Consider the following 72089-nt stretch of genomic DNA (forward strand, 5'->3'; position numbering starts at 1 on the left):
ATACTTCTTGCTCTTCATTCATTCATTCATTCATTGTAAGATTTCGACTGATACAGTAAACTGGCTGAAGTACTGTTAAACGCAGCCTAAGTTGCGATGGAGACGAATCAGGTCACCGTGTGCATTGGAGCATGAGGAGGCGCATACTAATTAGTAAAAATAGTAAAGAAAACAAGCAAGTGACCTACCCCTGTTGTAGATTATTTCTAGTCTGACAAATAGGAGAATACCCCATAAAACCTCGGACGAAGAAAAGCCGGGACTGGCAAACGGGAATTACTAAAAATGGAGACCACACTATTAAAACGAAACATGCTAAACTGGGTAGGTACACTTAAAACTACTAGGTAGGTACATTTGGCGAATGTCAGTGGAATTGACAAGACATATTTCAATACAGTTTAAAGATCTCACAACACCGTTTATTAATGTGTCCCAGCATAGTCACTGGAGTTTGGTCACTCTTGATTAGGGCTTTCACAAATAACTTCAACTTCATAGATATAGGTTGAATTTTGTTATATTTATAGAATACCTAAATTCAAAAGAATCTCAAGGCTTAGTATTCTAAGTGTACTGTATATGTTGCTGGAAGTAAAGCTCTGTGTTCGGGACCCGTGAAGATCTGGAGTAGAAGAGGGCTTCAACAACCCATGCTTGCCATAAAAGGCGACTATGCTTGTCGTAAGAGGTGACTAACGGGATGGGGTGGTCAGGCTCGCTGACTTTTGCTGACACATGTCATCAGTTCCCAATTGTGCAGGTAGATGCTCATGCTGTTGATCACTGGATTGTCTGATCCAAACTCGACTATCTAGAAACCGCCGCCATATTGCTGGGATATTGCATAAAACTAAACTCACGAAATTAAACTGAATTGTCATTAGAATTTCATCTATTTTTAAATCACATGTTTGCAAAATAAAGAAAACGAGCAAACGAAAATATTTTCGTCCACGAGCGAGATTAGTCGAATTAAGACCGGAACGATTTCATTTTTTTTTGTCATGATATTTATAAACACACTTTCATTCATATATTTTCAACCCCCAAGACAATAAAAAAAAACTATGAAAATTTAAGTGGAAGTCCAGATTCTTGTACTTGTTACAAATTAGCAGAATTAAGTCAAAATGAGTTGAATTTTGTGTCATGATACTTACAAATATATCCTCATTCATTTACAACCTCCAAAACACAGGAAACGATGTATTTTGAGTAAAAGTAATTATTCTGGCATATTTTTAAAAAATCTTCCTGAACTCGCAAAAGTAAGTCAAAATCAGTTGAATTTTGTGTCATGATACTCATAATGGCACTTTAATTCATTTACATCCTCCAAAACATTAGAAAAGATGTATATGGAGTGAAAAGGAAATATTCTCGCTCATGGGCCCAATGTTTTTCGCCCATGGGCGATATGTTTTTGAAAATCGGTCTCAATTAGCAGAATTAAGTCATAATGAGTTGGATTTTGTGCCATGATACTCATAAATATATCCTAATTCATTTACACCTCCAAGCCACAGGAAAAGATGTATTTTGAGTGAAGGCAAATATTCTCGCCCATGGGCCAAACTGTCTTTCTCCCATGGGCGAGAGTTTTCAAAATTGCTCTCATTTAGAGGAATTAAGTCAAAATGAGTTGAAATTTCTGTCATGATACTCATAAATGTACTTTCATTCATTTACATCCTCCAAATATTGGAAAAGACGTGTTTGGGGTAAAAGGAAATATTCTCGCCCATGGGCCAAAATGTTTTTCGCCCATGGGTGAGATTTTGTTAAATAGCTCTAAATTAACGGAATTAATTCAAAATGAGTTGAATTTTGTGACATGATACTTATGAACATACTTTCAGCCATTCACAACCTCCAAAACATGGGAAAAGGTGTATTTTGAGTAAAAGTAAATATTCTCACCCATGGGCCAAATGGTTTTCGCCCATGGGGGAGACTTTTTTGAAAAATCACTCTTAATTAGCCGAATTAAGTCAAACTAAGCTTAATTTCGTGTCAAGACAATAATAAATACACGTTCATTTATTGAAAAACTGCAAAGCCTGGAAAAAAACATGTAGTTTCAATGAAATTAAGTATTCTCGTCCATGGGCCAATATGTTTTTCACCCATGGGCGAGATTTTTTAAAATCGCTGTCAGTTAGCAGAGTCAAGTCACAACAAGCTGAAATTTGTGTCATGATACTTATTAACATTTTTACATTCATTTACAACCTCCAAAACATTTATTCTGGATGAAATTAAACACTTTCGCCCATGGGCAGGCCTACTCATTGACCACTGTTCGCCCATGGGCGAGCGAGTTTAAATTTTGAGTTTTCGAAAAAAACTTTTTTCATTTTTTCATCCTTAGCACATATACGTAACAGCTGCCTGTTTAATTTTGCGAAATCCCTTGTGAGAGAGTGGCCACAGTGCTGAGAGTTTCTGGACTTTTGTGAGTCCAGAATTAAATTGTGACGTGTTGTCCAGTATAACGACCTGCGTAGACAGATCGTTGGAGAAGTTTTGATTTAGACTGCTAATTATCCCGTGATACGAAGGACCAGCTTCACACCTTATCATTTGCCTTAAAGCGAGTACTGGTCCCCCACACAAGACATATTTATAAACACCCCCATCAACGGGTGTTAACTAGGTACTTGCGGTCTTACATGTTCCTTGATGTCTATCTATATAAAACGTGATTCCACTAATGGCCCTTTGATGGGAAATTCCCTCGCCTGCAGTTCTTACCCTTTCTACTTTAAGATGCATCTGTGATTCAGTTTGCATCTTGTGTCAATCACTTTAACCAAACAGGAAGCATTGCTACGTAATCCAATCTCTTCTGGCACATATATGTCAGCATAAAATTGTAGGTTGTCACGTTTGAAGTAGCTCTTCGAAGCTGTGCGTTACTCTCCCAACGAGATAATGGCGTTTCGTTTAGGCAGCAATGTTTGCTCCTGTAAAGAGAAATAGAAGATATGATTTGTTCTTATCAAAATGTCCTTAAAGAGTTGTGAATGATATTTGTATGCTTTTTAAGTGAATGGTGTTTTTTAAACCGTCGATTGTTCGCCAGTTTGTCTCCTATTGCCGTGTCAGGATCAGCAGATTTTGGGTTCGAATCCAAAGTTCATCATCCTTGGTCTCTAGTCGTAGCACGAACCAATGGAAATGTTTTAAAAGAAAGCTTCTCTAAACCTATCCACCCACCAAGAAAATTTGAGTACGTGAGTAAATAATGATGTCTTTCATTGAGAATAGGGTGTAGTTAGTCGCCAGTATATAGTATTTGTTGGTGACAAGCGCCTGTCTATTGTATACAACGCTCATTATTTCAGACATCAGGGCCCGAATAACACCACTAATCGCAAAACAGGTTAAAACTTTCAAGGGAATCGAACCCTTCTTTGGCGTGACGAGCTAACACTTTAAGCAGTAGGTGACCCATCATCACTTTGACAGTTCGATCATTTAGATGTAGATTCAAAACGTTACTTTAATAAAGACTCCATATCATTTACAAGCAATGTGCAACATGCGCGTTTCAATCATGCAGAAGGTATAGTGACTGCTCTTTTCGATCTGTTATTTCAAATCAATGTAATCTGATTTGCAGATATGCATTTCCCTTGCTGATTAAGCGTTGATCTAATGTAAAGAACGACTGCCACAAACTAATCTATATTAAAGGCTATGGTGTCCTCTTTATCACGAGAAATGTAATCAGTATGTTTGCTGTTAAGTTCAGACGTGAGCGTGTAGACGTGGATTAACGGAGAAATAGCACCGCAGAGTTTCAAAGTGTCTGCTATATCTATGTATCTATACGTGATAACATTAATCTAGTTTGATATATACAAGTGTAGGTTTTGTATATGGACAGTTTACGTTCCACAGTATATTGGTAGTATAGATGGTATGAGTGGTATGGATCTTATGGAGTCTCTTGCAAATGTAACTGTGCAAATTTTTTTCGTTTTTGGTTGCTGCTTTCAAAATTCTGTTTGGGTATTCATGAAAAACCTCAGATTGAATCAAATCGACGTGCCCACAGTCAGGCATGACACCATGTTGGGCTGTATGTATTCTCTGAATGTGTGGGTATAGTCACAACACTACAAGGCAAGTTCTACATAAACTTTGTTTCTGCAGATGGTCACTAGACACCTTTGCACTTTCAATTCTCTTTGTAATGATGTTAATGCTTTTGTTTATGTTTCTCCAAACAGCTGACACTCTGGCCACCTTTCCAACTCCGGTATTATATGGATCAGCTGAGGAGACTGACCCCCCCTCCCCTCAGTTCTCGACAATGGACTCCTAAATGTTAGAAACCTATGTTGTTTCTCTGAAAGACTTGAGTTACCGACATCCTTTCGCGATTTTAAAAATGCTCATTCTTCCAACACATAGACATTAAAAAGCAAATTCGGTGTATTCGATGTATTTGCACCTCAAGGTTTATCAGTGTGATACATAATGTTGATTGTATACACGTGGAAGAATGCTAATTCAAGTGAAATCATCTCTAAACTAGCTACCCGCCACCATGTTGGGATGCTGGTAACATGAATTATCAGCACCACCTTAGGTACAGTGATTTTGATAAGCAGCAAAATCAATTCATTTTCTCGCAGCTGACTGGATGTGTATTTCATGCCAGAAACTTAATCCCTTATCACCTGTCAGTTTAACGCTTGGAATACATGTCGATTACACGTGTCAGGCAACAGTCTGTGTACACTGCATGTGTATTTGTCTAATGTATCATCGATAACGCCAGTGTGTGTTTGGTTACTGCTGCAATCAGTAGTTGTGCATGTTTATTAACCAGGAGTGGTTGCTTAGATACGCTTTCCCTTTTACATGTCGTGAATTATGGAGTGTCCGTCTCTAACACATTAATCAAAAGGGACATGATGCCATTCACTGTGTAAAACGCAGAGTCCATACCTCTTTGAAATAACACAGTGGTGGAATGTGTAGCTATGGGTTGACATAATGCTGTGTTTACAATACAGAAGTCGACAGGCATGTAATTGCCACTTTATGTGTACCACTACCAACTATTCGACGATTTCAGACCGGGGTTTCTTGAACATCCGGGTTACAATTGTTACCTATACCAGAAGAGACGATTCAGAGGATTCGGTGGTCAGTCATGTATGTCATTGGTTTTTTTATTTTCCCTTGCCGATACTTATGGTACCAGTCACTGGATGTCTGGTCCAAACTCGACTCTTTACAGACTGTCGTCTTATAACTTGACAATTGCTGAGCGCGACGGCAAACATACAAAACTAACCAGAGTATTAATGGGTGTCCTTCCATATCAACCTTTTACGGACGTGATATAACTGCAGACCTGATGAAAACGGCTTTAAACTACGAGCTGGAGCTGTTTTCTCGCTCAGCATGATGCAACAACGAGATCGGAGTGAGCTAGTCAGTAAGAATGGTTTTATGTTGTTTTTAGAGACATTAAGCAATATCACAGATTGGAGTGAGTGAGTGAGTGGAAATGCTTTGATGAATATTCAAGAATATCACACCTCGGACACCAGAAATGGACGTAAGACATCAGGAGAAGAGTGGACTCTTTATCCACTAACTTGTAAAGCCACCACACTACCCGCGAGATCTGCAGGAAATTATGACGGTATTTGTTCGTTCGAGGCATAAGTCAAAAGTTAGGGCAATCACTAATTGCATAACAAGCCACCTGAACTGTGATTAATTGACGGTGGTGAAAAATACTAGAGAAAATAGGAGATTATTTTTTAAAAAATAAAGCCTATGATATTACGTTCTCCCATGATGACCAGTGAATGGACTTTGAATTCTGTCGTAAAATGTCAGTCTCGCTGCGACAAATCCTCACTAATTCCTTTCAAGAGAACTTTCTTAAAACGCTCAGCTAACGTTACCGCATGTAACGTTGAACCGATCCTGAATCGAAACATAATCCTCAAAAGACGTGGATTTGTTATCCTCCAGAAACACCAATACAGGAGAAACCAAATCAAATATTTGAATAAATGTCATTGCGTCTAACGTGTGATGAGTGCTGTGTTGTGGTAATCCTTTTAATCCTTCATGTGGACATCAATGTGTTTTTATACCAAATATCTACCTGCGGTGACAAGCCTCCTTTCTAGGTTGTTTGAGACAAAAACAAAACAAAAAAACCAAAATCCATAATAACGAATCGAAGATGGGAATATGTATACCCAAGATAATTCAATGTATAGGGTATAGAGAAAGTAAGAAAGCATTGGTGGTGGTTTATTGTTTATGAGTTTCGTCTCGATCTCATGATCGAAACCAGTTGGTTTCTGTTTCTATACCATCACAACCCTCATGCTTAACATAAATAGCTCTGATCATTTCTTCACCAACAAGTACCTTTCGAATATAACATGCACAGCATCAATGTGACGCTATATTGCACGTCTTAATTATAAAGTTTCAATTGCCAGTTTTACTTCAGTCCATATGGACTCTTATGAGCTGACCGGTGAGATGAGAAACACTCAAAATGATATTGATGCCATATTCATATAGCAAGTGCAGATTGAACTGAAGGAGTGAAGTATGGTCGCATGGTATAGCTATTGATCCGAAACGTCCATCCATGTTGCTACTGTTCCTCGCTGCTTTAGCACTTCGGATACTTCCATGTTATTCCATGCTTGAATATTGCTGAGTGCGCCGTTTAACAACAAAGCAACCAACGAACTAAAGCCCCGAGCAACTTAGAAGGTAGAGCAAAACTCGTTATCATCTATAGTCGCTCGGCTTCACCATCCCGACATCCCCCAGGAAGTGTTTATACACAGAAATGTAACTCCACATCCAACATACATAGACTGGGAGTATTTCGTGATAATGAGTGAATATTGCAGCTATTCGCCGCAAGATGATGTTTAGGGGGTCATCATTTGACAAACGTCCAGATGAATGACAGTTCGTTACAGTTATTGCCACTGATGTTCGGTGCGTCGTCGGTTTGACATCATTTACAAGTGAGACAGGTTAACATGCCATGGACATCACTACAAAACGTGTACCAACCGCTAACACTGAGCGGATAAACGGGGCCATGCTGCCAATGTCACTTTGAAGCCTAGTTGGCTCTTTGAGTAATACTTTGAAAGTTGAAATAACGTTACAAAAAGAAATCATAACGATATTACGTGACATTGTCTTCTTAATCAATACTGAGATAACAAACAAGCTTATCGGAAACATGTCATTATATTTCACAAATACATTATACAAATATACACATATAGAAAATAGTATTTACCAGCATACTGCACGACATGTATTTTTAATATTTCTCCTATTCATTTATTGTCTCTGGCAGACAAGTTCGAAATAAATCAATAGTAATCCATGTGTAGTCAGCACCTTAGCCGTTTTCAGAGGTTTCGCCAAAGATCTTTCGCCACAGTTGCTGAAGAACATCCCATGGTTTAAATACGACGTTAGTTTGTGCATACTGACAGACCTTTCAATATGGTATTGGGTCAAAAATCATGCAAACAGCAAGTTCGTTGTGCACAAAGTGCAAGTGAGTGCGTGAGTGAGTGAGCGAGTTTAGTTTTACGCCACACCCAGCAATACTCCAGCTACATGGCGGATGTCTGTAAATAATCGTGTCTGGATCAGTGATCAAGAACATGAGCATCGAAATGCGCAATTGGGAACCGATGACATGTGTCAACCAAGTCAGCGAGCCTGACCACCCGATCCCGTTAGCCGCCTCTTACGACAAGCATAGTCGCCTTTTATGACAAACATGGGTCGCTGAAGGCCTATGCTACCCCGGACCTTCACGGGTCACTGGCAGATTAAGATTAAAGATAATCTCTATTTGTGACTGCAACGACACCACTGTGGCCCATGTCATGTGCAGCTCCGACAGTGTTGCATTCAGTCATCGAATGAATGTCGACAGCTTAAGTATCTTTTATATTACCGCTTGCTGAAACTACCCTTGTCCCATTTCTTCATCAACACCCTCTCTGTCACTAGGACTTGGTTTTGATGCTGGTGTGTTAACGTGATCAACAGGGCAATGACCTTTCTTTGTAATGGAATACTAGATAATTCTTATGTTAATATAAATATATATTTTGTTCAGAGAATGTTTTGAGTTATCAAAATGACAGCATATAAATCCACTCAACTGTGCCAGTTTATCATCCACTCTAGAACATCTGTTATAGCATCCATATTTAAAGAATTCAGAATCAGACATGCTTGTCTTCCACTTCATCAGACATCTACTTACTCCTTATCCTTACAATGTAGTCCCTGACAAAGCAGCCCCTTCAAATGTAGTCTCACAGAAAAAAGGAATCTTAAAATAAAAAACAAGCACCTTGCAAAGTAGCTTCTTACAAAGTTGCTTCTTAAAATTGAAAGTAGTCCATTACAAAGCAATCCCGTACAAAGAAACACCTAGGAAAATAGATTTTTACAATTCTGAAAGTATTTTCGCACAAAGTATCCAAACGAAAGTTATGTAAGTATTCACAACGACGAGACGTTTTAGACATGTCACATCCATGGAGATGCTAGGTTGGCACTAGTCGGACTGTAGAATGGTGTCGGAGCCGCTACTGTCGCTGCTACCCAAATTCAGTCCAGAATGCCCGGTGTTGATAATAGAGTCGAGGGGAAACTCCTCGATTTCCGGAATGTTTGGCGTCGATTCTGTCCTGTTACAAAGACAGTCTTGTAGTCTTGTGGACTTCCTCCTGTGAGTCCTCGAAAGGTGGAAACTGTCCTGCGACACAATATCCTCCTCATACTGAAATATCACCTCACGGTCACATCCATGGCAGGGATGGGTACCACTATGGGGAACTTCCGTGTATGTCCTCTTGCACTGATGCACACCAGAAGAACCAGGTCTTTGAGTCCGTCGCCACGAATCTGAACCGTTGTTACAACTCCCGGGGTTGTATCGTCCGTGACCGTTCACATGCACACCATTCTTACCATTCCAATCCTCGTGGGTGTTTCCATTGCATGCGATATGCTCAAAGGAATCAACCACTGTGCTCCGAGTCGTCAACAATTCCACTCTAGGCGGGTGTACAACACCTCGACGCACTTCTGACTGTCTCCGGGAAAACAGTCTTCCGGCAGCTAGACGGAAGGACGTGCTTGTCACGCAGTAAATGATGACGTTCCAGAAGCTGTTGCTTAGCGCTAACCACGTGACCGAGAAGTCCAGGAGGGGGTTGACCTTCACCTCTCCTAGCGCCATCACTAACTGTGTGACAGTCCACGGTGTAACAGCTACAAAGAATCCAATTGTGATAAGGCCAAGAGTCTTGGCTGCCTTCAGATTGAGAGAACGTCGGGAACTCTGAAACAGACAAATGATTAATACATGCACTTTTGGCAGTTTGTTTCATTTATGTCAGAGCTTCTATGAGAATATTTTCATTTAAACATGTACATTCTTTAATATATAAGAACTAACATGGCTAGTTTGGGTTCCTTGCTGTTCCTTTGCCAGATTTCTGTTGATTATTTGTCTTTTGAACCAGAGCGCGAACAGGTTAGCTTGTTTCTGAGAGGATTATGTGTTTATGAAGGTGTCACCGATGGGACAGGAATTTTTGCGAACATCTGGTACCATCACTATTAAGATACGAATTCATAAGCACATGCTACAATATTGCCAGAATTGTACAATAGGCTTTCCTTTCAACAAAGATCTCAAACGTGTGTGGAAAGGGTTGTTACTTTGACATTATTGTGCTACAATATGAAACTGAAATTATGATCATCGAATAGTAACACGACCCAGAGATGCAATTCACGGTGACTTGCAACACGTCTGACCACTTGACCACCTGCTGTCCAGAGGTAAATTCCATCATTAAACATGTAAACGAGAAATTAATTTCATCCTTGTATCAGCCTGATTACAAAGGTTTTATGCCGATTGTTTTTTTCATAAAACAAATGGTGGATTAACATGGGAGTAAATGGATACGAAATGAGTTGATCACAGAAAAAGCGATAGGAAAAGCATATTCTTCTAGACTTGTAGCACTCGGCATGCATTGAAACATAAGTGGTTGTCAAGAAACTAATTTTCCCAGTCGACAAACATTTTTTTTGAAGAATCAAAAGAACATTACTGATTCATTTGCACAAACCAATTACAACCAGACTGTGTCACAACAGATACATGTGTTAACCGACCATCAATTAATCTTCACCAGTGTCTAGTTCAACTTTCACGAAGCGATTGAAGCTTTGAGGTGATCGAAATCCGTATTCTTTAACCTAGCCCTGCAATTGTGGCCCTACTGTCTCATATTGAACGGGGTCCAAATCATGAACTTGGTAATCACTTTATTTATGCCATGCAGTGTCAGTATGGAGATGGTTGTCGATATTGACCTGTGAATATGTCTAACAATCTTCTTATTCCTGTTGATCTTTGTCAAGACAGATGATAAACGCAATATCTCACTTTTGAACACGCGATACTGACTACCTAAAGATCGCGCCTGATACTAATTAACTTCTTGAAATGTTTGCAGTGCAACTCTTCAACTAAGATGAATACGTCATCAATATCGTCGCCTTTCTGTTGTTTAGCATCAGTCCGTGGCCTTGTTGGGGTCTTGGTGGGTTTGCAGACGGCCTTGGTCGGTACAATCTCAATGTTTTCAGGCAAAACATGTGATGATTTAGTACTCTTATTGATACATGTAGATGATAGTCAGTGTTTTATGTGTGCAGGGCAACTCTCACAAAAGGCCCCAAAGATGTTTACTAAACAAACAAAGGATGGGCATTTATAACACAATTCATTAATTCAGTTCAAATATTATAAATGTGGCATCAAAGAACATCACATCAGTTGACGACCACAAGGAAAGATACTGGTTTAAATTGTATCAACATATCGATCAATGACCTCGATCACTAAATCCATTATCAATGTATCTGGACTTGGTACTACAAAGGAGGACGTTGGACATTATAAGTGATTGATAATATTGTAATAACGTTATGATAAATCCGGCCTGCTCCAGTTATGTGTTGATTTGTCAGCCCCATTCCTAGGGCGGTGGATTGCAACAAAGCGGTATGCTTCAGTCTTCACTTTACTTAAACAGAAAGCGGACCTGTAATCATGTAACTGAAATCTTGTTGGCGTAAACCCAATCAACATTGTTGTCATACTCAGGCTAGAGTTTAAACTTTAAATTGCTAGCATCCTATGTATGCCTGTATATGTACACGCCTGACGCCTGTCACTGAACGTTTTAACGTGCATCGTTTCTAAGTAAACAAGTAGGGTTGTGGGGGCGTGAACACGTCACCTTGGCAGTGTGTAATGACTGATTTTTAAAAACAAATTCAGTTTAATCATCTGTTTGTGCGTATATATGTATGGCCTTTAACATCTCAGAATACATATCAGAAAAGAATGAAGGACTGAAAGTGTCTCCTTTGCGCGGACTGTGCCAGACTGTGCAGTCTTTTAATGAAGTCAGAAGAGCTTTAACAAAAGGAATAGGTGACCCCCTTTTGAAAGTTTCATAAACACTGCTTTGAGCACAAGTATTTGTTCTAGTAGTCCGTGAAGAACAACAGCAGGCCAGATGTGTCGACCTGGAAATGGTACACACCCACGTGGAACTTGGAACACATAGAACGAGACAGAGAGGGCTGATGTTCTCTGGTCCCTGCTGACCGGCCCAAGTTGCATGTCGTCTAGGCTTTTTGCTTTGCTTAAATTTCAGCTTCGTCTGTCTTCAGATCTATGTGCATATGAAAAACACACCCACACCCACACCCACACCCACACCCACACCCACACCCACACCCACACCCACACCCACACCCACACCCACACCCACACCCTGCCCATTGTTGCAAGAGATTTCAACCGGCATCCAACCGTGTTATTAATGCAACCAAAAACCAAAACCTTAGAAATATAAAAACTGGTCTTAAACATCCTGGATTAAACATCCTGGATCAGGATACTAGCTGTTTCTCATAAACTCAGTAAACTATCTGTTGAACTAGACAGCATAATTACAATGGGTGAAAAGGTGCCCCATGTCGTGCACTAGAAACATCCGTCTGGAGACATATACTGGGGACATATGTCATCTCTTGCAACATGAACAAACCCAATAATCGTTTGTCTGGATCTGGTTCAAGCTGCGAGATTAATTTAAGAGATGATAAAACCAGATTACTCTACTGGTTTTTATCGCGTAATCGAACCATTAATCTTATAGATAGTGTCTCGTGTCATCTAGATATGTATAAGACGTGACTTGATTACATACCGAGAAGCTGACCTTCAACTCAGGTGTATTGTCCAGACACTGGCATATTATATCTACTTGGACATAAAACTGAACTGAGACTCACAAATGACATCATTAACGAAGAAAGGAAAGGTTCTACCACAAACTGCACTACAACTACTACGAAATACTGTAAATTGAATTTGTAGATCAGTCCACAGGGAGCGCTTATCAGAAAGATATTTATGTATATTTAAACCAGGCAATAGTGAAACTGGAATCGGTCCTAAATGCTTTTGAAACCAGTTATGGTTACAACTTTTCTTTCTGGATTGGAATCTGATAGAGAGATACCAGTGGGCTACTTTGCTTATATTTTAACTCAGCGTCATTGTTCGTAAAGGAAGGTTTTACTACTGTAAGATAGCTCTGGGTCGTGCTAGGCTGTCCGATGAGGTCGATATGCAGCTGTTCTAACGGTACTCGGTACAAGTGACTCGGACACTGCTGCTATTGATTTTAACACGTTAAGGACGGGGCCTTAATGTGAGGATAATCCTATCTTCGTGATGGACGTCTAGTGCTTCTGTTACTAAATCTATATAGTCGTTAATTCCTAATGCGTTGTAATATTGAAGTTTGAGATTATCTTACTTGCGGTAAGACTCAGGCTGTGGAGTGCTACCAAGTTGTCATTTGGACTGAGGATTACAATAATGTGTCAGATTTCTTTTTAAAATGTTGTTTTTTCTCAAATATTAAACACAACTTTCTAAAGCATGTTTCTGAGGTGGATGTTGATTTAACTCAGTGGTTTAGGTGTTCGCTCGTAACGTCAAAGGTCCGGGTTTGATTTCCTGGGATTCCACGAGATGTACCCCTAAACAGTAAATATATGTCATTGGAATATTCAAGGAATTGTAGGAAATTCCACATTGATAAACGCTTTCGAGGATTTCCTTCTTGATACCAACTTTGGATTTGTTACTGCAGTAAAAGTGAGGTATGCAATAAAATAATAATATGTGTTGTGACTGGTGAAGTAGATAGTTAATAACGATAACATCGGATGTGACGGACCAGATTGGATTATTCATAATTGGAGCTTAATATTTCTAGTTTCAGTCTCGAAGACAGCCTAACACAATCTTTCAGCTTCCATCCAGCGTCGTCCCCGTGTCCTTGTGTCAGTGTTTCCTATTGTGTCCAACCAAAGTCATTAAAACAATACATTTCCAAATTTGAGTTGATATGTTTCTTTGCCGTTTACAATACAGATCTCCCATACGCACCCAACTGGGATACGATGACATGTATCAGTCAAGTCTGCGAGCCCCATCACCCGATCACGTTAGTGACTTGTTACAAGCAAAGGCTGCAGATGACCCGAGTCTTAGCAGGACAGTGAAAGGAAGCAACTGTCGGATTAACTTCCTCGACATAATTGTTCTGGTTGTTCCTTCAGAAGATGACATGAACCATTGTACGGCCACAGACCTTGCCTTGTATTGACCAAGCTCACCAGGAATTCAGAAGCGTTAATAACTTTCAGAACGACAGTTTGAATACATGTCTGGTGACCTTATCCGAGAACACTTGGTTCCCAGACAGGCTATCATCAAGTTCCAAACGTGGTATCTTCGGGCTTCCTCTGATTCTTGGACTACGGCGATATCAGTAAGTACATGGCTGTGACACCTTCTGAAAGCACGTCTTCCCAAAGACACGGTGTTGGGTTCAGTAATCAGTTACTTTGGAGCGGATGGTGAGACAAAACACATTCCTTTGCCTACTAAAGGGTGAGTAAGTATGGTTTTACGCCGCAATATTCCAGCACTATCGTGGCAGGGGACACCAGAAATGGGACTTCAGACATTGTACCCAAGTGTGTAATCGAACCCAGGTCTTCGACGTGACAGAATCTTTCAGCTTTTATCCCCCCATCGTTTGCCGAGTGCTTGTCTCAGCGTTTGAAGTTTCCTATTCTTTCCAACCTCAATCTTTCTACTAGTCTAACCCCTCTAAACGGACCGCACACGTGACAGTTTGTGCTTTATAAATATACGGAAGTCTTTCAATATTATGAGCATCAATTTAACTGGATTGCATGGAGTCCAAAGAGTCTTTGGCAGTTGCAAACCCAGATATTGGTATCAGTAAAACATAGTATGAAAAACTTGTTTAGGAAATATATCTTACAACTATGTCAAGTTAATCGCGGACAATTCCTTCATCAGCATTTCTTCTTCGGGAACATCTATGAACAAATAGAAATATCAACAGATTTGTGAGTTGTGATATGTGATAGATGTGTGTCATGTGGTGCCACGTCAGTATTCGCCAAAACTGTAATTCCTGGCAGATGTGAATTTCTCAATTACCGCTTTCATAAAGCACAGCCCAGTTCACGTTTTTTTTAAGACGCACTGACGGCATAACATTCTATCCAATGTGTACAACACGTCTACCGCGCTACACTGTGCTGGTCGTGATCAAAGACGATATCCCTGCCTTCAGATAAGCCTGGAATGGATCTACAAGATTAATCTACCAATGAGCTCTTGGATATCACCCCGACGCCATAGGATTTGTATCAAATACATTATTGCTTGTAAGAAACGTGTGTACTTCCCCTCATTGGCATCTACATCGTTTGAAGAGAGACGAAACTTTGATCTCATCGGGCCGCAATATTCCTTCTTTTGGTGTACTAGAATCACTAGGAAAACCCTTAACCTCCGAGAGTGAGAACATTACGATCTGCCGGGACTTCTATTTAATGCACATGTCACTCAGATTACGTGTAGGACTCAAGTTCGTGTTACTATTTCACTATGTCATGGCTGGATATCTGATAAAAAATCCACAAAGGGCCATAATCATGGATATGCGATATTTGAGCCCTAGGTCAGCGGATCCTGGATTAAAGACGTGACGTAATCGTGTGCATTAATTTGTGATGCCCGAGAGAGGCGGGCCAGACTTGAGCTAAACTGGGCTAACCGTAATATAAGGCGATGATCTAGTTACCTGGCATCCAGGTGTGCAAATGTGATTTGAGATCTTTGTGCCTTCGATAGAGTTGTATTAATATTATGGATAAGAACCTCGCCCCCTATACCTCTATAAATATATAACGACCACGTCCATAATACCTCTAGTATTCGTCGAAACTGTATCCATAGACAAAAGCAAACTAGTGCTAACTAGGAACCTAATATGTGAAAGCCAGACAGCCTCCCGAAGAACGATCAGGTCTTGACGAAACAATCCAGTGATAGACAAAACGATCCTGTGACAAGATAATACGTTTGCTTATTATTCTCAGTGTTAAGTCAGTGTTACACAACAACAGCTACGATCGACTTAGCTCTAAGATAGCTTTGTTGGAAGGCAACCCTGAACTGGAAATGAGATCATTAAGCATAGTCCACTTATGGAGGACCATAAACATAAATTGGTTATATACCATGGATAAAGCTGTATCGAACTGTTGCATGGGAGCTGATTGATTTATCAATTTCGGCTGCAATCATTATTTGATGACTGATACATAATCATCTTACCTTCACTAGATCCACATACTCGTAAAATATAAATTTTTAAAACAATCGCGTGTCAGATTTAACAAAGACGAATGGTGATATGAACTGCTATTAGACACACGACAGTCGAATGCTCTGAACCAATCAGAAGCCGGATCTCTTGTGTGACCTTGACCAACAGAAACATGGTACTTCCTGATTGAATATATCTTGAAACACCTGCTGGAAGAAGATTGACGGAACAGCTACGCCATCTGTGGATTTCAGAGACGCGCGTGTTTATACTAATAATACACGCTGGAAGCGTGGTGTATCGGGAACTATTTGGTGCATTGTTCCTGGGCCCATTTCGGCCGCCTACATTAGGTGTGTCAGTGTAAACACCATGACAGAGAGCGAGTAAAGCAGCGTCTATTTCCAGGTCGTTTACCACTGCTTACTGATACTGAGTCGAAGAAATACAAGCATTTCCCACATGTGGTGTGTCAGATTAAACCAAGATTGAATTATATACAAGGTGTTCCACTTTGGGCTCATTTGTAAGACAGTCGAACATGATCCCCATTTCATCACGGAACATTTAAGTAAGACAGACAAACATCTATTGCAAAGACGTTTACCTGCTTATTGACTAGACAAAAATACATGCATTCAACTCGTGTGGTTTGTCAGATGAACAATGTGTCCCACTGAACCGCCTTCTAAAGTAAGCCCAGTAACACAAGAATGTGGACATTTATAAAACATCAAATCCAAACTTATTGAATACATAAATTCCACTTTCAGTTGATATGCATGCATTCGAGCTAATGCTCTCCTCGCTGGGTGTTATTACCCAGTGTGCATGCGCGGCGTTAGAAGGTTTACAGTCACGTTACTAATTCTAACGGGTACCCATTCACAGCGGGGTGAGCTTCATACAAGCTCCCATACCTCAGAAGACATTACAGGTCCTATACGATCTTCATTGTTGAACTCCAAACTTACGCCAGGCTGCTGAACACAGTTACGGGGATATGTGACCTATGCTCCGTATGGATCTGTACATACTCGTACCTCGCCAACCAATGATTTGTCTGGTTTGAACTCATATATATGCCGTTGTGATGCAAGCATGATGTTACCGACTACGAGATAAATACTTTCAGTCATTTGCGAGATGATTTCCGACACCTCAGGTGCGCATGTGCCTATCAACAACCTGCGTTGTCTGTTTCCCGGATTACATGCTCTAAATCTAAATCACAAGTAGTCCGATGAATGAGCCCAGGGGCGATATCTCTCAACGTGGACCGACAGACGAGACAGCCTTGTAGGTATATATTAACGCCTGAAACAGGAAGCTGACCTGTGTGGAAAGATCTTTAATTATCGCGGAGTTTACGTGCAACACGAACCATGTGACTGAGACGGATCCCAGAAGTTCGTTTCAGTGAAACTTTTGATGTGCTACAAAGTAGATGTCTGACTCTGGAATGAAGACAGGCTTGCACCTGATAAAGCGTCTATCCTTGGGCTAGGAATGAAAGGTAGATACCATAATGTCACTCATTGTTTCCTACAGTTGCCCAAACTCTCTAAGCATCTCATGCAGTGAAACAAACGCAGTGTTTGAAATGTAATCATCTTCTTCCCCCGTCTTGGTTTAGCCTCGTGGTTACAGCGTTCGCGCGTCAGGTTGAAGACACAGTTTCAATTCCACATGGGTACAATGTGTAAAGCCCATTTCTGGTGTCCACTGCTATGCTGGTGCTGAAATATTAAACCATACTCAGTCACTCACTCACTCACTCACTCACTCACTCACTCACCCACTCACTCACTCACTCACTCACTCACTCACTCACTCACTCACTCACTCACTCACTCACCCACTCACTCACTCACTCACTCACTCACTAGCATGATATGTTCCATCATCAATTTTCAGAAATCAGATTAACCAATTACACGATTGTCCTGATAGGACACAGCATTTGCCGGATTAAACTATGCTATTTTCCTGTAGAATTATTCATCATTTGCGTTCATGGTATTCCGATTATATGGTGGTAAGGAGTTTCCCAGCTCTTAATCTTCATGCTTTCTTCGTGTAAGTTTGACAGTTTGGTCACCATGGCAGTCTTTGTAAACAAAATGTATAACTGCTTCGTAATCCACCCAGAATACCCAGTACGTACTGCATCGAAAAGAGTGTATTTTGCCAGCAGCTGTAGCCTCTCAGGGATGCTTTGTACGCCATATAAAAAGAATGCCTGTCATAGTGCTGATCCGTTCAACAGAGAAGGATGATCAAAGAGGACTACACGTCTACTGCTTGAGTACCCCATAACAATACCGAGTAGTCTAATTCACCGGATGATTGTTTAATACAAGCCTTTCTAATAAACAGTCCTAAACCACTGTCGTAACTAACTGTTCAAAGCAAATGCTACACACCTTCACAGCTAGTGTCTATATGTTCTATACAACTGACATAAACGCTCTAACAATGTTGTTAAGAGTTGTGGAAATGTTCTATCAATTACGTAAATATTTTTAGCGACGATCGTTAGTGTTCTCAACCACTACCGTAATTATGCTAAGCAAATCTCAATGTCCTAGTAACAAAGCATCCATCGGTAACAGCAACTCTACTACAGCTGAAAAAGAATTTCGTCTTTATAACTGAATAGGTCACCAGATTTGGTTCGTTTGAGAATATCGTTTTGCGGCTGGCATCGCAATTCATAGGGATTCTAACCTGTCCATTATTATATTGAGGATATTTTGGCTAAACGGGATACCTGAACGGAGTACTGAAAGATTACGTCATTAGACCTGCATGTAAATATGATTGAGATTTTCCCTGCATACAGCAAATGTAAACACAGATCAGCTGGTTCCTGGACGTCGGGTTCTGACCTGTTTGACAATGTAAATAGGGCAGTGTCTGTCATTAAACAATCAAGTCTGGACCAGACTCTCAACTGAGAGAAGATGATACGTGTCAGCTTGCATGATCACCAGATCCCGTTAGCGCCTGGGTTGCTCAAGAACAATTCTAATCTGGGTGAGCGCCACAGGTTTTGAAGTACCAAGTGTATTCCCTTCAACGGTACCTATTTCCATCGAGTCCCTGAATCAAGGTGCATCCATGGAGGGCTAAAGCAACTACAAACGTCATTGACTTTATGTAGTCTTTATCGCTTTCGCTACATTACTTCACTGATTTAGAGATATCGAGCTGATATGTGTACGTTACTATAATGCTGTTTTCCAATAAATACCTCGGGTACAATAAAGTGAGAAGGAAGATTACTTGGTATGTGAAATGTTGATAAAGGATTGATACAAACCATATTACAACAAATAAGACCAGACCCAGTTTGGAGAGAGAAGGAACTATTCGGGTTTTCCAACAAGCCCTAACTTGTCCGCTAAATAACGAACGTTAAGGTTAATCTAGTCATAGCAACGCGTCATTACCTTAATCACAAGAAGGCAATGTCTCCATTACACACTGGGCACTCATTACAACGTCTAGACTTGGCAAGGTGCAGTAGGATTCTGACACCATTTCCCTTGGCAATACTGTAACTGACATAGGCCTTTATGATACTTTCTCAAACTCAACTTGTCAGTCATGCAATGCAAATGAGAAACTTGGCTATTTAGTTCAAATAGAATATAAAGGGCTTTGACACATTGCCAATGACCTAAGCCATTATATTTTTAACAATGCAGTAGTTCTGTCATCACAAGTCAGCTGTATTGTTGATGCAAAAGAAACATACATCTTATTGTGCATAACCCCTCTGAGAATACATTCTTCAGTGACGCTATTGCTATTTAACAGCGGAGCATGTCATGCGCCCGCAATAACTTGACTTGACCCAAGTAGATGATTTCAGGAACATATTCTACCCCCTTGCCCTCCCGAGTACCAAGCGGTTTTAGTATCTGTCGCGTCACCGACATCGTAAACAAGCTCACCAGGATGAATGGTCGATGTGACTTCAAGAAGATAATTCCCTTGGTACTGTGTCTAGTTATTATTTTTCATCAGTATATTTAGGAAAAGCGTATCCAATCTTACCACTGACTGAGTATTGATGTTTGCCTTCAGCGATTCCTGTGAACAGCGGCCATAATGTTTCCTCATCTCTAGCGCAGGACGACACTGAAACAAAAAAAAACCCAAACAAATATTAGCTTGTGGTTAATGTTGACGCTGCAGGGTTCGGTTCGATTCAATACAACGTGCGAGGTCCAGAATTTCAGTGAAAAAGACCACCCAACGATAAAAATGTCTCATGTTTAAAGTCCATCTGATGTAAACTTCAATAAAGTTTATCTGAAAGTTTCATCCTGGACTACGTCCAGGTTATCTTAGGAAATATGACTTGAAGTATGTTTGTCTTGTGCACCCATTGTACTTCCCTCCCTACTCATTTGTTTCTTTATCTAAAATTTCTGCACGGGTTGGTAACATCAAAACACGGATGGTTTCAGTACCTCAAAAATCTGGCATTCGTCAATAATTGTTAAATGCCATGTTCATTCATTTGGATGTGAATGAGACTAGTGAAACCGGCGCACACTTTCCATTTTCAGACTGGAAAAGAAAGCTGAAAAGCTGCATCAGGTTTTGGTGTACACATTTCTCAGGGACAAGTGGGCAATCATGTTCTTTCGGCGAATATTTCAAAGTTCGACATGTGGGTATGGTACTGTCATAGACTAAATCATTTCTACAAGTTTGCTTAAAACTTCATTTATTCAAACGATCTATTTATTTCAACATAAGTCCAGGGTGCACCGAAATTCTATCCCCTTTGTCTATGTAATGTATCCAGCAAACATTCGGTGTATCCCCTCTTATCATAAACTCCCCTCCGGGCAGGACCCTTAATTCTCTAACGCTATCAATACATGTCACTTAGCACCGCCTAATCTTACGTGTCTACATGTGCATGGGCCAGTGACCTTGCACAATGTGGCGTAATGGCCCTGTGTATAAAAACCTGACTGATATGGTCAGTCAGCGAGACCATCCAGCGAGACCATCCAGTGAGATCAACCAGCAAGATCATCCATGGAGACTAGATCATCGACAGAAGTGGACGGATTGTGCGGCTAGTCCGGGTGTCGGCCAAGGCCGTCGCCCCACCTACGACTACGTCGACGATGAAGAATCGCCGTCGGACTTCTAATATGTGTGTAAGTGACAGAGCGGGTCTCCACATCGGGATCTTTGGCCTTTCAGTCCTGATGTGCGTTCTGTCACATGTTGACCACTGTGTCTACCATTTCTACCATCATTCAACCAAACAATAATAAAACATGGCTGCTGCTGTCTTCATCTCTACCGTCGGCTCTTGTCTTCCTTGTCTCTTGTCCACCATCCTAAACTACCACCCGAGAGCGACCACGACGGACGCTCTTGGACAGTACACAGGGTTATATTCAACCCAAAGCCTTACCAAATCATTCAAAACAGAACAGAAGAATAATCCCAAGCAAATTTGTTCAGATATCCTGGTCCAGACCCGATTATTGACAGGCAGTCGCCATATTGCTGTCACAGACCAGCAAGGAGAGATATCAAATTTGATACTGAGCAAAGACAAGTAGCATGGATATGCTTAATGTCTTTTAGATATTCAAGCACGCACATGAAAGTGAATTATGTTTCTTCCTATATTCTAGTTTGTCGTAGGAGCACTGTGCAAGTTTGTCAAATAGATTATTTTACAGAAATATTCCCGCAGAAATATTTTTTCGATTTTTAGATCAAAGAATTATTTTGAACGAAAGGAAAGGTTTATTGTATTATATTGTTCAGCCTGTCATGTGTGAACATCTCGACTGAAGAACTGAAGTTGGTATTTACGTAAATAGTCTAACACAATGACTTAAACACATCAATTTCTTCTTCCCCTGTATATGCAGTGTGTCAAGGATGTTTACATCAGTTTCTTTTTATAATCTCTTCTTGAAAGAACAATAAGAGCCTGGCACTCAGCTACAGAGCCTGACACTCAGCTACAGAGCCTGACGCTCAGCTACAGAGTCGGGCACTCAGCTACAGAGCCTGACACTCAGCTACAGAGCCTGACACTCAGCTACAGAGCCGGGCACTCAGCTACAGAGCCTGGCACTCAGCTACAGAACCGGGCACTCAGATACAGAGCCGGGCACTCAGCTACAGAGCCGGGCACTCAGCTACAGAGCCTGACACTCAGCTACAGAGCCTGACACTCAGCTACAGAGTCAGGCACTCAGCTACAGAGCCTGACACTCAGCTACAGAGCCTGGCACTCAGCTACAGAGCCTGACACTCAGCTACAGAGCCAGGCACTCAGCTACAGAGCCTGACACTCAGCTACAGAGCCTGGCGCTCAGCTACAGAGCCTGGTGCTCAGCTACAGAGCCTGGCGCTGAGCAGAGATCGACGGAGAATGCATGGTTAAAGAACATCGTCTTGTTAACGTGTGTTTCTTTGAAGTATAAACTTGGAGCAAATACTACTGACATTTCTATTCTAGAATATATGCTGGGTGTCTCCTGAGCAGAAGATGAGATTAGGAATTATGTAGGAATGTAGGAATACAACTGTATGCCACGTTAAAAGACTATTGCTTTTAACTTGAGTCTCCTTAACGTAGCATTACCTACAACTGTATGTCACGTTAATAGACTATTGCTTTTAACTTGAATCTCCTTCATGTAGCATTACCTACAACTGTATGTCACGTTAATAGACTATTGCTTTTAACTTGAATCTCCTTAACGTAGCATTACCTACAACTGTATGTCACGTTAATAGACTATTGCTTTTAACTTGAATCTCCTTAACGTAGCATTACCTACAACTGTATGTCACGTTAATAGACTATTGCTTTTAACTTGAATCTTCTTAACGTAGCATTACCTACAACTGTATGTCACGTCGATGGACCATTACCCGTAACTCGTGTCTCGTTAACGTAGCATTACCTACAACTGTATGTCACTTTAATAGACTATTGCTTTTAACTTGAGTCTCCTTCATGTAGCATTACCTACAACTGTATGTCACGTTAATAGACTATTGCTTTTAACATGAATCTCCTTAACGTAGCATTACCTACAACTGTATGTCACGTTGATGGACCATTACCCGTAACTTGTGTCTCGTTAACGTAGCATTACCTACAACTGTATGTCACGTTAATAGACTATTGCTTTTAACTTGAATCTCCTTAACGTAGCATTACCTACAACTGTATGTCACGTTAATAGACTATTGCTTTTAACTTGAATCTCCTTAACGTAGCATTACCTACAATTGTATGTCACGTTAATAGACTATTGCTTTTAACTTGAATCTCCTTAACGTAGCATTACCTACAACTGTATGTCACGTTAATAGACTATTGCTTTTAACTTGAATCTTCTTAACGTAGCACTACCTACAACTGTATGTCACGTTAATAGACTATTGCTTTTAACTTGAGTCTCCTTAACGTAGCATTACCTACAACTGTATGTCACGTTGATGGACCATTACCCGTAACTAGTGTCTCGTTAACGTATTATTGTCTCGAAATGCGGCTGGGAACTTTGGGTGTTACTACGTCAAATCGAGACTGGGATTTACATGTTTCATGTTAGTAAATCATGGATGGACACGTAGTATATTCATACTTCAGCTCCTATAAATAAAAACGAAATAATCCGTTCCACGGGAAGTCTCTACAAAAAGCGAAATGTGGACTGTACAAATCCGACAATGTCGTGAGCCCAATAATACATAGTGTTGATATAGCTGTTCTCCATATCCTGTCCCACAAGTCACATGAGAGACGTTTACTTATTTTTTCCTGTATTCGTACAGAACAACTTAACGTTATCACCCCATTTTAACGCGATTATTTTCATATACTCGGCCACCAACTGACAGATTCGCCAACATGAGTTGTTTCACTATGGACATTGTAACACTGGATCTTGGAATTTAGAAAAAGGCTTTATTCTAGTACTTAATTCTCCACTGGACATATTGTGGAGGTGAACGGAGTAAGTTGACAAAGGATTAGATCTGACTCATCTTGCCATCTACATCCGAAACAATGCTGCACACCCTGATAATGACTGCACAACTATTCCTAATAAGAAACATCTTGAATTCATATACGAGCAATAAATATTCCCAAAATCAACGTTTTCCTTAATTCAACTCTTTATGTATTGTCCAGTGTTAACTTTGAATGAGGGACAACAAAAGCTTTAATGTTATTGTTATGGATACAAATACATAAAATAAGGTTTTCATCACGTCTTCGCTTGATTCTATTTTTTAAGTAAAAGTTTCAAACATTGCACGAACTGAATAAGTAAAATACAAATCCAAACATTATTTTCTATCCGTGCATCTTTTTGTTTTGAACCAGGAATTATGATAAGCACCTATCTATATCTATAGGTACTGACCTGACTGTCATCAATATAAAATGTATCGTGAAAATCCGTGTAAAAATGTCCTTAGGTAACCTATATTCATCGTAAGGGGTGAGAGTGATCCGTTTTGTCTAATGTTTATGTAATTATCCCCGCTAGTTTACTTCTAATGGGAATCTGGCTGGTTACTCCAGAATGAGTAACCCCTTGATCCCCAAAAGGCAAGAACGTCATTCTTCACTTAATGAAGGTAAAATTTTGAGCGATTAAGTAAAGGATGACATTTTCATCTAGAAACAGAACGAAGGAAACACAGAAACTAGGAATATAATGTGCAAACAATTAGAGTGAGTGAGTTTAGGTTTACGCCGCACTCAGCAATATTCCAGCTATATGGCGGCTGTCTGTAAGCAATCGAGTCTGGACCAGACAATCCAGTGATCAACATCATGGGCATCCATCTGTGCAATTGGGAACCGATGACATGTGTCACCCAAGTCAGCGAGCCTGACCACCCGATCTCGTTAGTCGCCTCTTACGACAAGCATAGACGTCTTTTATGGCAAGCATGGGTTGCTGAAGGCCTATTCTACCCCGGACTTTTATGGGTCGCAAACAATTAGAAGAATGCTATTCATAACAGATCATATAAATAGTAATGTTACAGATACAGCGTCATTTGATGCCATCTGTAGAAAGCTTGCGGTGAGGGCTACATGTATTCCTAGCCATACCTCCACCACAACCAACTGAAAGAAGGGAGTATCAATCCGGGCGTAAGGCATTCAAGAACCTGCACTTCTGGATCGCTTTCGAGTGATGGCAGAGGTGTAAGAGAAACACAACGTGTCTTGTCTCACATAAAACATCATTTGAGAATTTGTTATAGTTCAAGGTGACCTCGTACTCGAGGGTGATAAGTGAGAAGGCAGGTGTTAATTATAACATCCAAGGGATCAAGTTATCATGCAGTCAAGAGGAAACACGCTTAGCTAAGAGAAAGCTGAGATCGTTATTAATACTGACAGGACCACAAGGAAGCATTTAATGCAGAATGTTTCATTCAACAGCATAGTCGTGTCCAGTGCAAGCCATGCACCTCTGACGTATATATTCTTTGAACTATTTCGATAAAAGGAGACCACCTCCTACCATAACGCTGACACGAACGCATACTCAGGCAAGTCAAGTTTCTATCTGAAACAAGACACGGTCACGTATGGTTCAAGTCAAAATAGCGAGCTGCAATTTTATTTTTGTCAAAGATGCCCACAGATTCGAAATGTCCTCTCCATGACTAACACAAAACATTTTGCATCGTAAAGTCGTCACTATGAGTACATCCTGAAAATATCGCGATATGTTTATACATAATTAAGAAATGGGATTGCAAATAACATACACAGTGCTACTTTTCAATACTGCTGATTCTCCTGTGTACAATATTAGTCGACTGAATATTGTTACTAGTCTGCAGATGTGTGTGATATGTTTCAATAGACACTAAATCTGTTTATTATAATACCACTGGTGCTAGGTAAAGGATATATATACAGTTAGTGTCAGTGATTTACAGACATGAGGCATGCTAAAAAGCAGTGTGTTGAATACATTATAAAAGGGGTCTAGACCGAAGTATCCACTATATATTTCGCCGAAACAGTGTAACAAGCAAAGATACATGAGAATATTTGTTTCTAAGGACAAATTTACTTTGAACAAAAAACAAGAAGCATTTTTCTTCATTATGTTGCACCTACGTTTTTGTTTAACAGTTCAACTCAAGTACACGAAATAATGTTTTACAAAAACATAAAAGTTCTTAGCAGTCACATGAAATGTAACCTTACAAGAATGAGAAAGGGTTCAGTATAAAAGATCTGATGAACAGAACGGTGTCAGTGTTGCAATAGTGTACTGTTTTCTTCTCGTCAACAAAACAAACACCAAGCAAGACCATCATCACCTTCCCTTCACACACATACCTACACACACACACACACACACACACACACACAGAGCACAATCATCATCACCTCCCCTTCACACACATACCTACATAGACACACACACAGCACCATCACCATCACCTACCCTTCACACACATACCTACACAGACACACACACAGCACAATCATCATCACCTTCCCTTCTCACGCATACGTACATGGACACACAAAACACCATCATCACCTTCCCGTCACACACATACCTACACAGACACCCACACAGCACCATCATCATCACCTCCCCTTCACACACGTACGTTCACAGACACACTCAGAGAGGCTAACACATAATCATCATCTTCACGTTCCCTTCACACACATATGCACGCAGAAATGTTGCACACATACTAAGAAATACATTTACCGTTCAACTGTTCATGTACAAAAATGTATTATAATATTAAACAGGATACTCTTCATCAGCTATATATGAGGACCCTCTGATCCTGTTGGAATACCATGACATGCTGAATCCCTTGATGCATGGTCAAAATCTATCCACCGTCCCGAAAAACCCACCGACGTGTGGTTTCATATTCCCACATTAATTTCCAAACATCTGAACTAATCATCTCACTTACAAGGTCATTATTGTTTTTTACTTGGACACGTTTTCAACTGTAATCCCAGCTTTGTAAAAACTATATACTGAACAGCAAAAGAAACGCAAATCTGGCTTTTTGTCAAATTATAAATTGGAAGCCATAAATATGAACGCTTACGTTTATGAGATTTCATTTTCCCGAAAATAACGTTTCTTTTGCTGTTCAGTATATCACGTGGGTACACCTTTTTGTCTTACGATTGATTGACTCCTTCCATGTAATCTACAAACGGTAACACTTGCGTTTCGTTCATCATGAAATTCCAAATAGTGTCATCGTGAAGTCAAATTCAGCTCAATTACCTAAGTGAAAGTGTGGGTTTTTAAAAATATATCCTTTATTGCTATACAAAACGTTCGTCTTGAACTGTGTAAATCACTTTCCTGTGAACGTAGCAATCACCCCTGCTTTGTATCTCGTTAAATATCGTGTTCATTTGCAGATATGACAATTTTGAACAAGCCATTATACTCGAGTAGGCATTCATGTGGGGACTTTGTGTAGTTTCTATGTGAGAGATAGATGAGAATACGTTTGACATTTGCAACCATTGTTCCCCTGTCAGCTGCCGTGGGGTGTGATGACGGCAACAACCATCAACGTCGTGGACATTAACACTGCTTTCCGATTTGCAAGGATCTAAAAGATGTAATAATACTACGCTTCTGGTTTCAAGGAGCGACGACTTTTCAACAGAAAATAAAACTCTCACAAAATCGTTCAAATCCTTAATTCCCCTTAATTATTTCTTTAGCCCAAAATTAGAATCAGCAGAGTAGTATGTCTGAATTTGGATTCTGACTTCTCAAAGATGGCAGTGGGGCATCCGGCTTCGACAACGAAATCAGACGAATTTTGGTTCAATTTAATTTGTTTCCTTAAAAATATAATTAAACCGTCTCTGATAATGTATAACCTATTTCTTGTGTCAGTGTTTTAATCCATGCATGTACGTTAGACTGAATCTGGATTACAGCCCGTTTGAGTTCATTTGACACTGACGAATTGCTGATCACTAACACAAAATGTTGTAATTGGTCCAAAAACATGTGCTCACCACACACCCTACAACCTCACTCCCACCTCCACCCACCTCCTCGTACAAGATAACGATCGTTTGTTAAGCAACGTATTTTATTCAAATCATCAGTGTTGATGTGTAAACTTCATGTCACTGTGCAAAATTCAGTTTTGTTGAGAGTCGATTGTATGTATAAGACGTTGTGTAATTGAGCAATAAAGCATTGCAAAGGCTGACACATGTCCACAAAGCTGACTAAAACATTTAGATTTTCAATGGAACAACTGACATGCATTTTCATGTGTTTGGTACATTAGAAGAGGATATGTTCACCTTTTCGAAAACACCTTAACACCAGTTTTTCATATGATATTGAATTATCATTATCAAGATATTTCGTAGCTTAAATTTGCATGTGACCACCGTTCTGCCTTTCACAAATGACTGGAGCAGTATCTAAGTGGCTGTTACAGCCATGTAGGTCCAAAATACAAGCATCAGTATGGTGCCCCGCAAGATCTGGTTTGGTCAGCAACAGGCTCTATATACTATCCTATACAGACTATATGTTTCAGGATCAGCCTATGAAGTCCGTCCTTGTGACAAATGCAACTCCAGTGTCCTTTGAGATTGACCTAACCTAGTTACATTGTCTCTCCTACGTTTCTTTTTCATTCTGTCACCAATGATAGATGTTCACACAACACACTGTACGAGTTTATTCCGTTGGGAAATATAAATTTCATATTAGTACAAGTTTATGCAAGAAACGTGATAAGTCTGTAGGCCGATAACCCCTCTTGTTTAAAAACATGTTATACAGGAATGAAATAGGGCAACACCTGTTTTATTAACAAATTACATTCCGCGTCAAATTGCTTATTTTCTGTGTGAGTTGTTTCGAGATATTCCACATGATCACAACCTTTCAGTGCATTTGAGAAAGCATCACGATAAAGCCTTTTAACAGTGCCGACAAATAGCTGGGATATTGCTGGTGTTAAACTACAATCCAACCAACAATCTTGGCAGTGTGTCGCAACCAAATTCATAAAAGGGATGTAAAAAGACTTCACGTGGGCGGATGGATTTGTCTTTGTCTTGACTGCCTTGAGCCGTTTCGACGGTCATACATTCACTGACCAATGATTCATCAAGTTACAGTTTCACTGTTTAAGACTATCATTAAAGAAACGTGTTTATTGTCGGAATAGGTGAAGCACAAATATAAACAGTGTGCTCGTAAAAGAAAGACCAAGTTTCGATCTGTGATAATTGATAAAGTTTCATTAGGACAGAAATACATAGTCACCTTGCTGGCGGGGATTTAGATCGAACTGGATTATCTGATCAGCAAGACCCCATGACCCACCAGTCATCGTCACAGGTTGTCGACGACTGTTCTCGTTAGAACATCTACACGGTTGTGCTTTACGTTCCCAAGGGAAATTTTTACATGACTACGTTTTGTAGTCTCTGGTACTACGGTAATTATTTTTTTACGCTAGTGTGACATGATTGATGGTCACATGAGACAGTGATTGTATAGTTAATTGCAACAAACGACCTTGGAAGGTTTTTCGTCATAATCAGCGTCATATATATTTCAGTATCATTATTTCTTGAAAAAAGAAACCTATTACTTGGTACGTTTTCGGTGACCAACCATATATTCATGAGAAAAATGGTTTATTGTTCAGTGTATAGTTTTTTTGTTACGGAGTATTGGACACGTGTTTCCTTGTGGTGTTCCCAGGCACACAAGTATTGATTCGAGACGCATATACATCTAGACTGTAACTATTGTTCGAGAGCAGGGTTCGCCATCATCTCATCTATATCTTGGAATCTTACAATCGTGACATGATAGAGACTGTACTGGTTTTGTAGTTGAGTACTTTTTAATCTGACACCATTGTGTTTTGACTGCAGACCTAGTGACATATATCTTATTTTTTAATATCGAAGTCCTAATTACGTGTTCGTTTCCCATTTGACATACCTGTACTAAAGCGATGTCATTAGAACAAACGGGCGTTAGTCTACTGGTTGGAACCTTTCCTCCTCCCGCGGAGTGTCCGGGTTCGATTTCCTACAAGGTGTCCTGCGCCGATAGTCTTGGAATATCATTCATTCATTCATTCATTCATTCATTCATTCATTCATTCATTCATTCATTCATTCATTCATTCATTCATTTCATACAATCTGTTACAAAACAGTTGATGGATGTGAATGAGTATTTTCGGTGTCTTTGAACGTTGTTTAAGTATCGTCAAGTGCCTTAGAACCTACCGGCACGGGTGTAATACGGACAAGCCAAGGAACAGCGGATCCTGATACCCTGTGTAGCCCAATACGAAGGATCGAATCCAGAAATCATAAACTTCACCTATAATATTCCGAAGTCCGAATACATTTCCTGGAAAACACCATATTCAAACTATGTGGCGAACGTATCTAGATAATCGTGTTTAACCAAGATATATCTAATATCACGAGTAATTGTCCAAGAAAATTAGTTACTGAAGTTACTTGAGAAGCCGATCCATTTCATCGTGTCTCACAAGCAGCAAATGATAACCTTTATGTTTACCCAACAATATCATTATGTTTCGTTATGTTGACGAACTTATAGAATGCAACAACTGGTGGACAGCTTTCTGCTTTTATGTTGAAATAAAATCGTTAATATCCATAATACCGAACGAAACAAGGTCAAGTATTGGAGTCAGTCAGTCAGTCAGTTAATCAACAGCGTCCCCTAAATCCCGAAGGATAGCATTTCGGTGAACCTACAACGAAATTTCACGCGCCAATTTGATTTGCTATTTTACTCAAACAGGTCGATTGGTATGTGAGTTACAAGACAGCCTGGATAATTGTTGGCTACATAGAAATCATATTAGCATCACAGTTTTCTAGATATTCTACACTGAAAATGTGAGTGTTTGTTGCACTCAACAACTGTCCAGTTATATCACGATGTTCTGTAAGTAATCGAGCCAGCATCAGACAATGCAGTGATTGATATCATGAGCATCGATCTATGCAACTGATATACGATGTCATGTGTCAGTCACGTCAGCGAACTTGATCACCCGATCGCATTATTCGCCTCTTACGACAAACATTGGTTGCAGAAGACCAATTCTAACCCGGACCTGAGTGACAGCCCAAAATTATTTTAGATGACAGTGATATTGCCATGTCCCAATCCTCTTTGGGTACATCTTCGGCAGAAATAATGCCGATGTGACGTAAAGTCTTTAGTCGACTGGTACTCCTTTACTGAACAGATTTTTTATCAATGCGTTAGAATTATCACTTGGCAGCAAAAATGAGCTGAACACATTGTAACTATTTGTGGTAAAGGGCTTTGGTGTAACATGTAAATACTTACGTTCTGGGTTAGTTTAGAGTTATTGGTTATTAGGAAAGGGTTCAGAGTAAAACACAGCCTCAACGTTGACGACGTCAAATGTTGCGCAACCACAAGAAGCCGATTCCATTGAATAACATCAAAGTAGGCTATATATGGCTTCAACATAAGCCTCTCAAAGAATTATGCTGTGACTTACTGACCTGTTTTCCTGCCTGGGTTGCGCCCCCTGGCTTCTGTTGCGTAGCAACCGTCAGTATCCGAAGATAGCAGACCAGCATGATGACGGCAGGGATGAAATAGAATAACAACATGACCGTAGCCGTAATGGAGGGGTTTTGATAGAATGGCTCACAATTTATTCCAACGTTGTCGTAATAAAATTGATCAAAACCAAACACAGTTGTTCCATAGACGGTAAAACAGCACATCCAGCTTACAACGATGGCGGCAATGACCTTGTGTCGAGTCACCAGCAAGCGGTAACGTAAGGGGTGAAATATTGATATATACCGATCAACGGCAACCAAGGTCAAGGACAGCGTGGACTCATGGAAAAGGCTAGAAATACACAACGCTTGTAGCTTGCACACAGTTTTCCCGTAAGGCCAGCAGTTGTACAACGCGGGATAGACACACAACGCCGTCACCGTCAAACCCATCGTACAATCCGTGCACGCCAACGACGTCATCAACATACGGGCTGACTCCATGAAATATCCCCGTGTGCAACGTGAATTGAGTACAATAAGACATAAGACGTTACCGCCTATGATGGCCGTGGATATCAATGCAACGACGATGGACTTGCTGACAGAATCGGTTGTCGTCGTGCTGTTTTTGTCGTCACAGAACAGGCGTTCATCGAGGCTCATTGTCGAGTAGGTAGCTAACGTCAACACGTCCAATCTGAGTACAGATCACCGGTGTCTCCGCTATAACTCATGTTCAGAACGCCGTTGAATGCGAAATTTAATCATACGTGAAATTGTATATTCATATTAAATCCGAGCTCTCTTGGGCTGTCGTCACTGTAACTCCACAGATTCTTCACTGTTGTGTTCTGTCTTGATATCCATAGAGTCGTCTGTGTTGTATGTTCACAGAATATCTAATGATTCTTATCTGTTGTTCTTCCTGCACATCTAGCATTAGTTCTCTGGAATTTCACAGCTCCGATAACTCTCATTTATCGTCGCAATCCTTTCATGCTGCCTTTAATGTGAGGCAACTGTATGTGGAGTTCGTATAGTACCAGGAATCCGAAAACATGACATAGAACCATTCATCTCTAATGGCATTTTCCTGGAAATGCTCACGGATGCGTAATTGTACCGCCTTTGACGTAATTCTTCCGTGTTACATTCACACTCTCACTGGCGATGACAATGCGGTATACACATAATCGATAGTATCATGTTTACTATTCTACACCGGTTAACTAGCAGTTAGGATAACAAAATACAGATGTTGATCCAGGATCATGAAGAATCCTGAATGTTTATACTGCATAACATAAACGATCCCAATACCTGCCACTATCATCCACCAGGTGTGCAAGCCTATGTTCCCTCTCAAACTCTAAAATATCAGTCACAGTTCATCAGGTGCTCTTGTGTTTCATTACAGCATCTAGTTTGCATCCGATATTCGGTGGCTGGATTGGTAAATGTCCGTTATACAAAGCTGATAATGACTTTCGTTTTGCGGGGGAAGACTGAGAGCGCTTTTCAGATATGTCCTTCCGGGACTAAATTCCGGGACACTCCATTAAAGTTTTCCGATGTTCCATCACCATAGTTGTTTACACACACTCCGGGATTGGCATTGGCTATCCAAGTGAAAAGAAAATTGCAGTGTGTTGCGAAGCGGTCAATAGTCTGCAAAATAGACTGGTCCGTGTTTTAAAGAGGCCACTTATAGAACGATGCCTGTTCCCCACATGGTATTGACTATAGTCATTGGACAAGTAGCACAGACGGCAAATCTGACCGGTTACACGCGACAACTACATCACTACACACGCTGTTAGGAGATTGCATCGCTGCGTGTTCAATCCGAGGCCGGCACAGCTGGTTCCTCCTTGTATCTGTTACAGGGATGGTGTTAGAGATATCAACACTGCGAGGAGCTGTGGCGTGCTCGGAAACGGCCACCTGTCACAGAGAAGATCAGACAGGCAGTGTTGTTGCAATTTAAGTAGAAACAAGGCCCCTGGCAAGTCAATGAAGCACTGGAGACAATGGAAATGGCCATTAGAGGTCAGTGGGACAATGAGCTGACAAATATAACTTGAAACAATTGTTACATAAAGCATGTAGATTAAAGATTCGGGTTGCATTATTGCTTAATTAGGGGCGATTGGTTATAATTAGTCTCGTGGTTGAAGCGTTCGCTCTTCACGGGTTCAGTTCCCCACATGGGTACAATTTGTGCAGCCCACTTGTCACGCCGTGATATTGCTGAAATAAGCTCATTCACTCACTACTGTGTAACGATCACTAAAGATGCCCTCAGTGAGAATAAAACTGTATGACGAAGGTATGTAAATAATCAGCATGTACATAACAATCAAGTGATTGACATCATGAGTATCTACTCAGATGAAATACCATGACCCCAATAAGCCAGTTCACCGTGAGTGAACTGTTGGCAACTATCGGCGCTAAGGCATAGTTATAGTATAGTTAAGTATAGTTTTGCCAAAATGTTACTTTGGGAACAAAACGCAACGCAACGCAACGCAACGCAACGCAACGCAACGCAACGCAACGCAAAATGCAAAGCGACACACCTACTCTCACCCTCATCTACACCCCCACCTACAATGACTCCTGCAACTATATGATCGGACGGGTTCAATGTATATCAGTTCTGTATTCACAACTTGCAAAAGAAATTTAACTGTGGGAATATCAAGTTAAACATAGTTTTTTAGCTATTTTGACAGCAGTTGTTGGGGTAAATCTGATTACAACTGAACACGTTCTCAAACCGTCGTACTGAAATCTTCCGAAACAATAATCTTTATAGTGACTAAAAGAAAATTTCATTCTGCCATGTGTTTGTGTCACATGGACATGATAAAAATATTATCTGTATATGTCACATAAAGCAACAAATATACTATAACAACAAATTCAACTATTATTGTTCAATGCTTTGTAAAAAAACGGGAACCGTTATTGTTTGCTGGATTAAATCTTACATGTGCACACACAGAGCAACAATGGTAACTTATTTGATTTTATCATACTCATGACTTTCGCTTGGGAATATGATTAGTTAGCGATATTTCTGTCCAGAATATTATTGCACTGCCACTTTGTTGACACCCAAAGAATGCTTCTAATGTTTAAAAATACATCAATCAAATAATAGTAGGATTTGGGGTTTGCGATTCAGTGCCGCACTCAACAATATCCCTTCTATATAGCGGTGGTCTGTTCACTGTTCCTGGCTACCTCAGATATCATTGATTGGCGGTGTGATGCTTAGTGGTTAAAGCCTTCGCTCGTTACGCTGAAGACTCGGGTTCGATTCCCACACTGGTACAGAGTATGAAGCCACTTTTGGAGGGTTCCTCAGTACTTGATATTGCTGGAATATTGCTAAATGCCTCTTAAAACTATTTTAACACTTTGGAAGTGGTTCTGAATGTATTTCTTACCTCAATTATGAATCAACCAAACACACTCAGCCCCTGAATAACCCAACAATGGATAATTCTTTTAGACATAGTCATGTGTATAATGAGATATAAGGTAATACAAGATTTAACAAAGTTTTTTTTCAGTTTTAAAATACATTGAAAATACACTCGTTATACGCTTTAGCCTCTGGCAATGTAGATTATATACTCCTCATCGTTGCAACACAGGTGTCCACTGACGACAAGCGTGATTTAATTACGGACAGAGATTAATGTGAGACTGGACGGATGTACTGTTAACATAAAGGCAATGCGATGCGCGGGTATAATACAAAACATTAACCATAGGAAACGAGTTCTTGGAATTGATCACATGTTTTCAGGCATTGTAAAACGATGACGTGTAGGACGACCCAGTTCTTTCATATTATATAGTTATATATAACTTATTAACTGAAATATGAAATAACTGAATGATGGGACGACACTTAAAGAGGTACGTTCCCAGCACAGCACTGATGTCTGTTCAGTGGTTACTTATTTCCATTAATGTAAATTCTGTCTTTGGAGTGAGTTGTGTCTTACGCTGTTCTCAGCTTTATATTCAATGACAAAACATCAGCAGCATAGTAGTGCTAATGATACCATCCTACACAATTCGGGGAAATCAGTCACGTGGTCAAATGGTGAAATTGTCGTAACGTACATTTCGAAGTTGCCAGATCACGACTATCAAGGAACTGCAAAGTAGGGGAGTGTGAGAGTCTAGTTTAAGGATAATTCAGCAATATGTCACGGTGGGGGACATGTATTGTTGCCCTGAGTTGTGTCGAACCCTGATCTTCGGCGTGGCATGCGAACGATTTCACCACCTACCTCCCCGCGTCTCGGAACTTCAAAGAGAATCTATAAACATGACATGTGATCAGCGATGATCACCTTATTTTCGACGACTTGAACGTCACTGACCATCACTATCCGATATGGGGCGGCTAAGGAGATGGCCACCGAGGGTCAAGATAACCTGCATGTAGGCATTTTGTAGTCTCCTCCTCAACTAGAACTCCTGCAGCAGAGTAGTTGTATTATCTCGGTTTCGTAGATCCTGATTTGAATTTCGATGCTAAACTCTTGGTACAAACCTGGGACGACCTTCACGAGGCTGAGTGTGGTTATAAACTTGGAACGACGGTCACAAGGTCGACCATGAACATTTGGTTCTTGGTACTAATAGTCTAATAATCAAAGAATGTCAAACTCGGGGCGTATTTCCACTGCGCTCTGACCTCTGCTTGTTTCCACAAAGCTAATAGTCCGCAATTTTGAGACGCTGGAACGCTACTGCATACACAAACAGTAAGCGGAATCAAGTACGTCTCAATTCTATGATCACCAGAATCAATGAGATTGCCAGAAATAACGGTCCAAAGATCTATACATCTGTACTCTATACAACAAACCGTGTCACTAATTTGACATTAGTCACATTTTTCATCACTCAACTTGATTCCTCTTAATGTCTCATTCGATACAGAAAAGCATGTCTGTGGTACCACGCTCCGATTTACTTGAGGAAATGAGAGATATCGATAATGTTATCGATTAATTTTGGGATCATGTCTTCCTTAAACTCAAGAAAACACTTTCGCCAGAGTGTCACGCAGTGCGGCTCAAGGTGACTACTTGGAGCAGTCAATACCCACATGTTACTTTGGTGCTATTTCTGTAGACGTTTTCGACCGCGGTTAAGCCTTTGTTATTTTTACTCGCACCATGCAGGAGGGAGTTCCAGCGGTTGCATTGAAACGTTATCAAGTTCCACACCACAACCACAATAGAAACCAAACCAGCTGCAGTAACCTGGACACGTAGAGATTAGTGTCAAAGCGAGAAAAACATACTTGAACAAATCGACCTTGATTCAAAAGATCACATGGCTCGAACAAAAGGTGGGTGCAAGACAAAGATATTCCTCAAAGGTCCTTCGCAGTTATTTCTATTTGACAGGAATCAAGGAGAATTAGCCAGAAAAAGTATTTTAAAAAGTGTGGCTGTATTCGGAAGGGAATGTGAAAATAAACAAATGCTTCTCGTTTGACAGGTGGACACGTGCTTGTGCGATTCGGTGGTGGTCTGATGAGGTAAGGGGTCATTTGAAGAGTATTCGGGACGTTCGGACTGTATTCCAGGTATATTCGAGGTATATTCGTGCTTCAATCGAAATATTCCGATACAAGCAAATTCCACCTGAATCCCAGCAGTAATCGAGGTACTTTCCCACTCATTCGAGACGCTTTTAAGATATTCTGACAGGATTTAGATTTGACTTGTCTTTTTATTCTTATTTGAATATGTTCAGAATGCTGAAAGTGCAGTACGAATGCAGTAAGAATACTTAGAATGCAGTATGAATGCACCTCATATGTCGTTCGATATGTTTCCACTTCGAATGTATCTCGAAAGTTTTTAAGATGTTCAATACATTCGGTCATTTTACAGGAATTGACCGGAATATTTGGAATGCATTCGGAGTGCAGTGAGAAATTTTAGAATTAAGTTCGAATTTCCAGGAATCTCCAGAAATTTTCATTCCGACAGCACTCCGACTCATTTCGCCTCAAATGTGATCAAGGTTAATTGGTCAAACCGGGGAGGGGGGCTTAGCATAGTGGTTAAAGCGGAAGACCCGTTTTCGATTCCCAACATGGGTGCAATGTGTGAAGACCATTTCTGGTGTTTGCAGGAATATTGCAAAAAACGACGTAAAACTAAAATCACTCACTCAATCATTGGTAAACACACCTGAAGCAAGGCAGGCGTATATAGACTCAGTCTGCAATCGTCATTAGTAATTGAATGAACGTTGTATCGAAATATGTCATGTCCAGTTGTCAATGCTTTTATTTGAAGCAATTTTCACAGCTGTTTTGCCTGTTGCTGCTACTGCGGGTCTTTTCCGGAGGACAATTATGGAATCAAAGAAGGGACACTATCGTGCCGCTCTAAAAAGAAACAGAAAATGTGAAAATTATCCAAAGCGCGACAATGCGACAACGCGAAATTCAGTCATCAGTGTGTTATCGGTATGACGGCGGTGAGTAAATAATTTAGCCTGTATTAGTCAATCCAGTGATTAACGCGACGGTGTACATGGTGTCAATAACTAGACTGTTCACACAGCACCATGGCTGGAAGAGTCACGTGGCTGAAACATTTCTGAGATCATCCAACGTTTAACTAGAATGCGATGATATGTATCAACCAATCAACCAGCACAGCGAGACTGATCACCTGGTTCCGTTCAGACAAACATTTGCTGTTGAAGATTATTTGCAACCCGGATATTTACAGTAGCGGTCGGTTTCCAATTTCATGTTACCGATTTCCATTTGAAAATAACCTTTGCATTAACTCCCTCAACATATGCACCCAACCATGCCCACGTGTTCTCATGGAACAAGCGCTGTAACAAATTACCGAATACCTGTGTATGATATATGCTCGTCCAGACCGTACTAATGTAATACAAGTTGTATGGAAGGGTCCGAGTGTTTCTGTATCACAGTTCCTGAACCACATTAATTTCCCTAATACTACCCCTCCCTGCTATGTTGTGTGTCTCACAGTCCCTGAACCACATTACTTTCCCCTACTGCCTCGCCCTCCCTGCTATGTTGTGTGTCTCACAGTCCCTGAACCACATTACTTTCCCCTACTGCCTCGCCCTCCCTGCTATGTTGTGTGTCTCACAGTCCCTGAACCACATTACTTTCCCCTACTGCCTCGCCCTCCCTGCTATGATGTGTGTCTCACAGTCCCTGAACCACATTACTTTCCCCTACTGCCTCGCCCTCCCTGCTATGTTGTGTGTCTCACAGTCCCTGAACCACATTACTTTCCCCTACTGCCTCGCCCTCCCTGCTATGTTGTGTGTCTCACAGTCGCTGAACCACATTACTGAATCCGCAAAAGAAACAGTGAGTGTGGTTTTTTTCATATTCCAGCAATAACAGGGTGAGGTATCAGAGCAAGCCTTCAGCCCAGTATCTATCAATACCAAGCCAGGTCATCGCCGAGAAGAACGCTTTAAGTATCAGACTACTTTACTGCCCTGAAATATAGCACGGTTTGGTAGCATCCTGAGATGTCAGTGATGAAACAATGACTGGGAATAAATCATACATGAACGATAAATTTTGTCATTGTGAAAGACATGAGTGGTATTTCCATGGGAATTAATGAGGAATGATGTTATATCGAACTGTCGAACTAAGAAAGGAATGAGTAGCATTGGAATAAAGGAAACAGATAGATAAGTGTCATTATCATATAAGACCATGCCCGTGGAGAATGTCAGTATTTTACAAAGAATATTCTTTGTGAAAAATCATTTGTTATCCAAACTTTGTTCCACAGAAGACATCGCTTATGTGAAATCTGACGATATCTCCTACGACATATTGTTTTGACAGTAGATATTGGACAATGTCCTGACAATGCTATGACGTCATGAAGTTGATGACACCACAATGATATGACTGCACTGCAGATCTAATGGCAATATACATTTTCATTGGAAACTAATGAAGAATGATTTTGGATGATAAATAGAATCTCACCCTCCTGTCTATACTGATATCAGTTATTGATAAAGGTAAAAGGAACCTCGGCAAGCTTTCTTTATCAACTCGTGTTGATATATTTGATATCAGCAGACACTTGGGTGAGATTTTCTATATATTAGCAAAATATGATAGAAATAGATGATTTCAGTCACAAATGGAGCCTTTTCTCCCCAGTACTTACATGACTAACTAATTTATATTGATCTGTACCTGACATTATCTCTACAGTTTCTATTCAATGATTAATGCATGGTTATGAATGTATTAATTTAATATAGTGATATCTTTCCTGTACATCGTGAAGCTGTATTACTTAAAGCCGTATGTATCAAGGCTTTGTATATCTGTGATATTGTAACCCTAGGAAGCAATTAATTTTTTAAAAAAAACAGGAGTTGTGTTATCGTGGAATGGTGATCCACGCAAGGGAATGGTGCTAAAGATCCTTTCTCTACATTAGTTCGACTTAAAAGTAACTAACATTCCCAACTTTATCATCATTGATCATTTAAGGAGAGCTATATCTGCGAGTACGCGACTTCTTTTCAAATCGTAATTCAATGAATCTGGGTTTATCCTCTGTCGTACTACTCTCAAAAGGAAATTAACTATCGGGTATTCCAGGGAACATTCCTTATGACGGGCATTTACAACGCTTACATGCTCTGTGGGATCTGTTCCCATAAAACGCCCGCGCCGTTATGTGCAGATCAACGGAATTCCAATGGCGTTTACGATTGTATGTCGTTCTTACGAATCCACTTAATGCCGGAGATAAACCTGCCAAAATGTATTCGAACGTTCACCTTTAGTTGCCCTGTTTGTGTCAGCTGATCGGTTGACGTGTCTTTGTAAGTCTACGCAGAATGATTTTCCATTTGTGCATGGTGCGTAAAGTGGCATCAATCTTTTCCCGACATTTCCGTACCGATTATTGTGTCCACATATTTTAACTGCCCTTCATTCGGGCTTCTTATCTGTTGTTTATGTGTATCATGACAGTCTTGTCTTGTCAGTTTCACTGTTGTAATTAGTGTTACATCTGGCACAATCTATAGCATAAATCCGTGAGGTCAAATTTGTTTACATATTAGTATAATCATTTACTGTCTTCAGCTTATTACTGGACATGAATACAAAACTAGCTGGCAAGTTATTTTTCTAACTAAAGAATATCATATGACGGAGAGAGCAGTTTTACAATGACTTAAATACAATTTCCGCTTAATTTAACCATCTCTCATCTCTTCGCCTTGCTGTAACTGTGAACTTTTATAACGCATTACATTACATGTTATATAGTTATAAGTAAGCTCACGATAAACGTGAATAGGCAAATGTATTTGACATAACTTATAGGATGTTGTCAATCAGTGGAGAAGACACTTAAATTGATAATTATGGGGTTTTTTTCTCTTACAATCAAGGCCATGTAGTCGTGCAGCACAAGCTGAAAATGTCGGAAACAGTGAGTTTAGTTTTACGCCGAAAATATCTCCTGTAGTGTTGTCAGAGCCATGCACGATACGTGTGTTTGTTGTTTTACGCCGCACGCACCAGTATTCCAGCAATAATCGAGATGAATCAGACAATCCAGTGATCAATAGCATGAACATCCATCTACGCAACTGTGATACGACCATCTACGCAATAGGACTGTCCACCCCATCCCGTTAGTCGCCTCTTACGACAAACACTGGTTGCTCAAGACCAATCCCGGATCGTTCCGGGTCTGTACTTTATGAAAACCGTCAGCATGTAATAACGGAATGTCCGTTATGAGAAATGTCTGCAAGTGCGGTATATTCCTCAGTGATTACTGATACATATGAACACGTCTTTCTGTTTCCAACTGCTCTGTGATGATTCCAGTAAGTGCAAAAGGAAACGATAACAATGGAAATTATGTGAATGGATACTATGACTCACAACAAAATGAATGACAGGTGTTTAATGAACCGAGATTAAAACAACGGCGATACTTGTTACGCTGTGCAATGTCCTGCATCCTCTTAGTAAAACAATCCGCACACTTCACGCAACTCAGTGATAACATCAGAGATTACCCAGGAACGTTTTATCAACGCAAAGACGCAGGAACGTCAGCTGTTACATCGTTGTTGCCAAGCCATGATTTTTTTGGGTTTTTTATTTTGATAAATGATCTAAATGTCATTTCCAAAACCGGTCTTGCAGTCTGTGTATTCTTCAGTTAGACGAAAACGCCTTCCCAGCAAACAAAATAATTAATGACATATTGTCGAGTCACATGATTCCCAATAAACCGTGAATCTGAGCAATATCCCATTCCTAAATATAGCTGAATCTTGATAAGATGGACGATGCTGTAGTAGATCACGAAGTGGGAGCTTCATTAGATGCCTTTCTTTATTCGAATTTTGACCAATCAGAATGAAGCATCCTTCAGTGTAACTGTAGCGTCTGTTCTTGACGAAGGTTTTCCATGTACTAAATATGAACTACATTACAGCCTTTGAGCTTAATCTAATAGCAAAGATCAAAATAGTACCGAGTGTCAGATATTTGCCACTTTAAGAAATCCCATCAGTATACTCACAAATCAAATAACATCAGTTCGAATCAGGGAGGGATGAACCTCTGGACCGACCATGGCCCTATATACTGACCTTATATTACGTTTCTGGAAATCTGGAAATCTGGAAATCCGGAAATCCTAGTTGTCGGTCTGACATTGTCACCACACTGGCGTTGAAATAAGTAAAATCATGTCTGTAATGCTCACTGAATGCAAGAATGATTTTACTCTTTATCACTGATTTTCAATTGTTCATTGTTCATTGGCTCAGAGCGACGTGACATCATACAAAGGTAGTGTCCAAGAATTGATGACGTCATAGCAACGGAATTTATATCATAATTTAAGATCGTGCGACTCACATCTACAAACGATAAGACTGTGTTCACTATTACTATTTAAGCTAACAAAACAGTCGAATTCAATGAACGCATGCTCTCAGCCATATTGACATCAACTGCATCTTCTGTGAAACAGACAGGTTTATATTGACGTGTATGACAGTAAAGGGCGTTAGAGAGTACTCGTTTGTAGATACACATTGGAAATTCACATCATAGAATCACATATGGGAAGACGATACTTTCCTGTCAACTACATTTGTTTATGTGGTGACAGGTGTAGGGTGAATAATGGGAAGCCATAAAATATTGCACGTATAATCGATAAGATTTGCACTGACCTTCTGAATTCACTGACACTGATCAATGTGAAATATGGAGGCAAATAGTGACTTTTATGGTGTCCTTCAAGTCGTATACACATACACTGAATGAAAAGAACTCTCTCAAAAGCCCACAGTGCAAAAAGGCCGTAATGTCAAAAATCCAACATGGCAGTAGAGTTTCGAAATGGCCGACAGTAGTAGCGTTACTTCACAGAGAATTCAGAGAATTGTGCGATTGTGGTGTTTCATCGATTTAAATATGCATAATCATAGTGAGACCCAGGTCTCAGGTGGGTCATGTAATGTATTCAACCTTGTTCCTGATTGACGGTAGTGGAGATGGGTCCTACAACGAATAGAATCGGGTTCCTCAACAGGCTGAATTGGCTTGACAGGGCAATTTGTGGTTGACATCACGAAAAACGATTCACGCCGACAGCCTATGGATGTACGTTACCAACATTTTTATCACCATCCATCTGAGGAAATATTGACCAATTAATTGTATCTACACTTTAATAAAGAATATATTGACAAATCACATGTTTCATTCTCGCAGCTCTGACGGGATTCGAATTACGTTAGGTCTTTAAAGACACCTGGTGGCGGAGTGGGCCTTGCAAGAGGCAAAGTGGTGCCAGGTGGTGTGTGTCGGATGAGGGCCCGGCATGAAGCAGGTTCCATCACTTCAGTCTCTACAGGGGTTTTGGTTTTGGATCACGCCGAAGATTCGTGTTGGAATCCCGACATGGGTACATTGTGAGAAGTCCATTCATGTCCCACGCCGTGATATTGCTAAAAGCGGCCTAAAACTAAAATCACTCACTATTGTTTTACCTGGTCCAGATACAAAGGTACATATCGATAACTCAACGGCGATTGTCTTTTGAAATGCAAATAACGTAAAATGCTTGATGCAAGCCACTTGAAAATATATGAATAAGTATGAAAATAATGCAAGACCATATTGAATAGGTCAGTATACATTATGTCACACTAGCCTACACCGTTTACATTTCGTCCTGGTGAGGTTGGCTATGAAATAACAGGCAGTGCATCTTACAAACATGTGTTCTGCAGCTGTTAATATTTGACCTGGGTATCGTTCCTTTACTCCAGGATCGACTGAAACTGACACTTGAACATTCATATCAGTGTCATGTTGGACACTACAGACACTGGACATTCGTGTAGTAGACACACGCGCCTGACGCCCATGGCACTCGGGTTCGACAGCTCTTCCCTGTAAAGTAACGTCGTGTTGGACCATGGTCGAGTTGGGAGGGAGGGGGAACAGGGATTATGCTTGTATTTACATATGTCAAGCTTATGGGTCGTTTATAATTCATTGTGCAATTACGTAATTGATTGTGGATAAACGTAATGAGTTACATACCATAGTAATAGGTAGAACATCTTTGAATTTCTCTCCCCTCCCTCCTTCAATCCCTCCATATCTCGGTCTCCTTTCCGCTCCCTCCATCCCTTCCTCCCCCCTCTCCCTCTCCATCTCTCTCTCTCTCTCTCTCTCTCACACACACACACACACACACACACACTCACACACACAGTCCCCTTTTCCCTCCCGCTGTCTTCATCACCCATGCCGACTCCTTTCTCTTAATATATCTCCCTCGCTCTCTCCGTCTCTGCATCCCTCCCTCCATCTCACTCTCTCATCAAATATCTTCTGACCCTTCCTCTTATCCCCTCCCCTCTCTCATCCACTCTTTCTCCGTATGCCTGTCGAGCAGGCGTATTGCTGGCAAACGTTCCAAGTTTTCAGTGAACAAAGACGCCCCCTAAAAGGCATTTCATTCAGAAATGTCTCCTAAAAACAAACCAAATAACGAGGTGATGCATGGCTGTTTAAAGATGAATCAATATCTCCCGCTGTTGTCTCGAGTGTATGTGTAGGCTCTCAGGTGCAGTGGAGGAGATAATCCCTATCACATGTTCAGAGTAATCTCTACAGATACAGATTAATGTAATCACAGTTACCAACCCTCCTCGTGTTTCTAGGCTGCGCATAAAGGAAAGAATCAAATATTGACATTTATGCTATCTAATGGGCATGCTGCCCTTTTCCTGACAGACACCTCTTCAAAGCATTAGACGCGTTTGTCACGTGTTCTTTCGCGTGGAGAGATCCCAAACCACGTGTAGGCACAGCTGGTGCTGCCACCATAGCCCTTCAAACCTTTTGCAGAGGTTACGTAGCTTATGTATTAAGGATCAGCTGACACTACAAGCAAAATTACTGCTGCTGAGGATTTGTCTTTTTTACCAAACCTATTGGTGCCACTTTGGGAAAGGAATCTTTTAGAAACCAAATCGATTGTTATTTAAATTATTCGTAATTATATTGTTTTAAATTTTCAGGTTTGTGTCGAGAGTATAAACATGATATATACAACGAGAATTTCGGTTCTGAATGATCAATATATTCTACTAAAGGGGCACTGGTAGGTTTTCGTAGTTTCACAGTAGACGTCATCGAGTAGGATATATTGTGTTCATTTAATTGGATGTCCATGGGGTTGGGATCAGTCATGACTGAGTTCCAACATGGGGACTTGGATAATTGTGAGGGAGCACCTTCTTACAGTTCCCTTCTTGCAAAGATTTAATATGAACTGCAATCTTCAACGCATCAGGTACGCGCTCCTACACAAGTCTAAGAGAAAGGCAGGTGTATTGGTGTTCTAGAATATTATACGGTCAGATCCCACTGTGTCGACTCTCATTCAATGGCATTCACCGTTCGGGAATGATGTTGAAATTTATTGTTGGTTGTCTCGTACCCCGGATAACACAAAAACAGTTCAACAAATCGAGGTACGGTTGCATATTCTGGATAACACTGATACGTGCTCATGTGGTAGGCTGATTATATCTCAGATCGGGACACGTGACAACTATGATATAATTGTGGATGTCAACATTGAACACTTGCTCTGACATCGCCATGCCAGGTCATTACTATTGACTAAAGAGAGTGATGTCAAACAGAGGTTAATGTCACGTTCAATGCGGTTATAATGATCAAGCAATACATGTGAGTGAGTGAGTGAGTGAGTGGGTGAGTGAGTGAGTGTTTTACACCGCTTTTATTATTTATTACTATTTATTATTTCCATTTTAAAATAAAGGACATTGACATCAGTGCCCATAACATTTTATGTTCCTGGCTCCTCATTGCCTGCAGCTTTTCAGGGTTAAGTGCAAATTAACACTGGCCAAAGTATTACCGACATGTGTTCTTGGTATACTTCAAACCCAAAGTTTGCATGGCGGGGCTGCTGGAATGGAGTCATTAGGGTTGATGTGGTTTCGGGGGTCAATAGTCAAACCAGGGCAACAATGTGGGCTTGATGGCTGTTTCTCTTGTCTTGCACAGAACGGTGCTACTGACATGACTCATTAGGGTTGCTATGGTGTCAGGCGCCAATGTTCAAATCATGGCAACACTGCGTGCAAATAGTAACAACATTGCGTTGGGTAGTTGAGTAGTGAAAACGGCCGCTAGTCACGCCGAAGACTTGAGTTCGATTCCCCATAGGGGAACAATGTGAGAAGCCCATTCCTGATGTCCCCCTTATAATTCACATGTCGGTAATACCTTGGCCAGTGTTTGCACTTAACCCTGAAAAGCTGCAGGCAATAAGGAGCCAGGACCATAAAATGCAATGGGCACTGATGTTTGTGTCCTATAGTTTAAAATGGAAATAATACTCCTACTTACTGGGGATGAAAAAACTGTCAGCCACAAGGACCTACAGAGAGCAATAGCTGAGGGTCCCATTGGTTTTCAGTCGGCTTCGGGCCTAAGGACCAAAGTTTATTTAAGTGATATGGCAGTGCAAAATGGTATTCGACTCAAACACTGCTAGCATACTGACACCGAGTCGAGAGTCCTTGATCCCAAAAGGACGCGATAACAACAAGGCAAGAGAACAACAGGTACCAGCCTTTAACCCTTTTGGTCGAGCACAGTGTTCGAATCATCGATGTTCCCCGTTCCTTTATCTACCGATGAGGGGTCCTGTTTCTCTATGTTCATGTCATACCCAGACATCTGATTTGTGACATAAAGAAAGAGAACTGTGATTATTATTCATTTATGGAGATGTGATTTTCACACACTTCAACACTCTCTTCAACATGTGCTGCTGTGCCTACCTGTTTTAGGGTGTGAAGTGAACCCTTGGACATCCGGGTTAGAAATGGTCTTCCGAAACCCGTGTCGCAAATGGGGTCTAATGGGGTCTACAGGACAGGCTCGCTGACTTGGTCGACACATGCCGTCATATCCCAGTTGCGTAGACCTATGTTCATGCTGTTGATACTTGGTCGACACATGCCGTCATATCCCAGTTGCGTAGACCTATGTTCATGCTGTCCATACTTGGTTGACTTAACCAGACTCTGTTATTTACAGACAGCCACCATATATCTGTAATACTGCTGAGTGTGGCGTTGAACATCAGCCAGCCAACCATGGTATAAGGTGATCTTAGGAGGAACCATATGCCCGTGTCACAGTACTGATTACTCCCTACTGTGACACAGTAAAACTCGATGAGGAGAGGTCCCTCAAAGAAAACCTACAACAATATTTTTGCATTTTTCCGAAGGGTAATAGGTCTCCTGCCACCAACGAATCCATTAAAGTACTTTTACTGGCATTTTTTCTGATAACAGCTAAAAGTGCTCTGTCCTCGACGAAACGCCCTGGCCATTCTGTGATAACTAATTACGACGTAGAAGTCGTTGTCAGAAAGTTGCTCATGGCAATAGTTCAAATATATTAATTATTATTATTATTTATTATGAATAATTCCATGCAAAAGTCTAGCATCTAAGGTGTCCACAAATGTTTAATATATTACCTGATGGGTAATTTGTCACTGGTCTATAAAAAGTGTTGTTTTTATGGTGATTGGTAAATGTCAAGACAGAAAATCAATAAGTATTATGAAGTTCTTGTATTGACATATCTGCTGGTTCAGCAAATTGCACGTTTAGAAGCCTAGCAAATTCTTGAGTGTGGATTACGTGCATTATTCAATTTTGGACGTGGAAACAAACATGCATTGAACACTATTTGTCTGCAGCAAGTGCGTTTCCTGCAGTTTTGAGCACCGATGATGACCAGCTTGAAAAATCGAACCTCGAAGTTGAGGTTGTGGAGACACAATTAACCACAGTTGTGTCAAACTTTGGTCTGTCGAACTTGTATTGAAGTAAAAGTTTAGAGTGGTCCAGCGTGTCGAAATTCAGATACCTCGACATATGTCTCTTCAACTTCGACACAAAGCTATCTGGCTGCACACTTACTTCTCAGGAACGCGTGTATCCCATGACGATCTGGATTAGAAATGGTCTTCGGCAACCAATGGGGACGGTGGAGTAGCATAATGTTTGAAGGGTTCGCTCTTCACGCCGAAGACCCGTGTTCGATTCACCCACATGGGTGCAATGTGTGAAGGCCATTTCTTGAGTCCCCCCGACTATGCTTGTCGTAAGAGGCGACTAACAGGACTGGGTGGTCAGGCTCGCTTACTTGGTTGACACATGTCATCGGTTCCCAATTGCGCAGATCGACGCTCATGTTGTTGACCACTGGATTGTCTGGTCCAGACTCGATTATTTACAGACAGCGGCCATGTAGCTGGAATATTGCTGGGTGTGGCGTAAGACTAAACTCACTCACTCACTCACTCTTGAGTCCCCCGCCGCGATATTGCTAAAAGTGGCCTAAAACTGATTCACTCACTCACTCAGCAACCAATACTCGTAACGAGATTTAGTAGCCATGTCATCCTGTCTCATTTGCGTAAAGCGATGCTCAGACTATTGATCACTGGATTGTCTAGTCCAGACTCCACTATTAAGATTATTCACACGGCTGTATTGCTGGAACAATGCTGAGTACCCAGTTACAAAACAAACTAACAAACACTAGAAAAAACAAGCTACACAAATTAACTCCGCCATAGAAAATGTTCCAGGATGCAGGTTGCGATGTATGGGAGACACGTCCAGCACGAAGCTCCTTGAAGTCGAGGAAATCTCTTGACGTGATGTGTAGCAGCGATAGATAAATCAGGACTCACACAAGTAGGTATGGACAGGTTGTTTCTGATTAGGAGAAGCACAGGATCAGTGGTGTAAACAGAAGAAATCATCAGTCTGGTTGTTTAATTTTGCGATGGGCAAAGAGCTAACATTATTGTGAGCATATACATTCATTGAAAATATGAAATAACAAAGGCGATAAGTACGTTTGAAGATTTAGATAGATCATTAAATTAAATGAGTACACAGTAAACCACTTGTCAAGGCACAATTAAGGATTACAGACACGCGGCATTGAGAATTTATATTTATGTCTTTTAGGAGTATATCCCTACATGTGCAGCTGTTCATCAGTGTTCGCAGGTTGTTGAAAGGATTATTATACAACTTTAAGGTAATATTTTCAATTGCAGGAATAGTTCCTGTGTTGATAATCGCTTGGGTGATGCAGCCTAAATAACCGTATGCTCAGTATTATTCGTTACACAAACATGGTGCAAAGCGTTTTAACGAATAATACTGAGCCTACGTTTGCTTAAGTGCAAATGACTTAACATAGTTGACATTTGACATCTTAACAAGACATGTTAAGGTGGACAGGACATGTTTGGACAGGCGGACAGGACCTGTTCAGGACGGGTTTGGGCAAGCGGGCAGGAAGGGTTAAGGACGGGTTTAGACAAATGGACAGGTCATATTCAGGACGGGGTTTGACAGATGGACAATCCATGTTCAGAACGGGTTTGACATTTGACATCTTAACAAGACATGTTACGGTGGACAGAACATGTTTAGAGAGGTACACATGACATGTTCAGGACGGGATGAATCGACTGGTAAGGACACAGTACGAATGGATTGCATAAGTTTCTCAAAGCATATTTTGAACGGGTGAAAACAGTGCACATGGACCATTACATACATTACCTCAATAATATTACTTTTCCAACGTTGCTGTCGTTGAAACAGTTAGTCTTGCTATTACTTGAATTATAACGCAAAGTTGACCTTCATGAAGTTTTTACCCGCACGGTGCCAGCATGAGCAAAGCAATCAGATCCTTGTTTGGCTTGTTCACATGCATGTTGCAAATGTGTTAAAGTATCTGGATCAATCACCCACTCATTTAACGGGAGATGACTATATATCACATAGCAAGGGCGCTGCACATGTTATATGTTATAGTGATTCTAAACATGTTTTGCATCGAGTAAATGTCAGTGCTGACTCCAGCTGCCTTTCTAAGGCTGTGGCAGTCAATACTGGATTACAACGTTAATGACATCGTCCGTACACACCTCCTAACATGAATATCCTTGACATCCATCAGGTCTTGATTTTAATGTCAAGAAAAGTAGAGGAAGGACGTCACCGAGTCTGAGCGAGTGAGAGATATGCGTGAATGAGTGAATGAATGAGTGAGAGGGTGAGCAAGTGAGGAAATGAATGAGTGAATGAATGAGTGAGAGGGTGAGCAAGTGAGGAAATGAGTGGGGATGAGTGAATGAATGAGTGAGGGGGTTAGCCAGTGAGGAAATAAGTGAGGGATGAGTGAATGAATGAGTGAGAGGGTGAGCAAGTGAGGAAATGAGTGGGGGATGAGTGAATGAATGAGTGAGGGGGTTAGCCAGTGAGGAAATAAGTGAGGGATGAGTGAATGAATGAGTGAGAGGGTGAGCAAGTGAGGAAATGAGTGGGGGATGAGTGAATGAATGAGTGAGGGGGTTAGCAAGTGAGGAAATGAATGAGTGGTGAGTGAATGAATGAGTGAGAGGGTGAGCAAGTGAGGAAATGAGAGAGGTGGTGTGAGAGGATGAGTGAGTGAGTAGATGATTGAGTAAGTGGATGTGTGAATAAGTCAGTGAGTCTGTCCCACAAATATGGATAACGGTAGTGCCACGTCACGCTAGTGTGGGATTCAAACCGCAACTAGAGGATCCCAGAAAGTACTGCAGGTTACTCGAAACATGTTGGCCACCATGCACAGAATAGGTGACATCTTTCTAACCTGGTGACCGTGAGTTGTATAGAGCCACCTTAACGTACACTGCTGTCGTGGTAATGCTTCTAATTATCGCAAGTACACGGACGGACGCAATTTCTAGAACAGAACTGCTTCCCTTGATCGCAGGGCAGAGCAGAGTTGCGTCTCTTGATCACCTCAGGTACAATGTACCTGCGATTTGGGGTTCCAGACTTGTTTCGCCTCAGTTTAGTTTTCCTGGTGTCTCAGCACCTTACCCGTGAACCTAAACCGTGGTTGTTTGGCACCTGCATGACACCAAACCTTCCTCCAGCAACGAACTGTAGATGTAATACTGTTGAATGTGGTGTTGAAGCCTCCATACCTCACTAACTCTCAGCTCTCGTCAATAATAGTAGGTTTATCTGAGTATACGTCAGCGTTACAGTAAAGTAGGTAGGAATGCTACGAGGAAAGGTAAGAAAAAATAAGCTTACGAGAGCTTTGTCAAAAGGGGCCTAGATTATTGCCAGAGTTACGCCTTAGGCGAGTCGGACCGTCTGTCACTACCATGGCTGTGTATGTAGGTTTCAACGCAGGGATAAAGGTCTGTGACAAACAGTCATACTTTCAAGGTAAAAAAATGTTATATGATGTGATGAACCTCATTGTCTTCACAGATGTAAGGAGATATCGCAGGTCATATTGCTGTCTGTCATCTATGCTTGCTGTGGAACATCATATATGTAGGTCGCAAGAACAAATAAATTAGTCGATAACTAGGAAACACAAGTGAGGGACAAGATTAGAAGTTTGATGTCGAAAAAAGAAGGCAGTTCTGAAACATGCCTCACAATATCACAAGAGCTACCGCGTGAAAAATCGGACGAATTTCATGACAATTATTTGGAGTCAAAATAGAATCGTCGTTTTTTTTGTTTAGTTGGTTTGCTATAAAACACAAAGAAGCAGTCAGGATGTGGCTTAAATACTGCTGTTTAGACTTTGGACACGCCCGGTACCTATGAACAGGCTTGTAACCCTGCTACGCTCGAATTACTTTTGTAGGTTCGTCAGCACCATACCCTTCACCCAAGACTTTAACCACTGCACCTGCACCACTTCAGGTCTCCCACCCACACCAAAGGCGGTGTGGTAGCTTTGTGGTTAAAGCGTTCACTTGTCACGCCGAAGGCCCCACGTGAGTGCAATGTGTAGCCCATTTCTGGTCACCCCGCCTTGATATTACTGGAACATTGCTAATAGCTGCATAAAACCGTTCTCACACAGTTACTCATTCACTCACTCCACACCAAATCGTTCGATGTCCATGATGTTGATCACTGGATAGTCTGGTCCAGACTCGATTTGTTACGCCATGTAGCTGAACTATTGTTGTAAGTAAGGCGTTAAACATCAAACATACATGTGATCTAACTGGAATAAATCCGTCACTCACTATATCATAGCTTTGTTAAACAAACAACAATGAGTATTATCTTACCTCACATATAAAGAGCTGAGTGCGCTTCTGCATAATGCACGGAAATTACCGATGTTTTACGCATGCAAATCGATGGAAGGGAGATAACTCTAAATCTGTTTTGCTTGTGTAGTCCGCCGTATCTAGCGAAGGTTACGAAAACAATTTACCTCGCATTCCAAGAAAAAAATTTTGACAAAACGGTCAAATGTAGTCCCTGTGAATATTAGGAAAGGTAATGACATCACGGCGACTTTACTAAGACAATACCTACGGGAGAAAAGACAGCAAGATGCAAGATTCGAATCGTTTGATTCACACTGGGTGGCTGAAGCGTATGATTCCCTACTCATGCTTCAAACAGTTCAAAATTAACACTGAGGTGATCGGTAAGATAAATACGTTGATCACTGTTCCCTCGGGGACCATGGTTTGAGACACACTCGATGTTTGTTTATGTTCCCTGAGCCCGAACATCGAGTTTACCACAACCCATGGTCCCTCGTGGGCAGTGAACGACTTATAATAGCCAAGAAGCTATTAATAGTATGTGATAAAGGCGTCTGGTTGAAACCATCACTGACATGATACGGATATGGATTCCTTTATGAACAGCCACAACGCCATATAACAGCTGTATAGTACACAAAGCATGTTTGCAATAATCTCCAGTTTAAATTCAGCTCAAGAATGACGTCAAACGAATGGCATTCTTCCAGGTCAGGCTGACCTTGGATTTTTGTCACTGAATTCAGGTCATGTTTGTGAAAAAGACCATTTCCTTAAAAAGACTGTCCAGTTCAAGAATTAAATAGGAAATTAAATCGATCCGTTTTCATCCACCGTGTAACATCACGGTTTACTCTCACATGTTTACTCCCATAACGCAGACCCCCAAAACGCAGACCTTCCAAAATGCATATAAAATAGCACACTAATGAACTGGACCATGCTGGTCAACTCTAATTAACGAATGGCCCGCTCCACACTTAAATAAATACGGACAACATCAAGGGACTAAGTGGACATCCTTGTCTGACACTAGTGCAACTGTGTCCCCTCCTACCGTGTTACAAGGGATTAAGAGGCATCGATCACATGATATTTCGTTAAGGCTGTTTTATTTAAATTGCCAGTACTCTTCAGTTGTCAATGTTTGGGACGGTGACTTTAAAGCTACATAGCAAAATCTTTTCAGTGCAAACTGCGGAGGAAGAAATTATTCCATGGAGCTAATTATGTACATGGAGCCATTAAAACTATCTGTTCTTTCGCTTTGTTTGTGTACATGGGTTATCGTATCCAATTTCCGTAGACCAGTGTTCATGCTATTGATCACTAGATTATCTGGTCCGGATTCGATTATTCACAGATAAACGCCATATATCTGGACTATTGCTGAATGCGGTATTACAAAGCAAGCCAACTAACGTCAGGATACCTTGCGTCGAGATATCTCTGTTGTATCTACAATATTACCAGACGGTATTGGTGGAAGGTGGTTTGTTACAGTGGTGGTTTGAGGTATACTGAGGTGGTTTGTTACAGTTTGCAGCAAACCGAATAGACGTCAATCTTATTTTTTTAAATATTGTTTTTCAGGAAGACATTGCAAGTGATTAAAGATACTTTTTGAAACTGACGGGCATAAACATTCTGCTGAAAATCCAAGAGTTGTATTTGAACTCTAGTTGCAACTGTCAGCGGATCCTGACAGCTAAGGGATGCAACTCTGTAACACTGAATCGTGGCATGTTTGAAAGTTCGCGTTCCCGTAGAACGCATCAAGAGGGATGCAATTATTAAAGCATAACACGCAAAGCGGTGTGATCATTCAATTACATTTGCTTTTTTTTCACATCAGTTTCTGTTGAACACGCGGTGTCACGAACATGAATGGGTAACGGATATGTCGATGTGACTGCTGATGCGTCCTTGTTCTTAATACGAAGCTAATCGGTACAAGAACAACATCTGTGATAGATCATTGGATGAAAAATAGGTTAACATCTGGGCGACGGTCCGCAAAAAGGGATTAATCTGAAGAATTAAACAACTACTTCATTCTGCTTATTCTTGTTTTTGTGCAAATTCCGGTCTTTCACTTTAATTCTTTACATATTGCGTATGTCCGCCCACGTGTGTAGTCTTCGTTGAAAGATAACAAACTGTTCTTGAGCGTCTTATTTAACTTCCTGCTTTGTCAATAAATATGTGCTTATTGTAGAATCCTTTGTTTATGTAAGCTAAGAAACATAAGAGAAAATGAAGTAGGTTATACGTTTTCTTGGCGTTTGTTGGTTAATTAATTGTGAGTTTTTCGCATGTGTTTATACATTTTATGGTTTTCTTAGTGTGTGTTTATGTTCTGTGTTTAATTTGCCTTTAACTGAATCATGCTTGCCATGAACATCACAGTGTAACGTTGATGCTGGTATTTTCTCAACAAAGGTTCAATATTACTCAACGCCAATTACCTGGAAAACAACAAAGTTCTGTAAATTTTCTATGGCGGCCCGGAGGCCCTGTTGTGTGAATCGACATAATTGGCTGTGGAAAGTTACGGCCCTTGGCACGTCAGAAACCTATGGCAGTGGGTTTGAATCACATTTTCCAGATAATGATCTTAGGTTTGTCATCGCCAGGCCACTGCTAACAGGTTATAACAAATATGAAAACGCCTAGGACCTGCATGACATCAACCTGACACCCTGTGATATGGCAAGGCTTCTGTCCAAAGTGATGTTCAGTCGCACACAAGTTGTCTTGGTTTTACATAACCCGTTGGATGACAATGTTTATTTGAAATACAGATAATTAAAGTACTCACACAGTGTTAGTAGACAAGTATTGCTCCATCAGTTTGTTTTTTCCACTTGGCAGAAGAATTATTGGAGGGACGTCTCACGGGACGGTTGTCAACATTAACAACGACATCAGAGTGACCGGAAGCGTCCTTTGAGGGATTATGGATTATGTTTGTCTTGCTGAACGTAACAGTCGTTCCATAGACAAAGTCCAGTCGGTGGACGTAAAAGCCCACTCCTGGGCCCCCTTGCACAAAGCGATCTTAGCCCCACAATGATTGTAACTCCTATTCTCCAACATAGGCTTAAGATAGTCGTAGCGCTAAAATCGCTTTGTGCAAGTGGACCTTAGTAGTTTAAAAATAGTCCCCCTATTACAATGTGATGATATGCATGGAACATATTCCGAAACAGACATTGGATGCTTTGCTGGAGGCCTCAACTGGTTCCTGTGCTGATAAGTCTCCCAAAATCGGACATAAGATCAGAGGACATTCTTCTTCAGTTGAACCAGTATCTTACAGATGATAGCTAGCAACCATCGAGAGGAGCAGAGTATTTCAAGAGTATACTCTCTAACACGAGTTAGAAAGTCAAGAAAGACCAGAGGACCACGAAGATAAGTGCAGTGTTAGGCGTGGGTGACAATTGACCTCAGAAAGATCTAGGTGCACCTCCTTAAATACGTATCACGTGCACTCTGTCCAACTCGGACTCTGTCGTTTTCGGATTGCTGTATAAACCGGACTGAACAACCCTTCTTTGTTGTCACAATGATGCTTCAGAGTATACTCCGCTTCGTGAGGCTGCTGCGACAAGGTATCAAATGAACACTGTCAGTTAATGTGTTTGAAGATATGCCGTGTATTGTGTAACCTAAACTTCATTCATATATATTTTTAAATATATATACGTGATTTACAATGTTTTAACAAAATTATAAACATACCCATTCGACAAGAGCACCCTTTGTTTTGGATCAGCGAGGAGTTGGGTTTTCGTGACAAATCCCTTTAGAAAGATGTACTAGTAAGACATTATAATGTTAAATAGTCTCATTAGGCTGTTTTACATTAGATTCTCTTTCAGTTGAGGACGCCGTTATCCGATCTGGTATTTTGGTATGTTTAAATGATCAAATTCTTGTAGATCAATAACCTGATCTGATGCATTGTACCATTTCGTTGTCATCGTCAAACACACAACGTATTTTGTATCTTGTTTTCACCTATGACGTCTTTGTACGATGTCTTTAGTATCAGTGCACATGTAATTGAATTATAGTTGGTAGCCTTATGTGTCAGTAGACCTCTCTAGTTACAATAACTATTAATCTATCGTGAAAGCAGCCTTTCCAAACTGAGCCATGAAACAAGATTGTAAGGTTAGAGATTGAAATGTTAGACTGAGTTTTGAATAGTCCATTTGAAGATGTAAGGATAATGATAGAACCGAGACAAATAAGGATAGACAAAACAGAGAATTTCTCTGTACTGGCTTTTTGTATAGATTTGACGTAAACATGTACCTAAGTGTAGATCCTGAGCTAATGAATAACTCGTGGTGTGATTTCATGAAAGAAAGTAAATGCATTCTTCTGAGGATCCGATCTTAGTCTCTAGAAATAAGAGCAAATGAATAAATCGTGGTGTGATTTCATGAAAGAAAGTAAATGCATTCTTCTGAGGATCCGATCTTAGTCTCTAGAAATAAGAGCAAATGAATAAATCGTGGTGTGATTTCATGAAAGAAAGTAAATGCATTCTTCTGAGGATCCGATCTTAGTCTCTAGAAATAAGAGCAAATGAATAAATCGTGGTGTGATTTCATGAAAGAAAGTAAATGCATTCTTCTGAGGATCCGATCTTAGTCTCTAGAAATAAGAGCAAGTGAATAAATCGTGGTGTGATTTCATGAAAGAAAGTAAATGCATTCTTCTGAGGATCCGATCTTAGTCTCTAGAAATAAGAGCAAATGAATAAATCGTGGTGTGATTTCATGAAAGAAAGTAAATGCATTCTTCTGAGGATCCGATCTTAGTCTCTAGAAATAAGAGCAAATGAATAAATCGTGGTGTGATTTCATGAAAGAAAGTAAATGCATTCTTCTGAGGATCCGATCTTAGTCTCTAGAAATAAGAGCAAATGAATAAATCGTGGTGTGATTTCATGAAAGAAAGTAAATGCATTCTTCTGAGGATCCGATCTTAGTCTCTAGAAATAAGAGCAAATGAATAAATCGTGGTGTGATTTCATGAAAGAAAGTAAATGCATTCTTCTGAGGATCCGATCTTAGTCTCTAGAAATAAGAGCAAATGAATAAATCGTGGTGTGATTTCATGAAAGAAAGTAAATGCATTCTTCTGAGGATCCGATCTTAGTCTCTAGAAATAAGAGCAAATGAATAAATCGTGGTGTGATTTCATGAAAGAAAGTAAATGCATTCTTCTGAGGATCCGATCTTAGTCTCTAGAAATAAGAGCAAATGAATAAATCGTGGTGTGATTTCATGAAAGAAAGTAAATGCATTCTTCTGAGGATCCGATCTTAGTCTCTAGAAATAAGAGCAAATGGTATCTACTGTGTTTAAATTTGTTCACATATTGTCAAGGGTTACACATGCATAATCTATATTGTATGACTATTTTGTCCCCTTTAGTAGTATGACGATAATATATAATCAGTGTCTGATGTATCGTTTATCAGTTATGAAATTTCACGTCTTATCTTATGCTGATGTCGATGCCCCCACCCCCTCCCCAACCCTTTAGACTTCAATGAAGTACCTGTCCAAAATCGACATAATATTGACACAGACGTTCGATTCCTGCAGCTGTAGATTCGGATTAGAACGATATTGTAATAAAAATAATAGCAATGAATTAGATGAAAATTTCTCAGGTGCATCGCTAAAACATCAAATGCGTCTTTCATTACGTCAATCTGGATTGACGTCACTGGATCATTCTAGTCTGCTAGCTCGTAATCATAGTCACTGACGTCACACCTCTCGTACTGCAACGTCGTTTTATGGTGTACACTTCCTCAAGTCAACAAACATCCTTTGTGGACCGTTAAATTTCATATTTTTCGATTGAAAATATGCTTCAACTTGACTGGCTATAAAACAGAGAAGCAGCCATGTTGGCTGACTAGCTTGTATCCACAGTCCAAGAATGTATCGTTGGGATGTAATGTGTCAAGATAACTTCGTTTGGATGTACAGATCTCAGTTTAATGCGGACGTCAAACTACAACTTGTTGCATGGTTATTTACGATAATCACAAATTGTATTAACATTTTAAAAAGAAATTGTTTAACATCAGGATGATATAGGTATTAGACGTACGACGTAATGGTCGGGGGTGACGAAATACTCTGTGACGAAAATTACATCATTTGCCTATCACGTTATTCCTCACACAAGAATATGCCCGTTTATAATCAGATATCGATATGATATTATTACAGAAATTCTCACTAACATTATATTTTTAATATATATGTACTTACCAATTGTACATTCAATGTCACAGTTTTGTACATTTCTATAAAGGCTGTATATTCCTAACAGGGTGAAGGCTGAATGATTCTTCTTCCAATGATACCGCGTTATTTTACTGCGTCATTTTGGAGTTTGAGTGATCCGTTCATATCTTTTCCCTTTCTACCTTGACATATACCACTACTTTATAAATAAGTTCCGACAGATAATCGATAATACTCGTTGATGTGAGCGCTTTATAGTTTTTGGATAGTTAATTCACAGATGCCAAAAAGATATCCATTTTCTTGAGCACAAGCAAGGACATACATGAAAAAATAACAGCGTTATAAATTACATTCAGTAGCAGAGAATGCTTCGTGGCTGAATGATAAACCTATGTATGTATAAGCGGTATCCTTTAAAGAGTACGTAATGTGAATAACAAATTGCCTGAATTTGGGTCCTGTAGGTAAGGTACCGGCAATCTCACCATCATCCTTTTCACATTGAGTAAATTACTGTTTAAATGGATCAGGTTCAGTTTATAAATAAACGACGCAAGTAGTCTTTAGAAATAGTATTTGGAGTCACGTCTATCGTCACTGTTTTAGATATGACTGCTGATTGTGGAACTGGTAGCATCGGTAATCCTTAGCGTAGAGAGCCCCGGGACCAAGACAATAGAGTAAGGTATTGTATCTGTCGACGACACCATACCAGTTTTACAAAATTGGGAAATATCACGCGATCTTCCGATTTCTTCTGCATAAAACTACAAAAACAGAAAGAACATGATCTAGACTCCCAGTTGTCCGACTTCCATTTATGGAAGGCGCGGAGGCTGAGTGGGTAAGATCGCTGACTGTGAATGTTGGTGATTAGGTGCCTTTATCCTGAGGGTGAGGGTTCGAATCCTTGACATAAAGCAAAAACAGTACCAGACTCTGTACTTTACGGAGAATGTTTCAGGCACCTACTCGCCAGTCATCTAACCTATTCAGCCACCGCTGCCACCGGAGGTTGTGGAAGCCGGGGTGGCTGAGCGGGTTAGATGGCTAGTAAACTCCAATTATTTAAATCATGGCCTAGTAGTTAAATCGTAAAATCGTCACTCCGAAGATGCGGGTTCGATTCCCACATGGGTACAATGTGTGAAGCCCATTTCTGGTGTCCCCTGCAGCAATATTTCTGAAAAGTTCCTAATAGCGGCGTAAAACTAAATTCACTCACTATATTGGTAGCCAGCGTGAACATTAGGTTGTTTTAAAGTTAAAGCTAACTTTGATTATTGCTCTTGTTGGTGCTGTTCGGAAATATATAACAATAATTACTTATATATGTCATTCAACACAAAGTTTTCTTCTTGTGTTGTCGTCACGTTTGACAGAGGAAGGACGTGGAATGGCGGACAAGGGATTATTATGAAATGCATACTCTGGGATCACCTCAGGGAAATATAAGCAACAAAACATCATTCCTACCATATTATATCTATCCGTTCACGAGTCATAATGAAGGATGTAACTATAGCACCTAACCAACTGAAATACGGTTTGGAACATACAGATGCGGCACAAAATAAGATGCTGTCTTTCACAAGGCTGTAACATTAGGTGCTTGACTGACATTTCAAAGATGCTATATGATGAATACAGAGATGTCTGGGTAACATCTTCTTGTTTTTATTCTGGACCAAAACGTTTCATACTTTGTTAAGAAGTTTCAATTTATTCATCGGGTTTCTACCCGTGTAATAGTGGACGGGTGTACAGAGAACTTGTCATTGCCGTGGTATTGTTGTGCTGAGGTGTGGTGTAATGAAACGTTTGGCCGCTTTGCCTATGCAAGATTGCCTTTGCCAGGCAAAGTATAATGGTAACTGACTGTTTTTAAGCATTTTAAGAAAACAGTAAATGTTTCTGAAAAGATTAGAAATCAGTGTGACTCAGATGAATTGAAATTTCCCCAAAACGTTAGTTTATCGCTGAATAGCACCTTTGAAGATAAGAACAACGTTCATATTAGTCTTTTGGGGAAACACGTTTAAATAGTTTATAGACGTAATCTGTTTCAGTAATTTCTTTTCCTGTTGCAAATAGACGATAAAAAACAAAATCTAATTAAGTTCATCATTTTGACCAAATGAACTTTTAGAAATGACAACAAACATTAGACACTTTTAACTAATTCAACTCTGAGAAAAAATGCTTCTTTTAACAAACACGTGTTTTTTCAAACTTGCGCAGTTTTCCGGCGCCAACACATGTCATCGGTTGGAGTGGAATATTCCTGCGTCAAACTGTGCTTCTGAGTCATTGTCCTACTGGACAAAGGGATAAATTAACACCCCTACAATACAATTTGGTAGTGTCACTGGAACTCGGTCAGATTAACACACTTATGGATTGTGTATCTTCGTCTCCCCGGGTAAATGACTTCGGCCTTAAATAATTAAAAAAATATCCTTTGATTCCTTCGTTCGACGCGAGAGCGACGTGTTACGCCTACCAGCTGCACAGACATGTCGTCACCGACCTTGCCCCCATTCCACTAGCGGAAGTTTTCTTACTGACACAATGCGCATGAGACAAGTGTAAAGACAGCATCAGTATTCGTTTAACCGCATCTGAACTAAGACCTTCACTGAAGTATTTTGCGTCATATAGTTAGTCTGGGAAACAAGCTTTGGATTAGACTGCAGACACTGAGCTGAAAACCACCGTTTGAATCTTATTGATTACTGTAAGATATCCAAATGATCAAAACTAAAATGAATCTATCTTTTCGGCAATTTCCTGTTTTAAGAACCCTCAATAGCCTCTATATAGATGGGTGTGTACAAACGATGTTCGATGGATCAACATATTAAGTTTTTTCCAACATTGGTCCAATGCTCTCAACAGCATCCTTCATTTCAGCTACTGTTTAAAGCCTGTGGTAGATGATACTTCCTATAAGGCTATATATTGATTCCTTCTATACGGACGTTATTATTAACAGATCAAGTAAGGGATCGTTTCGGTGGACAATCTGGCTGATATGCGACCTTCTCATTGATCACGGCTCATGTCGAGTCTGTCATTATTTGATATAGTATTGGCTTCCTGAGTACGTACAAGCACGTGTCTAGATCTGATTGAACTCATGAGTTTCGTTTATTCGGCTCCTCGGTATATGTTTGCTGGTCTGTAAATAATCGAATTTGAATTAGATGATCCAGTGGTCAGTATCATGAGCATCAATCTACGCGTTGGGATACGATGACATGTGTCAAAAGGGTCAGTGAGTCTGACCACCCGATCCCGTTTGTTAGAACAAGTATGGGTTGCTAAAGACTAATTCTAACCATGACCTTTAAGGGGCGGTCTGGGTCTCTTCTAAGTGAGAAGCGTCTCTATTCCAAGTAATTGAATACTGTGCACATTAGGGTTAAATCCAGTTCACGTATTCACACAAACGTTAAAAATTAAGTTTCATCACGGTTCCATCCAGTTTTATTTCTCCTAGTCTTAGTTGCAAACGATGTTACCCAGTTAGAGGTCATTATTTATGCTGTTGTTTTACTTTTTCTTATAATAACAGTCGGGTGATTAAACTGACCACACTTCAAATGTAACCACACTTATTTCAATCCAATCCAATCCAAAAAGATTTGGACTACATATTTATAATTATTTAATTTCTGCATGCATTCGTACAAAATCTACCGCGAGCAAGGCGTATGAAAAAGTTGTTTCTAAACGGAAGTACTAAATTCTCGCGAAGTGCCGTGAACTACTTGCTGGCCCTATTAATGTATGGACGTATGGCAAGCACCTCGATGGATAAAAGATACTTACCATTCCGGATAAGTAAATAAAGTTTGGCACAATATGAAATGTCAGCAATCGTATGGAAAAGCAGGATTCTTGGAAAGGAAAATCACAATCTTTTTCGAATTTGTCATTAGATCACAAAGCGAGTAGAATACAGTTTAGCGGATGCAGGACCCTTTACGATCCTTAGGGTTAGGGTTTCGGCTCATGTCGAGTCTGCCATTATTAGGTTAGGGTTAGGGTAAGGCACCCTTTACGATCCTTAGGTTTGAGGTCAGGGTCAGGCACCTTTCACGATCCTTAGGGTTAGGGCAAGGGCTAGGCATCCTTTACGATCCTTAGGCATAGGGTTTGGGGTTAGGGCTTGGGATTAGCGTCAGGTATAGTCTGGCAGAAAATGTTTCAGTCTGTCATTATTTGATATAGTATTGGCTTCCTGAGTACGTACAAGCACGTGTCTAGATCTGATTGAACTCATGAGTTTCGTTTATTCGGCTCCTCGGTATATGTTTGCTGGTCTGTAAATAATCGAATTTGAATTAGATGATCCAGTGGTCAGTATCATGAGCATCAATCTACGCGTTGGGATACGATGACATGTGTCAAAAGGGTCAGTGAGTCTGACCACCCGATCCCGTTTGTTAGAACAAGTATGGGTTGCTAAAGACTAATTCTAACCATGACCTTTAAGGGGCGGTCTGGGTCTCTTCTAAGTGAGAAGTGTCTCTATTCCAAGTAATTGAATACTGTGCACATTAGGGTTAAATCCAGTTCACGTATTCACACAAACGTTAAAAATTAAGTTTCATCACGGTTCCATCCAGTTTTATTTCTCCTAGTCTTAGTTGCAAACGATGTTACCCAGTTAGAGGTCATTATTTATGCTGTTGTTTTACTTTTTCTTATAATAACAGTCGGGTGATTAAACAGACCACACTTCAAATGTAACCACACTTATTTCAATCCAATCATTACATAAAAACATCCTGGGTACACTTCCATTTGCCATTTAGTTTATATTCATAGAACAAGGTTATGTTTGTAAACAAGGGATGAGGCTAACTATATGAATTATTCTGTTTCATTGTCAGTGAAATTCAGTGTCAGCTTAGAGGCCTAGTATTTAGTTCTCTGAGCAGCTCCACGCTTTAGTGTTTCCTTCCAGATTCCACCACGCTAACACCCATACCGTAACACCCATACCGTAACGTGCACAAATTAGTAATCTTGTGAAAATGGAGACACAAGTCTGCTTTCGGAAGCACTTGACTTCAAATGCCTGAATACATTCCCGATCATGCAGCTATATACTTATTGGAACCGTTTCGCGAGGTGCTACTTCATTTCCTAAGCTGGTTTCTGGCTCCAACAAGCGGTATGCTAGACATGAACTAGGTTACTTCCGTCGACAAGCCCAAATTTAAGAACTAGCTCTGGTTCCACACTGCGCGTCCGCCAAATATGACTTCTCCAGATATCCATGCTTGGCTGTCACAGTTATTGACAAATGGGATGGTTAGATCGGAAATGTGTTATTGCTGCAAGGATTATCAGTTCATTGCTGTCAACTTACACATATGAGACCATTCGAATGCAGTGTTCACATTACTGCAAAAACTTGCGTTTTTCACGCTAAGTTTAACACAGACACACAAATAGTTTGCGAGCGTATTGTGGACATCATAGATTCCTTGTCTACTTAATTTTAAAAAGTACCTTAGAAAAACAATGTATTTTGAAATGATTCAGGATTATAATGATAATTTCACGCGCAAAAGATTTGGACTACATATTTATAATTATTTAATTTCTGCATGCATTCGTACAAAATCTACCGCGAGCAAGGCGTATGAAAAAGTTGTTTCTAAACGGAAGTACTAAATTCTCGCGAAGTGCCGTGAACTACTTGCTGGCCCTATTAATGTATGGACGTATGGCAAGCACCTCGATGGATAAAAGATACTTACCATTCCGGATAAGTAAATAAAGTTTGGCACAATATGAAATGTCAGCAATCGTATGGAAAAGCAGGATTCTTGGAAAGGAAAATCACAATCTTTTTCGAATTTGTCATTAGATCACAAAGCGAGTAGAATACAGTTTAGCGGATGCAGCACCCTTTACGATCCTTAGGGTTAGGGTTTCGGCTCATGTCGAGTCTGCCATTATTAGGTTAGGGTTAGGGTAAGGCACCCTTTACGATCCTTAGGTTTGAGGTCAGGGTCAGGCACCTTTCACGATCCTTAGGGTTAGGGCAAGGGCTAGGCATCCTTTACGATCCTTAGGCATAGGGTTTGGGGTTAGGGCTTGGGATTAGCGTCAGGTATAGTCTGGCAGAAAATGTTTCAGGGCGGTGTTTGGTAACTTTACTTTAAAACTATAAGTGCTATCTATTTCCAATTTGGTATGAGGCTTTATAATGGTCGACAAATTGGATGTTGACATTTCTGTATGTGAAATGCACGTGCTTGAAGTCACGTGACATGATCTGCCGAGCATAATGTAAGAATGTGACATGTGACCTGCCTATTTGCATGACCATGTCGCTGTTCCAGTAAGTAGCTCAACATCCTTGACATGTGAGATGTTGTTGTGACTTGAAATAATGACAGCTCTTATCGACAATTTTCCTATTATCGAGTGATAAATTATGACAACTAAAATCCCCAATGGTAGAAGAATTATAAAGCCTCATACCAAATTTGAAATGGATAGCACTTATAGGTTTAAAGTAAAGTTACCAAAGACCGTCCTGAAACATTTTCTGCCAGACTATACCCTTGCCGATCTATAGGGAGCGCAAACTAATCTGAAAATGTGCGCCCAGCGCTCTCCACAAAACATACCATGTCCGAAGCATGCAAACTGCGATGCCGATATCAATCAGGAATAAAGTCAGGAAAACACTTAATGGAGAGCCCGTAGTTCTGTGTAGCGATATGTCGACAACAAAGTCTGTGGGAGGATGCGGCGGAGGTACGGTTACTGCAGTTTCAAGACTTGTGCTCAAAAAACGATTTCATTGTGAAAACCCTGCACTAGGCATACAAGAACTCTTTCATCTATATGCATTGTTAGTGATCGTAGCAGTCCTTCAAAGCAACATGCTCTTGCTTCTAGAATGGTGACAGAGTGCCAATGAAGGTCACATCCCCTTGTCCCTCGTGAACGAAATCAAACTGTATTCCATTGATATTCACACTTCCGCCAGTCACAATCAATTGGTTTCAAAACACGTGAAGACGCAAGGTGATACAGTGTCTACAGTGAAAACGGGGACGTAATGGACGCATATGCGACATCATCGTGGTAATCAAGGGGACGTGTGAGTTATCACTCACATCATTTGAACTTTAATGGATTAGATACTGTGAAGATCCATCTTAAGCAACATTGATGATGTTTGTTTGCCGGATTTCAAAACAATTAGAAATGAACCTTTGCAATGTCACATACATTTTAGGTAAAAGGGAAGAATATGGAAACAACTTAATGATCATTTAAGGCAACTATTTGTAAAACAGTCCGGCCAACTCCAGATTTGGGTTAGAATCGGTCAGCAGTAATCCATGCTTGTCATAAGAGACAACTATCGGGATCGGTTGATGGCAGGCGTCCTGTCTTGGTTGGCATATTTGATCGTGTCCCGATCTCGTAGATCGATGTTGATCACGGGATTGTCTAGTCTCACTATTCTGTATATCTGGGATGCTGCTAAGTTCGACGTTAAGCAAAAAACAAACAAAGGTTATGAGCACGGAAGGTATCTTTTCTGTGTACCTCAAAAGGCATAGAAATATATCAAATCATTTTATACAGTTGTGGTACTGCGGGTAAAGGTTAGCCTGTCACAAAGAAAATGCCGGTTTGATTTCCCAAACGGGTCAGTGTGTGATAAATGATGACCAATGATATATTTCTGTTTCTACCCGTCAGAGTATATGCGTAGCCGGTACGTTCTAAATCATATATATAACAGTGAGTGAGTGAGTGAGTGTGTGTGTGTGTTTTAGCACTATTCCAGTAGGCTAAAACACAGCCCCCCAAATACATACAAGATATGTAGCAAACTAAATACTTTCAGACTTTCACCAATATTAACTCTTGCAACCATGACACGCCCTATCTTTCTTCCTTTTTGAAGACCATTTGAATTTGGAGGGTTTTTAGTTACACAAAATGAACAGATTATTTTTAATTGGTGAATAACAGTGCCCGAAATAGCCCTGATAAGCTTTGCTCGATACGGCGCGCCCAATCTCCGGAAACTTTCGAACGTCTCACAAATAGCACACAGTCACATGCTTAACTAGACCACATACGTTTCCCTCATTCCAAAAGCAAATACACCAAGGACTCTTCAACAGTGCTTGACACGCCATCTAGGACAAGAAGTGACTCACCACGCCCACTCGAGGCTCTATCAGACAACGGAGACCTCCTTGGCACTGAAAGCAGTAATTCTTCAATCATGCCATTCCCCTACACATGACACATGACACTGGAATTGCTAGCACACACAACGTGCTATCGTATAAGAGTTAATTTCAAGTTATTACTGTCCACGTCTAATATTGCGCATCTGGGGTCTGTTTTCTTGTTTCTCGAAGAAAACAGAGACTGGACAGTATCAAAGAAAAGGGGAAAACATGTCATTTACAAATGTAGCTCCTAATTCGCTGGGCAAAAGAACATAATGACTATTTTAGGATGGCTACAAAAACCTAAAATGGTTAGTCGATCGTAAGTGTGTGAGTATGGTTTTACACTGCTTTAAGTATGCACATTAATTGCGATCACGGAGTCACCAAATTTTTACACACCAATATCAAATAATTATGGGGAGTAAGGTCAATGATTTTATGCATGACATGGAATCACCTACTTTTTACATAAACTTTAGTGGGATCACTCGCATTGTAGAATGCTTCTAAGAAAACAAGATCATCATCACTCCCTACCCAACTCCGGCCTCCGACCCGTTAATTGGAAAGGTCCATCTTCACCTGCCACCAGGGCCCTTATTCTCGAAACGTACATAGTGCTACGAATTCGTAACTTCGATCGATTCGTAACTTGATCATAGCCAATGTCTTAAGAGTAGGCCTAAAAAGTTCGTAGGGCTACGAACGTTTCGAGAATAGCTAGCCTGGGCCTTTATTCTCGAAAAGTACGTAGAGCTAAGAATACGTAACTTTGATCGTAGCCAGTGTGTTACGAATGGACTTTAAAAGTTCGTAGGACCACGAACGTTTCGAGAATAGCTAGTCTGGGCCTTTATTCTCGAAACGTTCGTAGCCCTAGGAATTCGTAACTTTGATCATAGCCAATGTGTTACGAATGGACTTTAAAAGTTCGTAGGACTACGAACGTTTCGAGAATAGGTACCCTGGGCCTTTATTCTCGAAACGTTCGTAGCCCTAGGGATTCGTAACTGTGATCATAGCCAATGTCTTAAGAGTAGGCCTAAGAAGTTCGTAGGGCTACGAACGTTTCGAGAATAGGTACCCTGGGTCCGTATTCTCGAAACATTCGTAGGCCTAAGAATTCTCAACTTTGATCGTAGCCAAAGTGTTAAGTATGGATTTAAGAAGTTCGTAGGGCTACGAACGTTTCGAGAATAGCTAGCCTGCTAATAATCGATTCAAATGTTATGATATTACTTTTATCTTATATCAAATAGCTCAGTGTGGAAGCTACTGATCTTTCAAAATGGAATCGATAGGTCACCTATTGATTAATCGATGTATTGCCCAAGGCCTTGTGAAATCAATTGTGTTACTGTAACACATATCTACACCCCACAAGGCATGAAGTATTTGTACTGAGAATTGTTCGCAAGGAATTTTGTGCATTGTAGAGCGGCACCATAGGCGGATCTGCGAACATCGCTCTCCGAATATTTCTAGTATTGATTTTCGTTTTATCTATACATGTAGAATTTTCATAGAGATACAAAGGTTCATTTTTGAACATGTGAAAAAGAGTACATATATACATTTATTCCTGACTGACCCAAACAGTACAAATGTTATCCAAGGGTTACTGGAGTGGAAACAGTTTTCGAAACACTTCAAAAGGAAACGCTACGAAACGTAACTGGATTATTTTCACATTTTCATTCATGTCTTGCGGCAGGAACTGAAGAAAGAGTTTTGCGAAGCGAACTTCACAAGATGACCATCAAGAATTGAGATTTTACGTTCGCATTAAACAGGTGTTCAGACACAGGCGCCAAACGAAATAACGCGTGTGCATGTAAAAACGTTCACACATCATGTCTGAATACGAACTTAGTAATGGTTAATAATTTAAAGACGCTTTGAGCTGTCTGACAATGTTTTGTGAAAATGGTAAACAATATCGAATCACCTGTCGAAATTACCAGTAAAAAGCCAACCAAACACTTGATTTACTTGTGATCAAACGCCACTTATTATCGAAGAGTCTTCTTCAGTGTCTTGAGTTCTTCATATGGAACTCGTCTGGTTGTTGTTAGCGATATATATGTCTCAATGTGACATCCATCAAGTATCAGTACTGAACTGTGAGTGAGTTTAGATTTACATTCCAGCAATATCATGGCGGGGGACCCTAGAAATGGGCTTCACACATTGTACCCGCGTTGGGAATCGAACCCGGTGTTCGGCGTAACGAGCAAAAGGGTTAACCACTTGGCTACCCCACCAGCCCCAGTGCAGAACACATGTATTGACAACAATTGACATTAATTAATGGAATTCAAACCATTCATGTCGTACTCACAGTTTCCAGTGTCGCCTATGCACTAGATCCCATTTGTTCTTTCCATAGTAATTCTTTGCTCTTTTGTCTGATTTAAATGACGTACAAGGGTCTCCAAGCTCAGAGTCAGGCAGTTCGATGTGCATGAGAAATACCACTCCTGGAAATAGCTGAAAATCAATTAATGCGCAAGAAGCATTTTAGGATCGATTAAGATCCGGGTTAGAATAAGAATTTTCAGTAACCCATACTCGTCGAAAGAGGCAACTAATGGGATCGGGTGGAAAGGTTCGCTGACTTGGATAAGACAATGACATGTCATCGTATGCCAGTTGCGGTGATCGATGTTCATGCTGTTGATCGCTTCGCTGTCCATTATTTACATCCTGCCGTCTGATAGCATATTCCTGAGTGCATGGTAAAACTCACTCACTCACTCACTCACTCACTCACTCACTTACTCTCATTCCATTATGAATAAGTTATAACGTTTTAATTTAATAAAATGAGTTATATTTTTTAATTATGTATAAAAAATATTTGTGCGTGCTGAAAACACATAACGCGGTATGCTAAGTCAGCTAAAATCTAACTTATGTATTATTTAGCGCATAAAAAAGCAATTTGAAACTACAATCGCTTGAGAAATTGACTTGCCCCGTCATGTTTATTGAAAGAGCTTGTTTTGGAGACACTACCCTCCTCGTTACAGATGTCTTCATCATAGGGACATAGCTGATTCTAAATGTTTTCACTATTCATACATGACGCAAAGGTTTTATGATAAATACTGAATGGTCACACAAGTGTCAGCTTCCAATATATTGTAAACAGTGCCAGCTTGAATATCTGGACACAATGTTTGTGAGAGGTGTAGGTGTCCTTAATTAACAGCCCCTGTCTAAATCTAAATCAAGAAATCCAAATTATTGCCTTTTGATTATGACGGTTATACATTCAAAACCATTCTAAACATTTTATATATGATATTTTCTGAGGACATGTCATTATCGAAGAGATACCAAATGACATATCGTTTTCACTTTCTTCAATTATTTTAGAAATATTATACCCCAATGTGTTGTGATGACTTATATCACATGTACCCCCCATTATCCACATATGTGAAACTTTGGACCTGACTTTGCTAATGACCCATTCACTGAAATGGAAACTTTTACAAACATTGGACATCGAGAATGTAGTTAGGCTCACTACCTATGTATGTATGTATGTATGTATGTATGTATGTGTGTGTGTGCGTGTGTGTGTGTGTGTGTGTGTGTGTACGTATGTATGTATGTATGTATGTGTGTGTGTGTGTGTGTGTACGTATGTATGTATGTATGTGTGTGTGTGTGTGTGTATGTATGTGTGTGTGTGTGTGTACGTATGTATGTATGTATGTATGTGTGTGTGTGTGTGTATGTATGTGTGTGTGTGTGTGTGTGTGTGTGTGTGTACGTAGGTATGTATGTATGTATGTAGGTGTGCATGCAGGCCTCTGTGTCTCTGTGTGTGTGTATGTATGTGTGTGCGTATTATTACTAGTTTAATACGATTATCCTGTCAGATACATTAATCTGCCTACGAGTCAAACAGCCCCAAATTACATTGCCGTATTATGAATCAGAAAGATACAAATGTGTCCGTCTTTCGTTATGACATGAAACACCACGGGAAATGACTCCTTCTTAGATATAACAAGATCAAGGCATTCGTAACTACTCGCCTCTTTCCGTAACCTGCAGCTTTCCGGAATGACCCGAGTAGTTACGAATGAAGACCAAGGGTGACCTTTCCTGCTCAGGGCCGATTCATCCGGGTTATTCATCCATCCATCCATTTTTGTTCTTACCTCATTTAAAATATGCTTTAGCATCCATTTTAATGTCATTCTATAGCCTAGTGCGTTTTGTGTTTTCACTTTTGTGATATAATTATGTAAAATATTATATCATATGAACATAAAACTGCATTAGCCAGAGTTCTTATTGACCATTCAAGATGTGAGTTTTAGTTGGAATTTAGTTTCTTTTGGAACGGTGGATCGCTGACGACCTGGGTTCAATTCCCCATATGAACAATGCGTGCAGCCCATTTCTGAGGTTCCCTGTGGGATATTGCTGGAGTGCAACATCTTTCAGCGTTTCTTGGTGATGCATCGTCACGCTGACGACACGGGTTCGAATCCCCACATGGGTACACTGTGTGAAGCCGATTTTTGGTGTTTCCTCGCCCTGATGTTGCTGGAATATCTACTTGGACGATGGCGACGATTCTTACTCCGGACAAGAACCTTTAGGTCGAAGTCGGTATACATAGAGTATTCACACACGTAATTACAAATGTAGGTATGTGAGTACAACACTCGTTATCGTATATGTCAGTCTGACGCAGCGATGAGGTAGCCTTGTGGTTAAAGCGTTTGAATTGATCGTCAAAGCGAAGACCCGGGTTCGACTCCTCATGCACATGGGCATATGTGTCTAACCCAATACTTGTGACCCTCACCAGGATTATGTGGGAACATTAATAAACACTTCCTTATTTTGCCGTGCGTGTGTGCTTTATCCACTAAACTAGTGAACATCTAAGACTTAAATTACTCCAGGAGTTCCTCCCACGTGAAGCCAACAAGGCGTGATGTAACTGGAACACTGCCGGAAGGACCGTTTGACAAACGCCGCTCACGTAATTACACAAATACAGCCCGTAGCAGTATTTTACAACCGCTTCTCCGCAGGAGTTACTTCCCTTTTTAATTGTGCAATCCGTTATCAGTGATAACGTATGTGAGGTACAGTTGCCAGTGACTGAAACTAACAGAACACGCTACCCCCGACTCATACCATTTCCTAGTCATGTCTGCATCACACACTGACGACGCTACACCGACGTT

General features: G+C 40.4%; 2 protein-coding genes and 1 long non-coding RNA gene across 3 annotated transcripts in view; 2 read left to right on the forward strand and 1 right to left on the reverse strand.

The window, feature by feature from the left end:
- Positions 1 to 7255: 7255 nt before the first annotated feature.
- Positions 7256 to 33336, reverse strand: LOC137265874 (beta-3 adrenergic receptor-like). Its single transcript, XM_067801336.1, has 3 exons — positions 31510 to 33336; positions 19944 to 20027; positions 7256 to 9397 (listed from the first exon to the last, which is right to left on the reverse strand). The coding sequence occupies exons 1-3, from the start codon at positions 32179 to 32181 to the stop codon at positions 8609 to 8611; spliced, it is 1545 nt and encodes a 514-aa protein (XP_067657437.1). The 5' UTR covers positions 32182 to 33336; the 3' UTR covers positions 7256 to 8608.
- On the forward strand, positions 17294 to 39152 carry LOC137265875 (uncharacterized). The gene is made up of 2 exons (XR_010954949.1): positions 17294 to 17394; positions 37060 to 39152. It is a non-coding gene; the product is annotated as an uncharacterized lncRNA (long non-coding RNA).
- A 32786-nt stretch (positions 39153 to 71938) lies between these two features.
- Positions 71939 to 72089, forward strand: part of LOC137265153 (indolethylamine N-methyltransferase-like) — a 2153-nt gene continuing 2002 nt past the window's right edge. The window contains exon 1 of the mRNA XM_067800476.1: positions 71939 to 72089. This exon is cut by the window's right edge and continues 128 nt beyond it. Coding sequence (XP_067656577.1) covers positions 72052 to 72089 — 38 coding nt within the window. The 5' untranslated portion in view covers positions 71939 to 72051.

This window comes from Haliotis asinina, chromosome 15 (genome assembly GCF_037392515.1).
Source record: "Haliotis asinina isolate JCU_RB_2024 chromosome 15, JCU_Hal_asi_v2, whole genome shotgun sequence".
Classification (NCBI taxonomy): Eukaryota; Metazoa; Mollusca; class Gastropoda; order Lepetellida; family Haliotidae; genus Haliotis; species Haliotis asinina.

Excerpts from the sequence above, each read along its gene's own strand:
- LOC137265874 (XM_067801336.1), bottom strand. The coding sequence starts at position 32,181 with ATGAGCCTCGATGAACGCCTGTTCTGTGACGACAAAAACAGCACGACG. Across the intron at positions 20,028-31,509 it reads CAACCCAGGCAGGAAAACAG|TGTCGTCCTGCGCTAGAGAT; the intron begins GTCAGTAAGTCA and ends TTTTTGTTTCAG. Across the intron at positions 9,398-19,943 it reads ACATCAATACTCAGTCAGTG|AGTTCCCGACGTTCTCTCAA; the intron begins GTAAGATTGGAT and ends TGTCTGTTTCAG.